General features: G+C 45.9%; 1 protein-coding gene across 1 annotated transcript; it reads right to left on the reverse strand.

The window, feature by feature from the left end:
* Nucleotides 1-15,985: 15,985 nt before the first annotated feature.
* On the reverse strand, nucleotides 15,986-53,927 carry LOC143923884 (uncharacterized). The gene is made up of 4 exons (XM_077447827.1): nucleotides 53,170-53,927; nucleotides 32,492-32,560; nucleotides 24,825-24,893; nucleotides 15,986-19,624 (listed from the first exon to the last, which is right to left on the reverse strand). Exons 1-4 carry the CDS (start codon nucleotides 53,718-53,720, stop codon nucleotides 19,606-19,608), a joined length of 708 nt encoding a protein of 235 aa, XP_077303953.1. The 5' UTR covers nucleotides 53,721-53,927; the 3' UTR covers nucleotides 15,986-19,605.
* Between the last annotated feature and the right edge of the window lie 18,162 nt (nucleotides 53,928-72,089).

A 72,089-nucleotide genomic window follows, 5' to 3' on the forward strand; every position in this document is an offset into this window, starting at 1 on the left:
CTTATATAGGGACAAGGGGCGGGGTCATCGGTTGATGTCACATGGGTTTATGTCACATGGTGACCCCCCACCCCCTTACGATTTCACAGTCCTGGAGGATGCTGGGACTGTCACCATGTGACATCAACCCATGTGACATCAACCGATGACCCCGCCCCTTGTCCCTATATAAGTCGCCGCGCAGCGCGTCCCTGGCATTGCGGCCGGAGAGAACGTTGAGTCAACATCTCCAGGAGAAGAAGAAGGAGAAGTACGGAAGGCGGCGGCGATGACAGAAGACCGAGCCACCACCTGTAAAAGAGCTATAAGAAGAAGCGGTGGCCCGGCAGAAGAACCGAAGAGGGGGACAAGACCCCCGAAGTCGGAAAAAGAGGGCGGCGGCGAGGAAGAAAGCCGGGCTCCTCCGCTAGCAAAAGAGCTAGCAGAAGATAGCGGAGGAGTCCGGCGAGAAGACCCCCGAAGACGGAAGACCCCCGGAGCTGTGCAATAAACTATTTTAACCCTTGTGTGTTGTGTTTTTTTTGTACTTTATTTTGCAGGTGAATGGGTAGGGGTACATTGTACCCCATACTCATTCACATAGGGTGGGGGGCCGGTATCCGGGGACCCCTTATTAAAGGGGGCTCCCGGTTTCCGATAAGCCCCCACCCGCAGACCCCGACAACCAACGGCCAGGGTTGTCGGGAAGAGGCCCTTGTCCTCATCAACATGGGGACAAGGTGCTTTGGGGTGGAGGGGCCGCACGTCCCCCCCTCCCCCAAGGCACCCCCCATGTTGAGGGCACGCGGCCTGGTACGGCTCAGGAGGGGGGGGGCGCCCGCTCATCCCCACCCCCTTTCCTGGCCGGCCGGGTAGCGTGCTCGGATAAGGGTCTGGTGTGGATCTGGGGGGACCCCCACGCTGTTTTTTCGGCGTAGGGGGTTCCCCTTGGAATCCATACCAGACCTAAGGGCCTGGTATGCTCTCGGAGGGGGAACCCACGCCAAATTTTTTTCATAAATTTGGCGTGGAGTTCCCCCTTCAGAGCTCATTCTTTGATTGGCCACGGCAAAAGTCGCCTGGCCTGGGGCGACTTAAAGTTGTGTTGTAAGTCGCCCCAGGTCGTGTTCAAGTCGTCTCCAAGTTGCCTCACAAATTCGGCCTGAAGACGTGTCGCCCCTGTGTGAACCGAGCCTGACGTGTTTTAGTTCTGTTTTGTTAGATACTTGGGCTATCTAAATTCAATAGCATAAAGAAAGAAAAGTGTTTTATATAACGACTCAATGGATGTTCAACCAAGTGCTAAAAGTTTGATCCAAACGTTATGCCTAGGTGAATTGTAACCTACATGTTCTTATTTGAGGATCTGTATACTGTATCTTTGAAAGATTGTAATTGTTTTTGGTCTTGTCAATATTTGGTATACATTTGTATAATTATTTTCTACATCAACAAATAAAAAAGTTTTGATAAAAAAAAAAAATAATTCAGGTAAAGCCCAGCAAAACTATCAATGGCATAATTCTCTTATGATAGACATATCTAGACATAGTGACAAATTATATATTTTATTATTTTATAATATACCATTTAAATATATTTTTTTCTTTATTGGTGTTTATTGGTCTATTCAATACAGCATTAAACACATACATTTTTTAAGGTAGATACGGTGCATTGATTTGTTTTTCTTGATTTATACAAGTACAAATTTTTCCCTTTTTTTATTATTAGTGTACAAGTGTGATTGCTAGTTTATCTTGAAAATGAAGGTCAGTAGATATAGTCCAAATCTCACCTAAATTTTTATAAAAGAACAGTTTATTAGTTTGACAGGAATTATTATTTCAGGAGCTACTCAGGATCCACTATTATGAAAGTTGAGATTCTGCTGCAGCTTCTACCCAACCTGAAATGGCAATTGCATGAGGAGATGAGAAGGCCCTTGTACACACAGTCGGACATTCCGATGGAAAATGTCCGATCGGACCCTGTTGTCGGATAATCCGACCGTGTGTGGGCTCCATCGGACTGTTTCCGTCTAAATATCTGACCGACAAAGTTTTAGAACTGGGCTATAACATTTTCCGACAACATGATCCGATCGGACTTTGTCCAATCGTTTGTAGAGAATTCCGATCAGACAAAGTGCCACGCATGCTCAGATCAAATTACGAGAGCAAAGCTATTGGCTACTAGCCTGAACGTAGTCCCGTCGTAACGAAATTACGTCATCACGTTCTGAATGATCGAATTTTCCGACAACTATGTCCGACTGTGTGTATGCAACACCAGTTTCGGACAAAATCCGTCTGACAAAATCCGATGGATTTTGCTGTCGGAATGTTCTGCCGTGTGTACAAGGGCCAATAGACCAGTGGTTCTCATCTCCTGTCCTCAGAAGGACCCACTAACAGGCCAGGTTTTTTTTTTTTTCTGCCATCTCAGTGAAACCAGTAATAACCAAAGGATACACAATCCTCTCATCCGCTTGTCGCTCAGGTTACCTCTCATATCTTCACATCATTGTGGCAATTTTTTTTTTTTATAGTAAAGTTAGCTTCCCCGTTACAATTGCCTTTTGCCAACATATCACGTCTGTTCTGGTTACTTAACCTATTCACACCACACCACACCCAGACCCCCCTAGCCCGGTTTTACCCCCCACCCCCCCGCCGTTTTGAACCCTGCCCCTCCCCCCTCCTACCCAGTAGACCACCTGTTGAAGCTATCAGTTAGCCACATTTGTACCCGTTTAGGGTTTATGCCCTTAACCCTTCTGTGACACTCCATCTCCTTGTAAATTCTTGCCAGCTTTTCCATTTCTCGAGCGTGTGTTTATTGCTCCTCCCCTCCAGACTGTCCCCCTGACATTCCATGTTATATATCTCTTCTACAGCGTTTACCCACTCCCATATTGAAGGTGCCTCCGGCTCCTGCCATTTTTTTGGAATTAATTTTTTCCCCGCATTTAATAAATGTGGTGTTAAGGACTCCTTATACTGTTTTACCCCTCCCCCTATACCATGAAACAGAACTACCCAGGGGTCCGAAATTACCTCAGATTTTGTTATGACTTTGATGTTAGATAAGATCTGGTTCCAATAGTTCTTTATCTTTGGGCACCCCCACCATAGGTGTGCCATAGTACCTAACTCCCCACATCCACACCAGCATTCCCCGGACACATCTAGTTGGTATTTACTCTTCTTCTCTGGGGTATAGTACCATCTCGTCAGACATTTATAGCTCATCTCTGCAGTTTTAGAGTCTATGGACCAATTTAAATATTTTACCTAACGTTACATTATCTTTTTGTGTGCCTACCGTATATACTCGAGTATAGGCCGACCCGAATATAAGCCGAGGCCCCCAATTTACCCCCAAAAAAACTGGCAAACTTATTGACTCGTGTATAAGCCGAGGGTGAGACATGCCTGTCCATCCCTGTGTGTGTGTCCGTCCCTGTGTGTCCGTCCATCCCTGTGTGTCCGTCCATCCCTGTGTGTGTGTGTGTCCATCCATCCATCCATCCCTGTGTGTGTGTGTGTCCATCCATCCATCCATCCCTGTGTGTGTGTGTGTCCATCCATCCATCCATCCCTGTGTGTGTGTGTCTCCATCCATCCATCCATCCCTGTGTGTGTGTGTCTCCATCCATCCATCCATCCCTGTGTGTGTGTGTCTCCATCCATCCATCCATCCCTGTGTGTGTGTGTCTCCATCCATCCATCCATCCCTGTGTGTGTGTGTCTCCATCCATCCATCCCTGTGTGTGTGTGTGTCCATGTGTGTGTGTGTGTGTGTGTGTGTGTGTGTGTGTGTCCAGCCTACCTGTGTCCCGAGCCTGTGTCCCGAGCCTCCGTCCCGTGCCTTGCCTCCTTGCCTCCGTCCCGTGCCGTGCCTTGCCTCCTTGCCTCCGTCCCGTGCCGTGCCTTGCCTCCTTGCCTCCGTCCCGTGTCGTGCCTTGCCTCCGTCCCGTCCCGTGCCGTGCCTTGCCTTGCCTCCGTCCCGTGCCTTGCCAGGATCGCCGCTCTTCGTCGGCGCCTCGGCGGCCATTCTAAAATTCAAAAGCCGCGCCTCCGCCTTCGCCTGTGATAGGCGGAACACTGAATTTCCCAGCAGCCTGTGTTCCGCCTATCACGGACATCGTCTCATCCTCGTACTACGGACGAGGATGAGACGATGTCCGTGATAGGCGGAACACAGGCTGCTGGGAAATTCAGTGTTCCGCCTATCACAGGCGGAGGCGGAGGCGGAGGCGCGGCTTTCGAATTGTAGTATGTCCGCCGTCTGTCTGCTCGATACGCTGATCGAGCAGTCAGACGGCGATGACTCGAGTATAAGCCGAGGGGGGTAGTGATGGCCGAACGGTTCGCCCGGCGGTCGTTTCGCGGCGAATTTCCGACATTCGCGGTCCGCACGTTCGAACGCCTTTTTCCGTCGTTCGCCGCGGCGGACTTACGTGTTTAATGTATACAAGAACTTTAACCTTTGGTGACACGTTTATCATGTGATACAGGACAGCCAATTGAGACATGACAGCACATGGACACTTGTACATTCCCCCTAACCTATAAATACACCCGATCCGGTGGCCATTTTACATTCTTTCTTCTGTTAAGATAGGGACAGGTTCCTGTGTGGAGTAGGGAGAGATAAACCACTAGCTATTTGGTACACAAAAGTTCTTTTCAGGACTGGTATAGGTGTTAGGTGTTGATAGGTTTGCTGTGCTGCTGATTCTTGCAGCAGCCTGAGTGTCTTTTGTTAGTTTAGAGAAAGGGAAAGGACGGTGTATGCTACAGGGACAGCCAGATTAGTCTTTCATCATCATCATCATCATCATCATCATTAGCTGTTACTATCAAGGTCCACAAAAGAGCTGTTCCAGTAACCACTAATCGTTCTCTTTTTTTGCCAATTTGTATAGGGACAGGAAGGAAGCAGTGTTGTCAGGCAGTGAGGGTAATTTTAAAGACTTGCTGTTATTATTAGTTCCACAAAGGTTCTTTTCAGGACTGGTATCAGTGGTACAGTAATAGGCTTGTACATGTATAATATTCTTTCTTCCAAATATAGAAAGGATATTATACTTGACTGCTGCCCTTCTGCTGCAGTCTGCTAAACATTCACAACTCACTTGTTCCACAAAAGTTCTTATAAGGACTGGTAACTTGGTATAGGGTGCTACGGTACATAGGCTTGAGTGCGGTACAGTCTGCTGTTCTGTAAGGACCGCTATCGGTCCACAATAGATAGGGTTGACGTGCACCACTGCTGACCGCTGCCCTATACTGCAGCAGTCCTTCAGCGGTATAGGGACTGACGTACAGTCTGCTAATCACTAACACACAACCTGCTTGTTCCACAAAAGTTCTTATAAGGACTGGTAACTTGGTATAGGGTGCTACGGTACATAGGCTTGAGTGCGGTACAGTCTGCTGTTCTGTAAGGACCGCTATCGGTCCACAATAGATAGGGTTGACGTGCACCACTGCTGACCGCTGCCCTATACTGCAGCAGTCCTTCAGCGGTATAGGGACTGACGTACAGTCTGCTAATCACTAACACACAACCTGCTTGTTCCACAAAAGTTCTTATAAGGACTGGTAACTTGGTATAGGGTGCTACGGTACATAGGCTTGAGTGCGGTACAGTCTGCTGTTCTGTAAGGACCGCTATCGGTCCACAATAGATAGGGTTGACGTGCACCACTGCTGACCGCTGCCCTATACTGCAGCAGTCCTTCAGCGGTATAGGGACTGACGTACAGTCTGCTAAACACTAATACACAACCTGCTTGGTCCACAAAAGTTCTTATAAGGACTGGTAACTTGGTATAGGGTGCTACGGTACATAGGCTTGAGTGCGGTACAGTCTGCTGTTCTGTAAGGACCGCTATCGGTCCACAATAGATAGGGTTGACGTGCACCACTGCTGACCGCTCACCTATACTGCAGCAGTCCTTCAGCGGTATAGGGACTGACGTACAGTCTGCTAATCACTAACACACAACCTGCTTGTTCCACAAAAGTTCTTATAAGGACTGGTAACTTGGTATAGGGTGCTACGGTACATAGGCTTGAGTGCGGTACAGTCTGCTGTTCTGTAAGGACCGCTATCGGTCCACAATAGATAGGGTTGACGTGCACCACTGCTGACCGCTGCCCTATACTGCAGCAGTCCTTCAGCGGTATAGGGACTGACGTACAGTCTGCTAATCACTAACACACAACCTGCTTGTTCCACAAAAGTTCTTATAAGGACTGGTAACTTGGTATAGGGTGCTACGGTACATAGGCTTGAGTGCGGTACAGTCTGCTGTTCTGTAAGGACCGCTATCGGTCCACAATAGATAGGGTTGACGTGCACCACTGCTGACCGCTGCCCTATACTGCAGCAGTCCTTCAGCGGTATAGGGACTGACGTACAGTCTGCTAAACACTAATACACAACCTGCTTGGTCCACAAAAGTTCTTATAAGGACTGGTAACTTGGTATAGGGTGCTACGGTACATAGGCTTGAGTGCGGTACAGTCTGCTGTTCTGTAAGGACCGCTATCGGTCCACAATAGATAGGGTTGACGTGCACCACTGCTGACCGCTCACCTATACTGCAGCAGTCCTTCAGCGGTATAGGGACTGACGTACAGTCTGCTAATCACTAACACACAACCTGCTTGTTCCACAAAAGTTCTTATAAGGACTGGTAACTTGGTATAGGGTGCTACGGTACATAGGCTTGAGTGCGGTACAGTCTGCTGTTCTGTAAGGACCGCTATCGGTCCACAATAGATAGGGTTGACGTGCACCACTGCTGACCGCTGCCCTATACTGCAGCAGTCCTTCAGCGGTATAGGGACTGACGTACAGTCTGCTAATCACTAACACACAACCTGCTTGTTCCACAAAAGTTCTTATAAGGACTGGTAACTTGGTATAGGGTGCTACGGTACATAGGCTTGAGTGCGGTACAGTCTGCTGTTCTGTAAGGACCGCTATCGGTCCACAATAGATAGGGTTGACGTGCACCACTGCTGACCGCTCACCTATACTGCAGCAGTCCTTCAGCGGTATAGGGACTGACGTACAGTCTGCTAATCACTAACACACAACCTGCTTGTTCCACAAAAGTTCTTATAAGGACTGGTAACTTGGTATAGGGTGCTACGGTACATAGGCTTGAGTGCGGTACAGTCTGCTGTTCTGTAAGGACCGCTATCGGTCCACAATAGATAGGGTTGACGTGCACCACTGCTGACCGCTCACCTATACTGCAGCAGTCCTTCAGCGGTATAGGGACTGACGTACAGTCTGCTAATCACTAACACACAACCTGCTTGTTCCACAAAAGTTCTTATAAGGACTGGTAACTTGGTATAGGGTGCTACGGTACATAGGCTTGAGTGCGGTACAGTCTGCTGTTCTGTAAGGACCGCTATCGGTCCACAATAGATAGGGTTGACGTGCACCACTGCTGACCGCTCACCTATACTGCAGCAGTCCTTCAGCGGTATAGGGACTGACGTACAGTCTGCTAATCACTAACACACAACCTGCTTGTTCCACAAAAGTTCTTATAAGGACTGGTAACTTGGTATAGGGTGCTACGGTACATAGGCTTGAGTGCGGTACAGTCTGCTGTTCTGTAAGGACCGCTATCGGTCCACAATAGATAGGGTTGACGTGCACCACTGCTGACCGCTGCCCTATACTGCAGCAGTCCTTCAGCGGTATAGGGACTGACGTACAGTCTGCTAAACACTAATACACAACCTGCTTGGTCCACAAAAGTTCTTATAAGGACTGGTAACTTGGTATAGGGTGCTACGGTACATAGGCTTGAGTGCGGTACAGTCTGCTGTTCTGTAAGGACCGCTATCGGTCCACAATAGATAGGGTTGACGTGCACCACTGCTGACCGCTGCCCTATACTGCAGCAGTCCTTCAGCGGTATAGGGACTGACGTACAGTCTGCTAAACACTAATACACAACCTGCTTGGTCCACAAAAGTTCTTATAAGGACTGGTAACTTGGTATAGGGTGCTACGGTACATAGGCTTGAGTGCGGTACAGTCTGCTGTTCTGTAAGGACCGCTATAGGTCCACAATAGATAGGGTTGACGTGCACCACTGCTGACCGCTCACCTATACTGCAGCAGTCCTTCAGCGGTATAGGGACTAAGAGTTTTGTCACAGGGTCATTTAAAAAATGACATGCAGAGGAAGAGGCAGGCCCTTCCGCAGGGGTGGTAGGGGTAGGGCAGGAGCAACAGGCTTGAGCCAAAGTGGGAAGTTGCAGAAGGTGCGTTCAATTACTTTAAAGGATGCACCAGACTTGGTTGAGTGGCTCGCTCAGCCTTACTCTTCTGCACCCTCCTCATCCTCTCGATCTGCACCCTCTTCTTCACTCTCTGCTATGTGCACCCCCAAAGACACTACCACCAACAACACGACCACCACCACCACCACCACATACCTTCCGCTTGAGTCACTGGAATTATTTTCCGATCCATATCAAGAGGACATTTCTGATGCGCAGCCACTCTTGGTATTGGATCAGGAAGAGGAGGTAGCAACAAGCGCTACTCAGCAGTCTGACGCCAGTACCCAGATCAGCCCAAGGAGGAGGTTGGTCCCCGGTGTTGCTGCCTACTCTACTTATAGCGGTGGGGAAGGTGACGTTGATGATGACGTGTCTAGTGATGTCACGTGGGTGCCCACAAGAGAGGAAGAGGAGGGGAGTTCAGAGGGAGATATGGACCAGCAGATAGGGAGGAGAAGCAGCAATGACTTACATTGCACAGCAGGGACAAAGCAGACTGCAAATGTATCAGGAGCGAGTCATCGACCATGTACGGTCACATCTGGCGCTCCCAGGACACCGGCACATGGCTCCGCAGTGTGGGCTTTTTTTAACGTGTCCGCTGCTGACAATAGCGTTGCCATCTGCAATCTTTGCAGTCAACGCGTTAGTCGCGGTAAGCCCAATACTCACCTAGGGACGACCGCCTTAAGAAGGCACATGAGCAGCCATCACCGAGCCCAGTGGGAGCAACGGAACACACAAAGCCACACTGCAGGCTCTCACCGTCCAGCCTCGTCTTCTACTTCTCCTTCTCCTCTCTCCTCACAATTGTCCTCCACTCCACCTTCCATCACGCCAAGCTCACATTTTTCTGCAAAAAGGCAGGCTTCCGTGGGCCTAATGTTTGAGCGTAAAAAAATGATGACGCCGGATAACCCTCTTGCCCAACGGTTGGCGGCTGGCTTGTCAGAACTCATAGCCCGCCAACTACTGCCATATAAACTGGTGGACTCGGAGGCCTTTCGCAAATTTGTGGCCATTGGAACACCACAATGGAAGGTCCCAGGAAGGAAGTATTTCTCAGAGAAGGGCATCCCAGAGCTATATGGCCATGTTCAGCGGCAAGTGAATGTATCTCTGGCACACAGTGTCGGTGCCAAGATACATCTGACCACAGACACGTGGTCTAGCAAACACGGGCAGGGAAGGTATATCAGTTTTACTGCCCACTGGGTGAACCTTCTGACGGCCGTCAAGCATGTAACCCGTGGCACCCGTGTAGATTTGGTTTTACCGCCACGGATTGCATGCAGGCCTGACTCTTCTTCTCCTCCTCCTACTCCATCCTCCTCCCTCTCCTCCTCAGCTGCCTCCTCCTTTTCCGCTGCTAGCGTCTCTTCCACTGCACCGCCCAAGCTCCCCAGAACCTATTCCACATGCCAGGTGAGACGTTGCCATGCCGTGCTGCGTCTGTTGTGCCTGGAAGCAAAGAGCCACACTGGCCCGGCACTCCTTTCAGCTTTGCGTTCACAGGCAGATGAGTGGCTAACACCGCTCAATTTGACAGTTGGTAAAGTGGTGTGTGACAACGGTGCCAATCTGCTTAGCGCATTGAAACAGGGCAAAATCACGCACGTGCCGTGCATGGCACACGTCTTAAACTTGGTCGTGCAGCGATTCCTTGTCAAATACCCTGGGGTCCAGGACATCTTGCGGCAGGCAAGGAAAATCTCGGCCCATTTCAGAAGATCTTACACGGCCATGGCTCGCCTTGCTGACATTCAGCGGCGACACCATCTGCCGGTCAGACGTCTTATTTGCGATTGCCCGACGCGATGGAACTCAACCTTCTATATGCTTGATAGGCTGCTCCAGCAGAAACGTGCAGTTAACGTCTACCTGTATGAACTCTGCGAAAGAAACGGTTCTGGGGAGCTGGGTTTTTTTTCACCGCGCCAGTGGCTGCTCATGCGCGACACATGCAGACTTCTGCGGCCATTTGAGGAGATCACCAAACTGGTCAGTCGCAGCCATGGCGCCATCAGTGACATGGTACCTTATGCCTTCTTTCTGGAGCGTGCATTGCGTCGTGTCATTGATCAGGCTGTGGAGGAGCAGGAGCGGGAAGATGAGGAAGTCGCAATGCTGGATGAATTCCCAGGGGGGGCTACTCTATCTGAGACAAGTCAACAACAGGAGTCTGATGAGGAGTCAGAGGAGGATGGTGCCGGGGCGGATGAGCAGGAGCAAGAAGAGCATGCTTTAAACCTTTCTGGGATCCCTGTTGTGCGAGGATGGGGAGAGGAGAATGAAGAGGACGACATTATCCTGGATGATGAGCAGGAGCCAGGCCACCACACCGCTTCCACTTTAGTGCAAATGGGGGCCTTCATGCTCCAGTGTTTTAATAGGGACCCCCGTATAAAAAGCATGAGGGTCAAGGACCAGTACTGGGTGGCAACGTACTTAGACCCCCGGTACAAACACAAAATGGCGGAAATGTTACCGCCGTCGCAGAGGGCTGTCAGAATGCAGCACTTCCAGGCCTTGCTTCGAGAAATGCTGCATTCTGCTTTTGCGTGCGCTGGCAGAGGAGCAATTCCCACTCCCAGAGAAGGATTTGCGGGTACCAATCCAACAGCGCCTGCAAGAAGAGGCCGGTTTGAAGATGTGTTGGTGACTTCGGATATGAGGTCATTCTTTCAGCCGACCCATCGACAGGTGTCATCCGGATCCAGCATCAGGGAACGCCTAGACCGTCAGGTGTCCGACTACATTGGGTTAACGGCCGATGTGGACGCTCTGAGGAGTGATGAACCCCTAGACTACTGGGTGGGCAGGCTTGACCTCTGGCCAGAGCTTGCCCAATTTGCAATCGAACTGTTGGCTTGCCCCTCATCCAGTGTCCTGTCCGAAAGGACGTTCAGCGCAGCAGGGGGGATTGTGACCGATAAGCGTACTCGCCTAGCTCACCACAGTGTTAACTACCTCACATTTCTAAAAATGAATGAGGCATGGATCTCGGAGGAATTCAACACATGTGATCAGTAGACCATGTATATGTCTATAAACAATTTTTGGAATCAAGCACACAGACCTTCTTAATTCATTTGGCTCACTTCCCTGACCCAAAAAAGCACACCGTACTATATGCCCCTACCCTCCTCTTTGAAGAGGTTGAGCGGTGTCATATTTCTACTGGGGCTGCTTATTATGAGGGGTTCCCACCATCCCTGTGCTGTGCTGACTTCCTCCTGGGTGTTCTTATTATGAGGGGATCACACCATCCCTGTGCTGTGCTGACTTCCTCCTGGGGGTTCTTATTATGAGGGGATCACACCATCCCTGTGCTGTGCTGACTTCCTCCTGGGGCTGCTTACGGTGCTGCTGTCAGCGCTGTATGTCACGGAGCTGCTGTCAGCGCTGTATGTCACGGAGCTGCTGTCAGCGCTGTATGTCACGGAGCTGCTGTCAGCGCTGTATGTCACGGAGCTGCTGTCAGCGCTGTATGTCACGGAGCTGCTGTCAGCGCTGTATGTCACGGAGCTGCTGTCAGCGCTGTATGTCACGGAGCTGCTGTCAGCGCTGTATGTCACGGAGCTGCTGTCAGCGCTGTATGTCACGGAGCTGCTGTCAGCGCTGTATGTCACGGAGCTGCTGTCAGCGCTGTATGTCACGGAGCTGCTGTCAGCGCTGTATGTCACGGTGCTGCTGTCAGCGCTGTATGTCACGGAGCTGCTGTCAGCGCTGTATGTCACGGAGCTGCTGTCAGTGCTGTATGTCACGGAGCTGCTGTCAGCGCTGTATGTCACGGAGCTGCTGTCAGCGCTGTATGTCACGGAGCTGCTGTCAGCGCTGTATGTCACGGTGCTGCTGTCAGCGCTGTATGTCACGGAGCTGCTGTCAGCGCTGTATGTCACGGAGCTGCTGTCAGCGCTGTATGTCACGGAGCTGCTGTCAGCGCTGTATGTCACGGAGCTGCTGTCAGCGCTGTATGTCACGGAGCTGCTGTCAGCGCTGTATGTCACGGTGCTGATGTCAGTGCTCTGTATTACGGTGCTGCTGTCAGTGCTCTGTATCTCCTGCACCCTCTTGTTTGCCTACCCTGGTCCCTGACCTTCCCTCTCCTCCATTGCCTTCATTAGCTCCATAGTCCTGAATTGTCAGAACAATTTCCCAAATAAAAAAAAAATGCTTGTAGTTATCGATCCCAAATTCACCTCATACATGTATTATGCTATTGTCCAGGTGGTGGGACTACGTGCTACCCCCTAATAATTACCCCGTGGCCGCAAATTCGACCTAAAGGTTTGCGAAATTCGCCTCCCATTGAAGTCAATGGAGCCCGCGGCGAACGGTCGTTTTCGCGAACGTTTGTGTCCGTTCGCGTTTCGCGTTCGCGAAACGTCCCGTCGGAAGTTCGTCCATCACTAGAGGGGGGCACTTTCAGCCTCAAAAAAGAGGCTGAAAATCTCGGCTTATACTCGAGTATATACGGTAATTCCCTTTCCCATCTTTTTATGAATGGAGGCACTCCCATCTCCCCCACTGACAACAACAACTTATACCACCTTGAGACGATGCCCTTGGGGTTCTTTGTTATACATAGTTGTTCCAGTGGAGTCAGTTCTTCAGCTGATCTAATCGGCTGCGGTAGTTTTTTTACAAAGTGGGAGAGCTGGGAGTATCTCCACTCGTCAATCGCCATTATACCTCTTTTTTGTTTTATTTCGTGAAAAGGTGCTACCGAAGGCGCCAGCCTCCTGTGTGGAGGGTTCCATATTTGTTTTCCTAATTGTGCCCCACAACTTTCGTGTTCAAGATTTACCCACCTCTTTTCCTTATTCTCCTTTTTGGTCCATTCGCTCACTCTAGACAGAATCACTGCATTGTAGTAGGTCTGAATGTCTGGGATCGCCAACCCACCCCTATTTTTAGGTTGTCGCAAAGTGGCGAGGGCTAATCTTGGTTTTTTATACTTCCATATAAATTTCATTAGCACCGATTTTAATTTACCAAGATAAGCCTTGGGCAATGCTATCGGTAGCATCTGAAATCTATACAGGATTTTTGGAAATATTGTCATCTTCACTGTATTTATACGCCCTAACCATGATAAAGATCTTTTACCGCATCTTTTACACTCCGCCTGGATTTCATTCAGTAGCGGTATGTAATTGACGCGGTAAAGTCTTTTCTCAGATTTAGTCAATTTTATTCCCAAGTATTTAAGCTCCTTCCGCCACGGAAAGCTCAATTTCTGCTGGAGTGTCTGCACCTCGGCTTTGTTGATGTTAATATTCAGTATTTCAGATTTAAGTCGGTTTCTTTTAAAATTAGATACTGCTCCGTACTGTTCCAGAGCCCTTATTAAGTTTGGCATGGACATCTTAGGGTTACTAACATAAAATAAAATGTCATCCGCAAAGGCAGATAACTTATGTTCTTCTTTCCCATTTTTTACCCCTGATATGTCCGGGCTATCACGAATCGATGCGAGGAGGGGTTCTAAAGACAATACGAACAGAAGGGGCGACAATGGGCATCCCTGTCTTGTACCCCTTTTCAGTTCGAATTGGGCAGAGTCCTGTCCGTTAATTTTTACCCGTGCCATAGGCTGATTATATAAGACTCTCACCTTCTGCATCATTTTCGGGCCTATTCCCATCTCTTCCATTGTCAGGAACATAAACCCCCAGTCTACTCTGTCAAAGGCTTTCTGCGCGTCCGTTGACAAGAGCAGACTGAGGGCCTCCCTCCGTCACATCTGTTGAAGCAGAAGAAGTGTTCTTAGACCATTATCTCTACCTTCCCGTCCTGGTACAAACCCTACCTGATCTGGGTGAACTAATGTCTTCATCAGATCCCTCATCCGTTCTGCTAAGATCTTTGCGTATAGTTTTGTATCTGTATTAAGCAGCGAGATTGGCCTATAGCTAGTACATTGTGTTGGGTCTTTCCCCTCTTTGTGGATTAGCGTGATTGTAGCCAATAGGCCTTCGCTGCTCATATTATACTCCTCTCCCAACCCATTCAGGTATCGACATATTTTTGGCGCAAGGATATCTCTATATGTTTTATAATAGAGCGTTGTGTATCCATCTGGTCCGGGGGATTTTCCCGAAGCTGATTTTGTCAATGCCTTATCTATTTCTTCTACCGAAATTGGCCTCTCGAGTGTCTCCCTGTCTAAGGTGCTAATTCTGGGTAGTCTAGCTTTTTTTAGAAAGGCCGCAATGTTCTTGTCTCGTGCCTCACCCTTTGCCCTCTGGTGTCTATCAGAATAGATCTCCTCGTAGTATTTCCTAAAAGTTTCCGCAATTTCTTTCGTTGTAAACACCATGCTACCGTTTTTATTTAGCATTTTTCCAATGAAGTTTCTGGGTTTTTTTTTTTTGTAACATCCTCGCAAGGTGTTTACCCATTTTATCACCCCATAGGTAACGTTCACGTGCCAAGCAGTTAAAAACCCTCTTGGTTTCTTGTTCCAACAGGCCCTTCAGTTCTTCTCGAGTGTTTACTAAGTTTTTATATAAGTTGTCCTTTTGATTCTGACCTCTTTTATGCTCTTGTTCCAATTTATGTATCTCCTCCATTAGTACTTTAATCATCTCGGCCCTAATTTTTTATTTTTTTTGCCCCTACTGAAATCAGTATTCCTCTGATATAAGCTTTATGTGCCTCCCATAGTGTGTGGCCTGCTATTTCCGGCATATCATTTATTGCAAAATAATGTTCAATTTCTCTACCAATCCTGGCTCTATCCTCTTCATCACATAGCAGGTCTTCATTGATCAGCCATGTCTAAGATCTTGTCTCATTCCATGAAATATTCAATCTTAACTTAACTGGGGCATGATCTGATAGAGTGATTACTTCAATGCTGGCTTCAGCCACATAGTCTAGCAGACCATGATCTAAGAGTATATAATCGATACGGGAATATGTCACATGTACCGGGGAGTAAAACGAGTAGTCTCGGCACTTTGGATTCATAACTCTCCACACATCCACCAATTGGCTGTCATACAGTTTTTGCTGGATATTTTTTAACTGGTCATTTCTCGTCCTCTGTGCCCCAGACATACTGTCCACTCCTGGATTTAGACAGAAATTTATATCTCCTAGCATTATCACATATCCCTTCTTAAATACGATTAATTTAGTTAATATCGTCTTTAAAAAACCGATAGGGTTGCTATTGGGGGCGTAGACATTGACTAATGTACATTCCATCTCATCTAGCGTACCCTTCAGGAACAAATATCTCCCTTCCGCATCACTCATTCTATCCACTAATTGGAACTTTGTTTTTTTCGAGAACCCTATAGCGACCCCTCTACTTCTTGTAGATATTGTGTCGCTGTAATACCACGTGGGGAAGTTCTTGGACTATAGTCTAATATTTGATGCGAGGGAAATATGTGTCTCCTGAAGAGCCACCACATCTGCCTCATAAAGTTTTAACTCCGCCAGAATTTTGTACCTCTTAATCGGGGTATTCAGTCCCTTCACATTATATGACAAGAAATTTATGCCACTCATGTTACGATTTGCTTCGTATTATCCTGGCACCTCTCTTCCCCTGCCCAGATACTTTGCTATGATTCTCAGGTGGTCTACTTTTCCTCCCTTCCCCCCCTCTCCCACCCTCCAGCCCCTCCCACCCACCCTCCCACCCTTCCACCCTTCCACCACCCCGTCTCTCCCCATTCCTCCGTGTCCCACCTCCCCCACCCCCCACCTCCGTGTGGCCAAATCTCGGCCCTTGTTTGGTTGATGGTCGCATAAGCCCATACCATCTCCCAAACGGCTTCTTTTGAGGGTCTGGGGCTCCTTAACCCGCGCCTCCTCCCCCCTCCCTAATTTAGAGAGGATGAAGGGGTACATAGCCTGCATCCCCAGTGATCCTTCCCCCTCACCCCCCACCACCCTCCCCCCACCCCTCCACCGCCACTCCCCCACTACCATGTTCTAACTACCTAAGGGATCCCCCGGGTTGTGGTAATCCCAACACTTCTCCCGTCCAGCCAGGGAGTTCCGGGATACACAAGTCTAATCTATTACAGAAATCTACCATTTCTTCCGGAAATCTCAGCTTCACTGTTTGACCGTCTTTGAACCCCATTAGACATGCCGGGAAACCCCAGCTATATTTCACGTTTTGCGCACCCATCTCCGCCAACAGCGGTTTCAGGAGCCGTCTTCTCGCTAGAGTCGCAGCTGATAGGTCTGAGAAAATTTGTACGTCCCGTCCCTTATACTGTAGGGTGGTCCTCCCTCTTAACTTTCTCCAGAGTGTTGCTTTTTCTTCAAAAAAGGTAAATCTTACGATAATATCATGAGGTCTTTCTGTGTCTGGATGTCTTATTTTACCTATCCTGTGAATCCTGTCTATCTTAGGGGGACCTTCCCTCCCGTCACCCCAACAGGGGGAAAATATGCTCTCGAACATTCTCCTAAGATCTTCTCCTTTTTCCTCCAGGACCTATCGGATCCATATGTTTTTCCTTCTACTCCAGTTCTCCTGGTCTTCCAACTTGTACATGATCTCTCTCTGTACTCGTTGTATTGTTTCTACTTGCTCCTTAACTTTGCTTATTTCCTGGGATTGTTGATCTATACGGTTCTCCGTGGCCTCTACTCTCTCTAGCAGACTTCCAAGGTCCTCCCGGAGCCCCAAGATATCTGCTTTAATTGCATTTTCAAGTTTCAGCAACATCTCCGCCATTTCTCCTTTTGTAGGGGGAAGATCTATTACCCTTGATTCCTCAGCTTTGCTGTTGTCCATCTCACTATCTATCACAATATCGTCTCTCGACAGATGGGCAATGCCCTCTTTGCTTTTTCCTGGTCCTTTCCTCTGATCTTGGTCAGAATGCTGTTTCTTGCCTGTTCCTGAGTTTTTAGGGCTTACTCCTTGCATCAAATATTGTTGAATAGTAGTATCCAGACCTTTCTCCTTTGAGGTCCGCGAAGCCCCGCCTTTAGCGGCTTTGTTAGCCGACTTACTCATGGTATCCTGCTCGGGTCGTTTTCCCCTCACTCTCCTCCTCTTCCTCTTTCCTCCCCTCCTCTACCCTCCCTTCCTATTTTGGGCTCCCCTCTTTTATACAAACTTGTATATGCACGCAGTGATGTTCTCCCAATCTACTTTTCGACACAGTACACTCGCACATTCCCAACCTCTACAGCATGGATTGCACGACCGAGAGCCCAAACACTCAAGTCCAATGTATGTATATATGGATATGAGGCGCTAGGACTGGTGTATTAATATAGGTCCCACCACTGCTCTCTCTGTTTGTGCTTTCCTTGTTGCAATCACACTCACAAACGCATTGGGTTCCTATACATAGAGGCACCTTCCTGCCATGCTGTTCGCCATTTTCTCAACGAGTAACAATCTGGAGTAGCTTGTATATAACCGCAGTCGCCCTATATAGGAGGGCTCCATGTCCCTCTATGTATATTACGTCTGAATTGAATGTATATTACCGTCTATATTTAGCTTTTCGTATTACAGGTTATGCATGTCATACTTTTGAGAACAAGGGAAGAAGGGAGAGAAAAAAAAAAAGAAAAGAAAAAGGAGGTCCATATGCATTTTTGTTAGCGCCTGTCAAGATAATGTCCAGTGTAGCCTGTCCGTATCTTGCTGGTCTCCTCATTCTGTATAGAAAGATCACTATTTGTATATTTAAATATATAGAGGTATCATAGGTAAACCCATATAGCCCATACAGCTTATCCTCTCCGCATTGTTCACCACTGACACTTTATACAAGGTTCTTACAGGGTTATCACAGTATTATCGCAGTAGGTCATTTCATATATATGCACGTGAAAGGCAGACCTATAGATCAGGACCATTATTAGAGATAGAGTTTCACCGCATGATGCCCTGAGGATATTAAACCAGTATTACATTTCTGCGGTATGAGGCTTAACACAGATTGAAGGAGCCATTCATCAGAGCATTGCACCTGCAGACTCAGCTATCTCAATAAATGTAAGACCGTCAGACAGTTGCATTCTACCAACTCTACTAGATGACTATACCGTCCTTGCTATCCTCTCAGGCGTCCAATTTCCCTCGGGTCTCATGCGGGCTCGTCGGGGGTTCCCGTCCGGTCACTTTACCAATTGGAGGGGGAGAATATAGGTGGAGGGCTGGGGATCAGCCGGCCGATGACAGCTCAGTCCATTGTCGAGGGTACCGCGGGGATGCAGATCCGTTTAGCGGCGTGCGGTAGCAGGGGGGAGCCCACGTCTGCTCTGGTCGGGGCTTCTCACTTCCCCTAGCCAGCCCACGTCCTCCATCCCCTGCCCCTCACACGCCGCTGTTAGCGCGGGTTAGCCCCTCCCCTCTGGCGGACGCTGCGTCCTCACGTCCTGCACCCGCCCATCCTGAACAGGCCAGGTTTTATGTATTACCTTGGGGAGATGCAGATTAGAATACTGCAATCACAGTGCCCGAGTGGCCGAATGGTCAGTCCGCCCCTGCCTGTCATGTATTTCAGTTATCTTGCAAACCTGGCCTGTTAGTGGGTCTTGAGGACAGGAGTTGATGACCACTGCAATATACTGTACAGGTGAAAAAGGGATCCTGCATGCAAAACAAACCGCGGTTCCATAGCTTTAGATTTCCAGATTTTTTTTTCTAAAAGAATCATATAACAGGGGGCGGAGTTTGTACGTAAGGGTGTCATAATTCATGGGTACCTGTGGCTGCATATTTACACTATATTACCAAAAGTATTGGGATGTCTGCCTTTACACTACATGAACTTTTATGGCATCCCAGTCTTAGCCCATAGGGGTTCAATATGGAGTTGGCCCACCCTTTGCAGCTATAACAGCTTCAACTCTTCTGGGAAGGAGGCTGACCACAAGGTTTAGGAGTGTGACTAGAGAGCTGGGGGAGGAGAAATCGGATCACTGAAAGAGAGCAGGCTGAGTTCCCAGCACAGCTATAGAACTGACCACAGTGTGCTCTCATGTCTAGTGTGGTCAGTTTTTAATAGAAGAGCAGAGAGACTGGTAGGATCACCAGGCATTTCACAAAAAGGAAGCAATGCAAAGAGAACAGGAGACTTTCTCATACAAGTACATGGTGTAGCAGCCACATATCAGGAATATGAAATGTTGGGTTTGTATATGCTTTAATGAAGAATTAATATTCGTCTCTCCAACTTCGCCACTACTTGTACTTCACCTCCAACATAATAATCCTCTAGCAGACGGAGATGTGATCCCTGATGTGTCCAGTGCAAAACTCCCCCCTGGCTGGACTGTGATTGGTCACACCGTTTTATAGGAGAGGTGACTGTCTGTGGATAAACATTGGCAAAAAATGTTAACAATACAAATAAAATGTAAAATAAACATTCATCCTATAGAGGAATCTGTACTTTAAAAACCATATTAGCTATATTTATTACCTTTGCCTTTAATTTTCCTGTGCTTTAGGAGCCTAGACCACATGTGGCAAACACCGAATCCAGCCTGCCAGGCCTTGTAATGTGGCCACCACCTAGGGTTGCCACCTGTCCAGGATTCACCTGGACAGTTCGGGTTTGGAATCATGCGTCCGGGTTTCAGACTGCCTGAAACCCGGACACATTATTTAGACTATGGCTTCCCAGCAGCAGGGCTCAATCTGCTCCTCTTCCTCCTGCCCCTACCTCTCTGTGTCTGCCCACACTCCAATCCCTGGCGCTGTGCCTCAGAAAAGGAAAGTTGGGGCTAGAAAATTGAAGTCTAGCAGCCTCAGATACATCTGGGTGAGAGGTGCTGACTGCCAAGGGGTGAGTGAGCTCACCATCCATCCCTGTCTGTGACTGAAGTCTCCCCCCTCCCCCTCTTCTCTCTCCTGCCTCTGAGTGAGTACACTAAGGTAAATCAGGTTTCTCAGAGCACCCCTTACACCTTACATCAGAGTTCCCCTTTACACCAGAGGCCACAGTGTTCCCCCTTAAATCAGAGTCCTCACTATGCATCAGAGTACTCAGTGTTCCCCCTTAGATCAGGATCCCAAGAGCATCCCTTATGGTAGAGTCCCCAGAGATCTCCCTTACATCAGAGTCTGCAGAGTCCCCCCTTACAGTGAAAGGAAACTCTGCCAGTTCAGATGTAAAAGGGGAACTCTGTGGACTCTGATGTAAAGGAGGACTCTTGTTATTAACTTCATATGATTAGAAATATTATTTAATAGCAAAATATATGTATAGTATATAATGTAAAAAAAAAATTGCAGTGTGCCACTAAAGTGTTCGGGTTTGATTTGAAGAAAGGGTGGCAACCCTACCACCACCTGGCCTTTGTGACAGAGGCTCCTGGATCCCTGCAGGCACTCACAGCGGGGCACAGAGGGGCATGGCGGGGGCAGATCTGACAGAACAATCTCCCTTTAAGGCAGCAGCACTGGACTCACTGGTACTGGAGTTAAATACACAGATCCGTTCCAGCAGGGCCTTCTTCAATATTTATTGGACCCTGGGTAAACATTTTCTTGCACACCCCCCCACCACCACCACCACCACCACCACTCTGATGCATACATTAAATAGCAGCTAGACTCAAAATCAGGCCGGCCAAGGAAAGCATTCATCAGAGAAGCAGCCAAGAGGTCCATGGTAACTCTGGAGGAGCTGCAGAGATCCACAGCTCAGGTGGGAGAATCTGTCCACAGGACAACTATTAGCCCTTGTACACACGGTCGGACATTCCGACAACAAAATCTGTCGGATTTTGTCCGACGGATTTTGTCCGACGGATTTTGTCCGACGGATTTTGTCCGAAACTGATGTAGCATACAGACGGTTGGACAAAGTTGACGGAAAATCCGATCGTACAGAACGTAATGACATTATTTCGTTATGATGGGACTACGTTCAGGCTAGTAGCCAATAGCTTTGGTCTCGTAATTTGATCTGAGCATGCGTCGCACTTTGTCCGATCGGAATTCTCTACACACAATCGGACGAAGTCCGATCGGATCATGTTGTCGGAAAACTTTATAGCCCAGCTCTAAAACTTTGTCGGTAGGATATTCCGATATAGAAACAGTCTGATGGAGCCCACACACGGTCGGATTATCCGACAACACGGTCCGATCGGACATTTTCCGTCAGAATGTCCGACCGTGTGTACAAGGGCTTAGTGGTGCCCTCCACAAATCTGGAAGAGTGGTAAGAAGAAATCCATTGTTGAAAGAAAGCCATAAGAAGTCCGGTTTGCAGTTTGTGAGAAGCCATGTGGGGTACACAGCAAACATGTGGAAGAAGGTGCTCTGGTCAGATGAGACCAAAATGGAACTTTTTGACCTAAAAGAAAAACGCTATGTATCGGGGGAAACTAACACTGCACATCACCCTGAACACACCATCCCCACCGTGAAACATGGTGGTGGGGATGCTTTTCTTCAGCAGGGAGAGGGAAGCTGGTCAGAGTTGATGGGAACATGGATGAAGCCAAATACAGTACAAGTGGCTGAACAGCCGCTATGATTGTTCTTACAGTGTAGGGAATCGCCGGCAGAGAAAGAAGATATCTGAATGATGCCTGCAGCTGCACCCATCATTCAGATATCTCCACTCAGAGTCCAGGACGTTATATGAGGGTCTTGGGCGGGAAGTGGTTAATGTGGTTGTAAAGTCAGTGAATGCAATTACTGCCAGCCCCCCTGTTATAACAAAGTATAATACACAGTGTCAATGTTTCTTTAACTACTTTCCGACCAGCCGCCGCAGTTATACTGCGCAAATCGCCTTCGTGGTCAGTCGGCTCTTCAAAGTGCTATAACAGGCGTGTCCCCAGACCCGATGTGCATGGCTGCCAGGTGCCATTGCCACCAGTCACCTGCGATATCGGGCACGAGAGCCAGAACACAAATCCCGGTTCTGACAGGGGAGGAGAAACAGATCGTCTGTTCCGACTAAGTAGGAACAACAATCTGGCTCCTCCTCTAGTCAGTCCTATCCCTTCACAGTTAGAACACACCTAGGGGACACATTTAAGCCCCCGTGTTAACCCCTTCCCTGCCAGTGACATTTACACAGTAATCAGTGGCTATTTTGTAGCACCAATCGCTTTATAAATGACAGTGGTCCTAAAAAAGTGTCAAAAGTGTTTCAATCTGTCCACCACAATGTCGCAGTCCTGCTAAAAATAGCAGATCGCCGCCATTACTAGTAAAAAATAAATAATAATAATAAAGATGCTATAAATCTATCCCCTATTTTGTAGACACTATAACTTTTGCGCAAACCAATCAATATACACTTATTGCAATTTATTTTACCAACAATATGTAGAAGAATACATATCAGCCTAAACTGATGAAGAAATTAGTTTTTTACATTTTTTTTTTTTTTGGGGGGGGGGGGGATATTTATCATAGCAAAAAGTAAACAATATTTTTATTTTTTTAAATTGTCCATCTTTTTTTGTTTATAGCGCAAAAAAAAAAACTGCAGAGGTGATCACATACCACCAAAAGAAAGCTCTATTTGTGGGAAAAAAAGAACATAAATTTTGCACGACCGCACAATTGTCAGTTAAAGAGACGCATTGCCATATCGCAAAAATGGCCTGTCATTAAGGGTCCTTTCACACGGGGCGGATCAGTTCTGATCCGCCCCGTGGATGTCCGTTTGCTCAGCGGGGATCACTCCGCCGATCCCCGCTGAGCAGGGAGATGACAGGTCTGTCTCTGCACACTGCGCAGGGACGGACCTGTCACAGCGCCGCTCTCCCCTATGGGAGATCGGATGACGACGGACCGCAGTGCCCGTCGTCATCCGATCCGATCCGCAGACGGATGGAAAAATAGCTTTTTCCTCCGTCACACTTTTTCGGATCGGAGCGGGTCGGATGTCAGCGGACATGTCACCGCTGACATCCGACGCTCCATAGAGCTCTATGGAGCACCCGTTCAGGTCCGCCTGAAAAACTGACAGGCGGGCCTGAACGGCACGTTGGTGTGAAAGAGGCCTAAGGGGAAAATCCTTCCGAGGCTGAAGTGGTTTCATAGCTACCTTATTTCAGAGTGCCACTGTGCTGTCGCATGACCTCCTGCTGCTCTCCTTCCACGATCCAACAACTACTCCAGGAGGGGCTGAGTTTCCCCTCTGACGTCAGCCGGGAGGTCACATGACCGCTGTGCTGTCTGCTCAGCCCCTCCCACTATAGTCCTTAGATTGGAGGAGGAGAGCGGCGGGAGTTCCTGGGACCGCACAGCAGTGCTCTGAAATAAGGTAGCAACAACATTTTAAAAAAAAATTGAGATGTGTATTGTGTATTATACCTTGTTATAACAAAGGAGCTTGCGGTAATTTTGCTGACTTTACAACCACATTAACCACTTTCCGCCCAAGACCGTCATATCATATGATACCCATACTGCCACACAAAATAGCAACCGGAGGGGAGGGGTGGTTTTGGAGATCCTCACACACTTAGCCCTTGTACACACGGTTGGACATTCCGATGGACAATGTCCGATAGGACCGTGTTGTCGGATAATCCGACAGTGTGTGGGCTCCATCGGACTGTTTCCGTCGGAGTATACGACGGACCAAGTTTTCCAGCTGGGCTATAAAATTTTCCAACAACATGATCCGATTGGACTTTCTCCAATCATGTGTAGAGAATTCTGATCGGACAAAGTGCCACGCATGCTCAGATCAAATTCCTAGACCAAAGCTATTGGCTACTAGCCTGAACGTAGTCCCATCCTAACGAAATAACGTCATCACGTTAAGTACGATCGGATTTGCTGACAACTTTGTCTGACTGTGTGTATGCAACAGTTTCGGACAAAATCCGACGGATTTGGATGTCGGAATGTCCAACCGTGTGTACAAGGGCTAAGAACTGACAGGCAGGGAGGGAGGGGAGAGAGGAGAGACTCTAACAGAACGGGATGACCGAGGCACATAAACTGACTATGGTATTATGGTTCAGCAGCCATGATTACCGTGGTCAGGTCACATAGGGGACACAGAAACAGGTAGGATCAGCCAGGTATTTTACAGCATTTTTTTTTCTAGGGTTATGACCACTTTAAGAAAAGGAAAGATCAGGTTACACACACAGCTGAATAGCACAGAGGAGGGACATACTTTATCTCTCTCTTCTTGTAGAGGCAACACTAAGTTATGCATGTGGATGGTGCTGGATTTTATAACTAGAAAGCCTGTCATGCTCCCTACAATAAATTGTTGCATAATATAAAGATTTTATTCAAAAAAATTGAAACATGATATACTGTAAAAATAATTTTTACACTGGTAAACATTTTGTTAATAATAATAAAAAATGTGATCAAAAAGCCTTTCCTTTAAAGTGGGCTTCTGAGAATACAAATATGGATGTTGCTATTACTGACTTTGTTTTAAAAGCTGGCAGCAATAGGTTGTGAAGGTGGCAGATGTATGGCCAGCCATCACTATTAGCCTTAAATCTTCCCACCCATGAGAAGCCTAATATAACTACCAGAGTAATTAGAGAATCCGAAAATCAACTCACCTCATTTTTTTAACCCTTTCTAGCATCTTTCCTACAAGACGAGCTGTATTTTTCCTTTTCCTGATGGATCTGGTAAAAGAAAAGATAACATTTAAATAACATATTAAAAACCAAAGAAAGTGATACCATAAAATCCCGTATCTGCCTGTAAGGAAGCTGCCATTGACAATTGACAAATCAGCGTCTCGTTTTACAACTCCAGTTCCAATGACCTGACACCAGTATGTAAAGTCAATCAATCTGTTCTGGTTTAGCAATAGCGATCGAACTTGTGGATTATGAAACGAGTTATAAATGTCCTTTATGACAGGTATTTCCATTATTTCCCAACTGAAGCCCAATTCCAGATCCCACTTGCAAGACAATTGCACTTTCCCACACTCACCAGGAACACCCCCAACATGTATTTTCTACTTTTATTTTTTCTACTTTTTCCAAATGTCTTCAGGCAAATGACGTAACATGCAGGGTACTCTTCCTCCTCAAATCATCTCCTGGCAGTGGAAGTCTTTGATGCAAAGTGTGGCGCTGATATCATGACATCAGTGCCACTCTGCATTGCAGGGAGCCTTGGTCACAACTCCTCAGAGGGCACCTTGCACTCAGAGGATATCCTCAGTCTTTAGGGTCGAGCTGGCCATTATTCAAGTCAGAAGCCTGAGAATATCTTGTGTCAAAAATAAATTGCTGTAGGGGACAACACCAGAGAGGAGATGAGTATAATGTCCAAAGATGCTTTTTTTTTAAAATGTTATAACTTCCTGGTGCAAGAGTTGCCAAAAAAATTTGCCCAGAATTTAGCTTTATGGTAGTAGAGAGGCAGAGGCCAGCGGGTGCAATCTCAGGGAACAGAGGAGGACATCACACCCTAAAGTGTCAGATACCAACGATCTGCCAGAGAGTGAAGAATAAAGTTGATACCAACTGGACAGGTAAATATTGTTATTCTTTAACAGGCTGCAATTCTTTGATGTAATGTCAAGGTTGAGAAATGGCAAACCCAGTCTCTCTCCCCTAGTATATATGGGGCAATGTAGATCGATTATACAGAGGCTGCATGCTAGCCATTCACTGATATTTAAGTGTTTACCAATGGTCTCTGCATTAAAGTAGAACTACAGTGGTGTGAAAAAGTGTTTGCCCCCTTCCTCATTTCCTGTTCCTTTGCATGTTTGTCACACTTAAGTGTTTCGGAAAATCAAACCAATTTAAACAATAGTCAAGGACAACACAAGTAAACACAAAATGCAATTTGTAAATGAAGGTGTTTATTATTAAAGGTGAAAAAAAATCCAAACCATCATGGCCCTGTGTGAAAAAGTGATTGCCCCCTAAACCTAATAACTGGTTGGGCCACCCTTAGCAGCAACAACTGCAACCGAGCGTTTGCGATAACGTGCAATGAGGCTTTTACAGCGTCCTGGAGGAATTTTGGCCCACTCATCTTTGCAGAATTGTCCTAATTCAGTTACATTAGAGGGTTTTCGAGCATGAACGGCCTTTTTAAGGTCATACCACAACATCTCAATAGGATTCAGGTAAGGACTTTGGCTAGGCCACTCCAAAGTCTTCATTTTGTTTTTCTTCAGCCATTCGGTGGTGGACTTGCTGGTGTGTTTAGGATCATTGTCCTGCTGCAGAACCCAAGTTCGTTTCAGCTTGAGTACACGAACAGATGGTCAGACATTCTCCTTCAGGATCTCTTGGTAGACCGCAGAATTCATAGTTCCTTTTATCACGGCAAGTCTTCCAGGTCCTGAAGCAGCAAAACAGCCCCAGACCATCACACTACCACCACCATATTTTACTGTTGGTATAATGTTCTTTTTATGAAATGCAGTGTTCCTTCTACGCCAGATATACTTGGACACACACCTTCCAAAGAGTTCCACTTTTGTCTCATCGGTCCACAGAATGTTGTCCCAAAAGTCTTGGAGATCATCAAGATGTGTTGTGGAGAAATTGAGACGAGCTTTGATGTTCTTTTTGCTCAGCGGTGGTTTTCTCCTTGGAACTCTGCCATGCAGGCCATTTTTGCCCAGTCTTTTCCTGATGGTGGAGGCATGAACGCTGACCTTAACTGAGGCAAGTGAGGCCTGCAGTTCCTTGGACGTTGTTGTGGGGTCTTTTGTGACCTCTTGGATGAGTCGTCGCTGCGCTCTTGGGGTAATTTTGGCCGGCCGGCCACTCCTGGGAAGGTTCACCACTGTTCCATGTCTTCGCCATTTGTGGATAATGGCTCTCACTGTGGTTCGCTGGATTCCCAAAGCTTTGGAAATGGCTTTATAACCCTTTCCAGACTGATAGATCTCAATTACTTTCTTTCTCAATTGTTCCTGAATTTCTTTGGGTCTCGGCATGATGTGTAGCTTTTAAGGATCTTCTGGTGGACCTTACTGTGTCAAGCAGCTCCTATTTAAGTGATGCCTTGATTGTGAACAGGTGTGGCAATAATCAGGCCTGGGTGTGGCTAGAGAAATTGAACTCAGGTGTGGACAACCACAGTTATAGTATGTTTTAACAAGGGGGGCAATCACTTTTTCACACAGGGCCATGATGGTTTGGATTTTTTTTCACCTTTAATAATAAACACCTTCATTTACAAATTGCATTTTGTGTTTACTTGTGTTGTCCTTGACTATTGTTTAAATTGGTTTGATGTTCCGAAACACTTAAGTGTGACAAACATGCAAAGGAACAGGAAATGAGGAAGGGGGCAAACACTTTTTCACACCACTGTATATGGTCTCCCACCCTAGGGAGGTCGTCGACACGTTTGCGAGCTTCTATGAGGAGCTGTACAATAGCCGTGACATCCCCAGTGACCCCTTGCCGGCGGAGCTCTCCCAACGTATGCAACTGTACCTGACGGACAGCGGGATCCCCCGCATCCGAGCCCAGGATCTAGCCTCCTTGAATAAGCCTATTACAGAGGAGGAAATAGAACTAACCATCAAGTCCCTACCGGCTCATAAATCCCCAGGTCCGGATGGCCTGCCCTATGAATACTATAAAACGTTCCTACCCCTATTGCTCCCATATATGAGCAGACTTTTTAACGCGTTCCTGCAGAATACCCCGGTTCCCCCCGATATGCAACGCTCCTTCCTTACCCTGATACCCAAGCCGGATAAGGACCCCATCCTCTGTGCCAACTACAGGCCCATTGCGCTCTTGAACGCAGACCTGAAAATCTTTACAAAACTGCTATCCCTGTGGCTCAACATGGTCCTCCCTTCCCTTATTCACAAAGATCAGGTGGGATTCGTCCCTCTCCGCCAGGCTGGTGATAATCCCTGCTCCTGAGTCTGGACGCAGAAAAAGCATTTGATAGACTAGGGTGGCCCTTCCTGTTCGCCACGCTGAAACACATGGGGATGGGGGGACCGTTCCTGCAGGCCATACGGCACCTTTATTCTAACCCGCCCTCTCAAGTTAAGACCCCCTTCGCTACTTCATCGACCTTCTCTGACGCTAACGGCACACGCCAGGGATGTCCCCTGTCACCCTTATTATTCGCCCTCTGCGTAGAACCCCTGGCGGTGTCCATTAGGCGGAATCAGGCTATCAGGGGCATCCCAGTTAGGGATAGGGTCTCGCTGTTTGCGGACGATGTTATCCTTACCCTGACCCAACCTAAGATTTCCCTGCCCAACTTACACAAGGAGCTAGATCGCTACAGCGCCCTATCGGGTTACAAAATGAATGCCTCAAAATCGGAAGCCCTTCCAGTAAATATCCCACCCCTGGGGTTGATCATCTCCGATCCACTTTTCCATATAACTGGAAGACCACCTCCTTGAAATACCTGGGGATAAATATTACCCCAACTTTTGCTTCCCTGTACCAGGCAAACTTCCTGCCCCTGTATGGAACTATTAGGCAGTTGCTCTCCCAATGGCGGAAGCACCAGATTTCCCTCTTCGGTAGCATAGCATCGGTGAAAATGACGATCCTTCCAAAGCTTCTCTACCTCTTCCAGACCCTTCCTATCCCCATACCTTACCACCACCTGAAAAAATTACAAGCAGATCTGATCAATTTCTCGTGGAACTACAAATGCCACAGAATACCTTGCTCCTGGTTCACCCAGCGGTCATATAACAGATGGACAGAAATCGAAAAACTTTGGCTAACCCCAGCTCACCCTAATAGTATGCTCTGGAGTGCAGCAGCATTGGTCCCCCGGGCCCGCTTACTGGGATCTATGTCTCACCTGCAGTGACTGTGGCGCAAGCTATCTAAGTTATATGATTTGTCTTCGGATAAGTCGCTCCTGACGTCCTTTTTATACCACCCCAAGGTGCCAGATAGCCTAACACACCCGATGTCTCATCCATGGTCTTCCCGGAATCTTTTCCATCTGGGGACCCTGGTGGACCCCAGATCGCGGAGACTGATGTCATACGCCGACCTCCAATCTAAATTCGACCTCCCGCAACAGAGTTTTTACAGATATTTACAAATACGACACTATGCCCAGACCATATCCTCTGACCTGCGCTTCTCCCCGCCCTCTGCTTTTGAGACTGTAATTCTAGCGGGCACAGCCCAAAGGGGAACGATATCTGCCATATATAAAATAATTAACGCTGCCCCTATAGCTTTAAAAGGCAAACATGCCTATATGCTCAGGTGGGAGAAGGCGTTGGGTGAGGAGATTACGGAGGAGCAGTGGCAGACGATATGGTCATAGGCCTCAAAAAGCTCCCTATGCACGCTCTACAGGCAGAATGCGTATAAAATTTTATTTTTCTGGTACATGACCCCGGACGTTCTTCATGCCATCTACTCTACCACCTCAGACAGATGCTGGCGATGCTTGGAACACAGGGGTACGCTGCTCCACATTTTTTGGCAGTGCCCCCGTATAGTTCTTTTTTGGGAAGAGGTCCAGCACCTCTTGACTAATATCCTAGACCAGCGGGTGGCCCTGGACCCCCAAGACCTTCTTGTTGGGCATCCCCTTTCCTAAATTGACGAAGTCCCGAAAGAAACTGTCACGACATATCTTGACAGCGGCGAGGTGTCTAATTGCACTACATTGGAAAAAAGTGCAGCCTCCCACCCTCGGTGCTCTCCATACTAGAATCAGGGATGTGGAGTTGATGGAAAGGATGACCGCCAGGATACAGGACCGGCTGGAGGCTCATGACGTGGTCTGGAGCCCATGGAATCTCCGGGAGGACCGGATGTGACCAGGTGCTGGGACTACACACAGTGATCCCCCCCTCTTCCCTTTCCCTCCCTCGTCCCCTTCCTCATCCCTTCCCCCCCTTTTTTTTCTCTCTTCTTACCCCTTTTATCTTCTCTTCTCTCGCCTTTATTCTTTCTTTTCTTCTCCCTCTCACTCAGTATCTCCTTCCCTTTTTTCCTCTCCTTTTTTCTCTCTGGCTCTTGTTTTCTTACCTTCCGTTGCTCCTCTAGAATGATGCTTTGAAGATAACGATTGGAGTGAGCAGTTAGTAACATTTGTAGATACCTGTCTCTATGTATTGGGCTACCTCGCTGGACACTGTGATGGGTGGCACTATATATCTAACTCCAGTGATGGCCCGGATGACCGCGGAGGAGTCTCTTTGGCCTGGTCTGTACCTACTCCAGGAGGCCTCCTGTTGTGGGTCAATGGGCGGGAGGCCTCTAGCGACTGCTCATTTACTTTCTTGTTGAGCTTATGTGATGCTGTAAAGCATAAAGTGTATTGCATTGTTTAAAAGAATAAAAAGTTATTTGACAAAAAAAAGTAGAACTATAGGCAAGAGGAAGTCTAATGCAAATTAATGACATTTTTTTGGGACCCCAGGTCACCAGTAGGGATGAGCCGAACACCCCCTGGTTCGGTTAGCACCAGAACCTTCGAACGGACCGAAAATTCGTACAAACTTTAGAACCCTATTAAAGTCTATGGGACTCGAACGTTCAAAATCAAAAGTGCTAATTTTAAAGGCTAAAATGCAAGATATGCAACAGAGCAACACCAGCAATAAGGGGTATCTTCAGCTGTATACTGTGCAGGAGGCACACAACACCCACTCTAACTGCTGCAGATGCCTGTATTACAGAAACAAAACAACACCAGCAATAAGGGGTAGCTTCAGGTGTATACTGTGCAGGAGGCACACAACACCCACTCTAACTGCTGCAGATGCCTGTATTACAGAAACAGAACAACACCAGCAATAAGGGGTAGCTTCAGGTGTATACTCTACAGGAGGCACACAACACCCACTGTAACAGCTCTAGGTTCCCAAGCAAAAATACACTGTCCCTGCCTATCTTGCTCTTTCCCTGCACGCCAACACACTACACAAGGCCACCGCGCTGGCGGCCTTATATAGTGTGGGGCGTGTACTAAACCCCCTGAGCTATAATTGGCCACATGCATCCTCACTGCCGGCGCTGTGATTGGCCAAGCATGTGGGGTCACAGTGCATGCTTGGCCAATCAAGAGCCAGCAATGCACTGCGATGGTGTAGTGCATTGTGGGCCGTTCACGCCACACGAATATGGTGCGAACGGTCCACAAAGTTCTGAATTCGCCAAACAGGCGATCGGCCTGTGTTCGAGTGGAACATGCGTTCGAGTCGAACACTGAGCTCATCCCTAGTCACCAGAACCAATGTCCCATTTGGAAGATTTCCAGTCTATTACTTTTCTGGGGACAATCCAAAATTAGGGATTTTCTTTTCCTTTCAATATAAAAACTGACAAATGTTCTAATCCCTCCCCTAAAAAAAAAATAAAAAAATAAAAAAATAAAAACCTTTGCCTTTAGTTATACTTTAACGGATATATTTAGAAAACACTGATTGTTACTTTCTTTGAACATTCATCGTTGGAAATCAATCACTGCCATTAAAAACACATGCAATAAGAAGATTTGCCTGCAGTGAATGTTTGGTAAATGTCACATTCACTGCTGTATAAATATGCCTATAAATATTTTTATAGATAATTTAAAACATAAAATAAAACATCACTTTGTAAACTGCAAAAAAATAACTATAAAAGTAAAATAGCATTCATCAAAAGCCATGATATTTTTCTATTATGCCGCGTACACACGACCGGACTTTTCAACATCAAAGGTCCGACGGAACGATTCCGGCAGACCATTCGATCGTGTGTAGGCTGCAGCGGACTTTTGATTTGCAAAACTCCGACAGACTTTAGAAATGGAACATGTTTCAAATTTTTCCGCCGGAACTCCGCCGGACCCAGTTCCTAACGAGAAATCCGCTCGTGTGTATGCTAGTCCGACGGACAAAAACCGAAGCGAGGGCAGCTATTGGCTACTGGCTATGAACTTCCTTATTCTAGTCCGGTCGTACGTCATCACGTTCAAATCCATCGGACTTTGGTGTAATTGTGTGTGGCCAAGTCCGTTCATTCGGAAAGTCCATCAGAACTCTGTCAGAACTCCGTTAGAACTCCGTCAAAACTCTTTCGGACCTAGTCCCTCGAAAAGTCCGGTCGTGTGCACGTGGCATTAGAGTCAAACACAGGAGCTTTAGTTGCCTTGCATTCAAAGTGCCCCAGCCGTGCGGTGTTCTAGTAAAGTGGCAGATTTATGGCCATTATTTTCCACAAGAGATGTGTTCATCTGTGACCATCCTAATGATAAAAGAATAAACATGGTATAAAGTAGAGCCCATAAACCTACTCACTGCTTTGTTATGACATGTTCCAGGAAATCTTCTGCACGGCTCAAGACGGGTTTGGCATCTCTTAGGGCTCTGAGAAAGGAAAATATATAATTTTAAAAATGTAAAATGTGATAAACAGAAAACACACGTATATACCATATGGACTCCTGACTATCACACCTATACGAGCTTTTTCAAAATCCCGTCCCAAGCCCATGGGCATTAAAATGGAATTAACCCCCTCTGCCTCCGACACACTCCTTTGGCTTCTCCAGCTTCCAACCCCTGCACCCTCTGGGGACACTATATGGACACCTGGCCATCACACTTATATGACCTTCTTGGAAATCCCATTCCAAACCCATTAGAATGTGGTTGACCCCCTCTGCATCAACACGCTCCTTTGACTCCATCAGCTTGCAACATTATTATTATTATACCCAATTTATATAGCGCCAACAGTTTACGCATCGCTTTACAATGTATAGGGGGGGAGGGACAACACAATTACAGTACAGTTCAATACAAAAGGTACAGGAGGGCAACATGTTACTCTCCTTAGTGACTCTGTTAACATACACCTGCTAGATCTCATCTTAGTAAACATCTCCTGGAGGCATCTCTTGTCTGTGATGTTCAGGCTGAGTCCCTAGGATGCCCTGCACCACAGTCAGACCTAAGTTGAGGTTACAGATCACTAGGGAAGCAATCCAGCGCGCTGATCCCTTCACTACCGGGGACCTTCATCACTCCACCAATTCACTCTGTGATCTGCAGGCTGTTATATTATTCAAGTCTCCATTCCACAAAAGTTATTAGCTGTAGCAAGGCAAGGGTTACCTCAACTTCACACTCTTATGTAGACTTCTCCCTACCAAACCCAGATGTCAGTGAGTATCCTGTCCCTCTCCAAACAAAAAAGAATTCAGAAAGGTTGGTGTTCAGCTAAAACATGAATCTTTTGGTGTAAATGTACTAAGGGTATACTAAAAGCATTGGGGCAGCATAGTCCACATAGAGTCCATAAATCCATAGAAGGATTCTTAGTGGCAGCTCCTCTGTAAGCATGAAGATGCCTCTGTAATATATGAGAAGCACCTCTAGAAGATGCTTTTATTACACCATGCTTACACCTCCATATACTTTTAGAATGACTTTAGACCAGGCACAGCTCTTCATTAACTGAATTGTTTTACTGTAATGACTCTTCACATGTCCAGCATAACATTGCTTCACATCCACATTTGGTAACATTGCCCCTGGTGCCCTCTAGTGCCCCCTACCCCATGGTCCAGTCCATAACTTTGTTTTGTGAGAACTTGTCCATCTCAAACACAAAAGTCAACTTTAAGAGCTAAAGCCCAGTTCCTGGAACCCCGACCAGATTCCCACTAAAGAGGAGTGTAGAGAAACAGAGTCCACTACATAGCAGCACAAGTTCCTTACACTCTTCCCATACACAGAGCAACCAGAGACAGAGGGACCACAAGGCCTGCCTCCTCTGATATTTATAAGCCTCCACCAGGAGGCAGTATCATGAACATCAAGGAGTAGGCTGGCAGCATATTTAACCCTTTCCTGACCAAGGGCCGGCATAACCCAACACTGTGGCAATATACAGTATAAACTGTATAAACTGCTGAAAACATTAAAGGTATTTGGTAAGGTGGAGAATATTGCAAGTGAGGTAGACAATTAATAGGCCCATGCCTACACACTGCTAGACCTTAACTAGACTAGAATGTATAGCCAAAAAAGTCACAAAAATAGACTTATAATGTATATTCCAACACACCAGATATATCAATATACCACATAAACAATATCTAAAGAACACATATTTTATGTATATAAAACCAAAATGTTATTCTGTCATCTAAAATTATAAAGAAAAAAAAAATGAAATGAACCCAACCCCCAAACGACTTGGACAAATATATGCTCAGCATGCTTGCACAAAACAATGACATATACTGTTTATAAGCAATATAAAATGTAAGCTCAATATGATCATCTGTAACTAAAATATTTGACAACCTCTGCATATAAACATGGCAATGCAGTTGCATGTTTCTGAACAACCATTGATTTACATAATGTGCCTAAGGTCAAACCTTCAAATGACAATGAAGTGGAATGTAATCCATGCCACCAACATATCCACAGGAGTTTGGCTGCCTTTGGTTTTACTTGATTTTAATATAAACTTTGGTTTTATTTATACAAGGTATGGGTCCTTTATATGTGGTTAATGAGGTATGTTGATAAATCTGGTGGGTTGACACACATTATAGGTCTAAATTTGTATGATATTTTTAAGTCAGTGTCACAGTCAGGGGTCAAGCTTGAAGATCAGTAGCTATAGCAGTAGAGAGACTCACAATGACTAGCAGGATAGGTAAACAAGCAGGTCACCCTGGTGGATGATGCAAGCTCACCTGAGGTGTGAGGTCTAAGCCAGGGATATGCAATTAGCGGACCTCCAGCTGTTGCAGAACTACAAGTCCCATCATGCCTCTACCTCTGGGTGTCATGCTTGTAGCTGTCAGAGTTTTGCAATGCCTCATGGGACTTGTAGTTCCGCAACAGCTGGAGGTCCGCTAATTGCATATCCCTGGTCTAAGCCATAACTGGTATTCACCAGAGCTCCCGATGGTAGAGATGGGTTGTACTGCATGTTAGTACCAGGTTACAGTCTTCAGAATTGCCCTGCCAGGAGGTGAGAAAGCCAGGGTCCAGCAGATATAGCAGGTAGGGACCAAGCAGAATCATAGTCAAGGAATAAGGTCGGTAATCAGTGGTAGCAAAGATACGGTTGGCAGCAGGAGTGATAAGAGTGAAATATTGGCTGCAGAAAGCACAGGCATCTGACATACAGGAAGTGTTCAAAGGCATGGCTAAAATACAAGGTTCATGGGGGGGAGCAAAGAGTTCAAGGTTCAAGAGAAACAAGGAACAAAGCAAGGTTGTCTAACAAATTAGGCAGGGAGCTGTCTGGCATCTCAGGTGGCTCAGCAGGAAGAGATAATGCCAGACACAGCAGAGGTTGCAGGCTCAGATCTGGGTTCTGACAGTCAGTTTGACCTTCTGTGTTCCACTGTTACATGTTAAGCACCCCCACGTTTGATTTTAGTAGAGGTTAGAACCTCCGTTGGTTTTTATCTTACTGTCTTTGTCTCACTGGGGAGAATGGCCTTCACTTCCTATCCCAGAGACACAATAGGAAGGGACTGGGACAGGGGACAGCAACTGATGAAACAAGGTCAAATAGTTCCTCTTTGTTACAAAGCAGTTGTCTCCAAGATTCCTCCCTGAACTCAAGGGAAGGCATGGTACATTTCCTATCAATAAGCTGGAGTCCCATTTTTAATTGTTCTTTTCAGTCAGTATTTCTGGTTTCCAGAGCTCTGAGAAAAATGGAAATAGATAAGGCAGAAATATTTCCTTTGCTGCTACATATGACTGAATAACCCTGTTGTTAACAATTCTGTCTATGACACTTATTAAAAGATCCATTCAAACATGATACTGAACAACATCCATGTAAGGCTGGCCATAGATGGGTCAAATTTTGAAAGAATTTTCTTTCGAAAATTTAATCTAAGAATTTTCACTGAATTTTGTCACCAGGCTGCAGCAACAGCCCATTTTCGTGCAGCAATCAAATTTGAGTAATCGGGCATTTTGGAATTTTTTCTAATCAATGAAGGGAGAATCTTGTGAGAAATGTAATCAAAAAAGAAATGCGCATGAGTGCAAGAAAAGAAAATTGCGGGGAAAAAAAAGAAGATTCCCAGCCATGAAAATTATTTTCTGTAGCAACATGAAGTGAAATGAAAGGCTTGGTTAGTCAAATTTAAATCAATGGTGACACCATCAGATTACACAAAATCACACGAAATTCAACCATGTATGGCCAGCCTAAGGCCGCGTACACACGCGCGGACTGTTGGCCCAACTTTGTCCGTCCAACAGTTTGAGCGAACAGTCCGCTCAAACTTAGCATGGACGGACATGGCCACACACGACGGACGAACAGTTTGCTGAAACCGTGCGCGATGACGTGAACGGCACGTACGACGGGACGAAAAATACGACGTCCTATACACTGCAATGCAACCTTCCGACGTGGAAATCCTTTCTGAGCATGCGCGAGACTTAGTTGGCCGAACAAGCCTACACACGAGCGAACAGTCCGCTGAAACCTTGTTTCAGCGGACAGTTTTTCGGAATTTCCGTAAGACCTTGTTCGGCCAACTGTCCGCTGAAACTGTCCGCTGAAGCCCCACACACGAGCGGACTGTCCGCCCAAACACTGTTCAGCGGACAAGGTTGGGCGAACAGTCCGCGCGTGTGTACGCGGCCTAAGTCTTATTTTTATGGATAATGCTACATCCAGTCTCGTTTGTTCTACACTTTAGTAATTGTTTATTTAAAATTATTGGCACTGCATGTCTCATGTTTTTAGTAACAAATGTTTAAGATACAGGGCCTCTTTTACTTTCATACTTATCGCTTATAGAAAATGAGACTTTAAACTTGAAACATTAATTGGAACTCTTCCAGGAGCAATACAGATCAGCTGTAGACATGTAGACGTAATTCTGTTTAAAACAGCTGATCTATATTGCTCCTGCAAGAGTTGCCGAGTCAATGTTCAAAGTTTAAAGACCTGAAAGTGATCAATACGAAAGTAAAATAGGTCCAATATCCTAGACAATCATTAACCACAGGGTTCTTCCATCATATGTAGCAGCAGAGTAAACAAAGTTCTTCTTGGTCAACAGGATATTATAAGGATAATCTTTGCCTTGTCTATTTTAATTTTTAGCAGCACTCTGGGGGGCCAGAAATATGGGGAGAAAAGCCTACCTGAAATATATGATTCTAATTTATTGATAGGAAATGTAAGCAGAAAAAAGGAAAAATAGTGGCGCTTAACTATAAATTATAACTAACTCCAAGAAACGTGACAACAATTAAATGATATGAACAACATGTGTGAGAACAACAATTGTATCACCCTGTGATAAGTGAACCAAATAAATGTGTCACAGAACAAACAAAATTAAGATAAAGTTCATGAGAGTGTCCAAAAGTGTCCTTTGAATTAATGTCTTTTCTTATTCCATCCATCACACCAAAGTGATCAGTGATTCCACTCCCTTAAAGAGGAGGGCTGTTTAAAAAAAAAAAAAATTAAAAGTCAGCAGCTGCAAACACTGCAGCTGCTGACTTAATAAGCACATTTACCTGTCCAGGGCGCCCGCGATATCGGCTGCCTGAGGCCGACCCGTCCCTCGGCTCTCGGGTCCTTACGGCTTCACTGCCCGTTTCCTACTGCGCATGCGCAAGTCGCACAGCGCTTTGTGAATGGGACGCGCTGTGTTCTGGAACACACAATTCCCAGAACACAGCGCGACCCATTACCCAGAAGAAAACGCGACGAGGAGAGAAGAAAGAAGATCTCCGTGAAGGAGGAAGAGGAAGATTAGGATTATGTGCCTAGCAACAGGCATTTCTGGTAAGTAAAAAAAAAAATGTTTTCATTTTTATTTTTTTGATTTTTTTTTAATTTTCAATTTTTTTTTTTTTTCAGGGTGGCCCTCCACTTTAAGAAATGCACTCCCAATGCCTGCACTTTCATATGAGGCTTAAGCGCTTATCAGCCAAACAGCACTGAGTGTTGACGGCTGCAAAGTGGTTTTAAAATCCTGACCAGACGTCATAGGACGTCCTCAGGATTTTGAGCCGATGCGCGCCCCCGGGGGCGCGCATCGCAGCGATCGTTGTTGCAGGGTGTCAGTCTCTGACGGAGACTCTTTACCACGTGATCAGCCGTGTGCAATCAGGGCTGATCACAGTGTAAACAGGAAAAGCCGTGATCGGCTTTTCCTCACTCGCGTCTGTCAGACATGAGTAGAGGAGAGCCGATCAGCTGCTCCTCTGACAGGGGGGGTCTGTGCTGATCGATTATCAGCACAGCCCCCCCGAGCATGCTGACACTGGACCACCAGGGATGCCACCAGACCACCAGGGATGCCCAGCACCAGGTATGCCACCCTAGACCACCAGGGATGCCAGTCAGTGCCCACAATGGATGCCAATCAGTGCCCACAATGGATGCCAATCAGTGCCCACAATGGGCATCACTGATTGGCATGCATTATTGTTTGGCACTGATTGGCATCCATCAATACAAAACAATACAATACAATGTCGCCTATCAGTGCCCATTCGTGCCACCTATCAGTGCTCATCCATGCCAACTATCAGTGCCCATCCATGCCCATCTGTGCCGCCTATCCATGCCCATCTGTGCCACCTATCCATGCCCATTCATGCTGCCTATTCATGCCAATCCATGCCAGCTATCAGTGCCAATTTGTGCCACCTATCAGTGTCCATCCATGTCGCCCATCAGTGCCACCTATCAGTGCCCATCAGTGCCGCCTATCAGTGCCACATATCAGTGCCCATCAATGCCACCTCATTAGTGCCACTTCATTGGTGCCACCTCATCAGTGCCCATCAGTGCTGCCTTATCAGTGCCCATCAGTGCAGCCCCATCAGTGCCCACCAGTGAAGGAGAAAACTTACTTATTTACAAAGTTTTGAAACTGAAACAAAAAAAAAAAATTTTCAAAATGTTCAGTCTTTTTTTATTTGTTTAGCAAAAAATAAAAACCGTAGAGGTGATCAAATACCACCAAAAGAAAGCTCTATTTATGGGGAAAAAATGATAAAAATTTCATTTGGGTGCAGTGTAGCATGACCGCGCAATTGTCATTCAAAGTGCGACAGCGCTGAAAGCTTGAAATTGGTCTGGGCAGGAAGGTGTTTAAATGCCCTGTATTGAGGTGGTTAAGGGAGTGGAATCACTGATCACTTTGGTGTGGTGGATAAGAGACATTACTTCAAAGGACACTTTTGGACACTCTCATGAACTTTATCTTAATTTTGTTTGTTCTGTGACACATTTATTTGGTTAACACAGGGTGATACAAATGTTGTTCTCACACATGATGTTCATATCATTTAATTGTTGTCACGTTTCTTGGAGTTAGTTATAATTTATAGTTAAGCACCACTATTTTTCCTTTTTTCTGATTTTAGTTTTAAAAGGTAAAATACGATTTGCACTTTCGATTTTTTTCAAGTGGCAGCTCTAGTTGAGGGAGCAGGCTTTGTCTAGGCGCAGCGGTGGGTATTTAGGTAAAGGGTGGACATTTTTGGAATACCTGCAGTTTTTAGGAAAACTTGTAAAGAAGACCATTGCTTTAAGGCGAAGAAATCTAAAATTTGAGTTCTGCATTTTTTATATTTTTTTTGTCCTAAAAAGATGTCCTTGATTAGAAACTATTCTGTTCTGTTTCACCTGTTCCCAACTCAAAAAGTGTGTTAGTGTATTCAAAAAAACTTTTAGGATACCACCTGTAGGAAAACAATAAAGGGTAGGGAAATAATGACTTTTTGTTCGCTACGCTAGCTGTCACTTGCAAGCAACATAGCAAAGCCTTGTTCATACAGCCAGCTGGGGAACATCTGGAAACAGATGAGTGTTTATTTATCATATCCGGTTGCTAGTACAGCACCTAAAGATTGGCTGTGACCTTGGCCATGAGAAGAAGGTCGCTTCAAGGTCTTTCCGCAAAGCCTTGTAACAAGCTAGCTCAGAGGGACAGAATGGTTAGCTTAGGTGGATGAATGTCATACTTTCTCCCTAAACTTGTTTCAAGTGGACAAGTTTTTTGTGTATTGTCCAGAATAAAGTTTTTACTAGAAGTGTGCATTTTGTTTTGATTCATTTTTTGGACGAAAATTTAATTTTCTGAGATTCAGATGTTTACGAATGGACATAATAACAAATTTCAACAAATCCGAAAAAATGATATCAAAAGTAACGAATGCATTTTTTTCATTTGGATGACGTCACGTGATGCCATAGTAGTTCAGGCCCATGAGGAAATGAAATACATTTTCAAATTTGCTCAATAACTCTGATTCAGATAATGAATGGATCCCAATTTTATTTATTCGGTTGCACACGACACCAGTCAATATTGTCCAATCAAGCTCATGTCATTTCTCTTGGTGGGCTAGAATAGCATCCGAAAATATTGAAGCCTTCTGATTCGATAATGTATCAAATATAAAGCAATCTTCTGGAAAAACTGGAACATTTTTCAAATCTACTTAGACCAACGCATATATGAAACAAATATATGAAACGTATTATGAAAACAAATTGGATCAACATAATTAATATGTCGAAAAAAAATCTTCAATGAATGGATGCATCTGCAATGACATGCATGCACATGTTTTGTTTTTACAAAACAATCACATCATTGGAGAGAGAAAGAAATTGTTAAAATCCCTGAATTTCCTTGCTCATGGAGCTGGTATCTGCAGGAAGTCTACAGACACCAGCATACTTTATGGACTTGTGAGCAACAGTTTTCTTTGGATCAACGCAATGAGAACTGTAGGACAAAAAAAGAGAGGGTAATGCCACGTGTACACGTAGCCAACTATCCGGTGGACTTAGTCTGACGGACTTCCCGCCGGACTTTCCGAACGAGCTACTTACCCACACACGGCACTTTTTCAGCGGACTAATATGGCGTATTAAGTCTGCCGTCACTATCCGCCATACTTGAAATGAACGGATTCGCCCACACACGCGGAGGAAAGTCCGCTCATTTTGAGCGCGTCTCCAGGTAGCCGAGGCCAGCGAAGATGGCGTCGCTGGCCCCGTCACCTGGTATGGAGGGGAATCCCTATGCCGAAAAATCGGCGTGGGGGTCCCCCCCAGGTCCACATCAGAACCACCCTGGCCGTTGGTTGTCGGGGTCTGCGGGTGGGGGGCTTATCGGAATCCGGGAGCCCCCTTTAATAAGGGGGCCCCCCGATACCGGCCCCCCACCCTATGTGAATGAGTATGGGGTACAATGTACCCCTACCCATTCACCTGTGGAAAAAAGTAAAAATAAAACACAACACACAAGGGTTAAAATAGTTTATTGCACAGCTGCGGGGGTCTTCTGTCCGTCTTCGGGGGTCTTCTCGCCGGACTCCTCCGCTATCTTCTGCTAGCTCTTTTACTAGCGGAGGAGCCCGGCTTTCTTCTTCGCCGCCGCCCTCTTCTTCCGACTACGGGGGTCTTGTCCCCCTCTTCGGTTCTTCTTGCCGGGCCACCGCGCCTTCTTCTAGCTCTTTTACAGGCGGTGGCCCGGTCTTCTGTCGACACTGTCGCCGTCTTCTGTTCTTCTTTTCTTCTCTTCAGGAGATGTTGCCTCGTCGCTGTCTCTGCTCACAATGACAGGGACATGGCGTGCGGCGACTTATATAGAGACATCACCGGATGATGTCCCCGCCCGTTATGATGTCACAGCCCCAGCATCCTCTGGGACTGTGACATCATAATGGGCGGGGACATCATCCGGCGATCTCCCGTTATAAGTCGCCGCGCACCGCATCCCTGTCATTGTGAGCGGAGAGAGCGACGAGGCAACATCTGAAGAGAAGAACAGAAGACGGCGACAGCGGCGACAGAAGACCGGGCCACCTCCTGTAAAAGAGCTAGAAGAAGGCACGGTGGCCTGGCAAGAAGAACCGAAGAGGGGGACAAGACCCCCGAAGAGGGGGACAAGACCCCCGGAGTCGGAAGAAGAGGGCGGCGAAGAAGAAGAAAGCCGGGCTCCTCCAGCTAGCAGAAGATAGCGGAGGAGTCCGGCGAGAAGACCCCGAAGGCAGACAGAAGACCCCCGGAGCTGTGCAATAAACTATTTTAACCCTTGTGTGTTGTATTTTATTTTTACTTTTTTCCACAGGTGAATGGGTAGGGGTAAATTGTACCCCATACTCATTCACATAGGGTGGGGGGCCGGTGCCCGTGGGGCTCCCGGATTCCGATAAGCCCCCCGCCCGCAGACCCCGACAACCAAATGCCAGGGTTGTCGGGAAGAGGCCCTAGTCCTCATCAACATCAACTTTCATCAACTTTCCTGGCCGGCCGGGTAGCGTGCTCGGACAAGGGTCTGATGTGGACCTGGGGGGGGGGCCCCCACGCCAATTTTTCGGCGTAAGGATTCCCCTTTAAGTCCATACCAGGTGACGGGCCAGCGACGTCTCCTTCGCTGGCCCCGGCTACCTGGAGATGCGCTCAAAATGAGCGGGCTTTTCTCCGGGCGGGAAAAGTCTGTTAATTTCAAAAGTACGGCGGACTGGCACACACACGGCCGGATTGTCCGCCGAAATGCAAGTCCGACGGAAAGATTAAAGTGCAGAACTACTTTCTAAGTCTGCCGGACTTTTGGGTAAAAAAAGTTCGCCGGAGGCTACACACGGGGGGATTGTTCGGCGGACTTGAGTTTGCCGGACTTTTCCACCGGATTGTTTGATCGTGTGTACGCGGCATAAGTCTCCCCAGAGTGGACACAGGCAGCAATAAAGTCCGAAAGAGGTTTTAAACCTCTCCTAGTCTACCATAAAATGTCAAAAAAAAAAAATCTTCTTCCTGTCCCTTCTAGATGGGTCTTCACTGGCTTGCCATAAAGTCACGGAGGAGTTGAGAAATACATGATATGGGTAGGAATAATATATTAGCCTCATATCTCAGTAAATGTTCAGCATACACCAGAGCTAATTAAGCTGGAAGCTAGCAATTGTGCCCATACAGTGCCTTGAAAAAGTATTCATATACCTTGACATTTTCCATATTTTGTCATATTACAACCAAAAACGTAAATGTATTTTATTGGGATTTTGTGTGATAGACCAACACAAAGTTGCACATAATTGTGAGGTGGAAGGAAAATCATAAATTATTTTCAAATCTTTTTAAAAATAAATATCTGAAAAGTGTGGTGTGCATTTGTATGCAGCCCCCTTCACTCTGATAGCCCTAACTAAAATCTAGTGGAACCAATTGCCTCCAGAAGTCACCTAATTAGTAAATAGAGTCCACCTGTGTGTAATTTAATTGCAGTATAAATACAGCTGCTCTGTGAAACCCTTAAGGGTTTGTTAAAGAACCTTAATGAACAAACAGCATCATGAAGGTCAAAGAACACACCAGAGAGGTCAGGGATAAAGTTGTGGAGAAGTTTAACCACTGCAATACACAGCCATAGTCAAATGAAGTCCACAGATGGGATCTGCCATCCAGGGTGGGTGTCATATGACGTCCTCGGCTTTCCGCCTCTACTGCGGCGATCGGGGATCCGGCGTGTCCCTTGGGACACAGCTATTCCCTGATGGGGGTAATGGAGCAGTGGCAGTGGGCGGCGGAGCTTCGGGAGCAGTGTGACCGGCTGTGATCGGTCACTATGCAGAGCAGCTTGTGTAGCGGCGGGCAAGGTGCCCGCATGCGCCCCCGGGGGCACGCAGCTCGGCAATCGGGACTGAGGCTTTTCCCTTGGATACAGCCCAGCCCCGATCAGGGTATAGAGCCAATGGACAATCACAGCCGGTCACTAAATGTGAACAAAACATCAGTGTGTAACCGCTGTTGCTGGGTTCTCCTCTTCACACACCGATCCATTGTGAGGAGGAGATCAGCTATCAGTGAGTTACATATTACAGAACCCTATATATGAAATACTGTGCCCAGATTGCCCCCCCTAAATAAAGAGGACCTGTCATCTAGTACCTGTCATCAGGAGTACCTGTCATCTAGTACCTGTCCATCAGGAGTACCTGTCATCTAGTAACTGTCTATCAGGAGTACTCACCACCAGAGTACCCGCCACCTCACCAGAGTACCTGCCACCAGGCCACAGTATCTTCCACCATACCAGAGTACCTGCCACCCCCCAGAGTACCTGCCACCAGACAAGAGTACTTGCCACTTCACCAGATTACCCGCCACCAGAGTACCCGCCACCTCACCAGAGTACCCGCCACCTCCCCACCTGCCACCAGAGTATCTGCCACCAGAGTACCTGCCACCAGTGTACCAGCCACCAGAGTACCCTCCACCTCACCAGAGTACCCGCCACCTCACCACCTGCCACCAGAGTACCTGCAACCAGAGTACCCACCACCAGAGTACCCGCGAACAGAGTACCTGCCACCAAAGTACATACAGCCACTATGTCCAGAAAGGTGTACACCCCAGAAGAGGCATACCAAATACTCAGTCTGACCAATGAGAGCAATTGGGAGCTCTCACCGCTCAGTTCTGATTCCGATTCTGGTTCGGAAAATGAGCTCCCTGAAGGCAGCACATCAGGATCCAAATCAGAGGAGGAAGCAGTCCGTCCAAAAATAAGACAGTCTGAACACCAGACAGCTACCAGCAGTGCCAACGGCGGTAGACCCCAGGAGGAAAGGCCCAGTACAAGTGCACACCAAAGAATTAGGGCCCAAACCCAGCTTCCAGATGCCTTGGCAACCCATTGTGGCTGCCTTCTACCACAGGGTCAGCCACAATCCCCCCCTTTACAACACAGCCAGGAGTGCAGGTCAACACTGCAGGTTTTTCCCAAATGGATTTTTTAAATGTATTTTTCCCTGACAAATTAGTTCAAGGCATCGTAGACCAAACCAATCTTTTTGCCCAACAATTCATTGCAACCAACCCCAGCTACAGCTATGCCCGCCCTTTTGAATGGAGACCCCTAACAGTGTTTGTAAATTGTTTTTAGGCCTGACGCTCAACATGAGGCTTACAAAAAAAATTAAATTCATAAGTATTGGTCAACCAAATCCATCCACCATATGCCAATTTTTTCATCAGCCATGTCCAGGTCCCAATACAAAATTATAATGCGCTTCCTGCTTTTCAGTGACAACTCACAGTGCCCCCCACCAAATCACCCAAACTTTGAAAACAATATAAAATTCGCCCTCTAAATAATTTTTTTTCTAAGAAGTTTGCCTGACAAAATCATCTCTGTGGATGAATCCCTGGTGCATTTCACAGGCCGTCTGGGAATCAAGCAATATATCCCCAATAGCAGGGAGAGGTACGGCTTGAAGCTCAACAAAGCTCTGTGAAAGTGCCACCGTTTATGTGTACTCATTCCGTGTGTACAAAGGCAAAGATTCCCAGCTCCAGCCCCCTGAGTGTCCATTGTACATGGGAATAAGTGGAAAAATTGTTTGGGAGTTGGCATTCCCACTCCTCCAAAAGTGGTATCATATTTACATGGAATTATTACACCAGTTTGCCCCTTCTCCCCCACCTGTACCTAAAAAAAACTTTAGCCTGTGGTACAACAAGGAAAAACCGAAAGGGCTTCCCACCGCGCCTTGTCACCACAACCATTCAAAGGGGGGAATCGACAAGCTTGAGGAACAAGGAACTGTTGGTTGTGAAGTGGAGGGATAGGAAAGATGTGTACATCATGTCCACCATCCACGATGACACCTCAGTGGTACTTCGCAGAAGACGCGGTCCCATTCGCAAGCCTTCCTGTATCAACGAGTACAATAAATTCATGGGGGGGTGGATTTAAATGATCAAATGTTGCAGCCCTATCTTTCAACAAAAAAATCCGTCTTCTGGTACAAAAAATTTGCAATTTACTTTTTTCATTTGGCCCTTTTAAATTCTTTCATCATCTACCAATAATCAACGGAAACACCCACCACCTTCATAAAGTTTATTGAAGACATTGTCACTGCCCTGATCTACCAACAATTATCCCCCCCCAGAAAGCATTCACTCCGATTGTGTCAGCAGACTACATGAGTGCCATTTTCCAGACCATATTCCACCATCAGGATCCAGAAGACAATGCCAAAAACAATGTTGGGTGTGCACCAAAAAAGGAATTAGGAAAGATGCCAGCTTCCATTGTCCTGACTGTCCCTCCCAACCTGGCCTTTGCATCGGAGAATGCTTCAAGCGATATCACACTCTCGAAAATGATTAACCCATATTTGTAATACTGCCATTTACCATTTTCAATTTCTGTCCTGAATATTTCCCTGCCTCAACCAATCATTGTCTTCCATTTGAACTGACCCTGGCCTGTTTCTCGGCTATGCCTCTGCCTACCGTCTGCATTGTTTATCTGCCATGTTTCTGCCTTTCATGTGAACTGACCCTGGACTGTATCCACTATGACTCTGCCTACTGTCTATTTCTGCCTTTTACCTGCACTGACCTCGGCCTGTTGACCGTGTTTTTGCCTGCCCCTTGGACTAATCTTTCACCCTGCTACACAGGGGTCTCACATAGGTGAGGGGCTCCAGAATAGTGTTCTGAGTTCAGAAAAACAGTTTTTGGTTTTCTGTGTTCCCAGAACAGGGTCTGGTTGTCCAGAGGCTTCAAAGCGATTTGGGTGGGAGAAGCCTCTACCCCTGTCCCCATTCTTTCCTGACCGATGCCCTAAGCTTGATGGTCCTGCCTGCTCCCTGGACAAATACTCTGGCTGTGCTGACCATACCTCTGCCTGCTGCATGGACGATCCTTTGATCCTTTTGCTGCTGCTGACCACATCCCTGCCTGCTATCTGGACCAATGCTTTGGCTGTGACATCTCTACCTGTACTGACTATTCCTGCCTGCTGCCTGTTTTGCTGTTGCTGTCCATGTTCCTGCCTGCTGCCTGGACCGATGCGCTCTGTGGACCACTGCACTACTAAAACCGCAAGTAATCTTTTCTTTACCCTTCTAAGCCCACGTACACACGGTCGGAGATTTTGCCAACCAAATCCGTCGGATTTTGCCCGTCGGATTTAGTCCGACGGATTGTGTCCGAAACTGTTGCATACACACGGTCGGGCCAAGTTGGCGAAAAATCCGATCTTTCAGAACGTGATGACGTAATTTCGTTACGATGGAACTACATTCAGGTTAGTAGCCAATAGCTTTGATGTAGGAATTTGATCTGAGCATGCGTGGCACTTGGTCCGATCAAAATCCTCTACACATGATCGGAATAAGTCCGTCCGGCCCAGTTGGTCGGGAAATATTTCCAACATGTTGGAAAATTGGGTCGGACGGAGATTGGGACGGAATCAGTCCGATGCATACCACACACAGTCGGATTATCTGACGACGCGGTCCGATAAGACTCATTCCGACAGATTCTCCGACCGTGTGTACAAGGGCTTAAATGTATTTTGGTTTGTAAATGGTAGGTACAGTACAGTTCATTCTATGTGTTAGAAGGGCCTTCAACAATGTGATAGGTTGGCAGAAATTTATGTGTGTAATTTATGCTCCTAGAACACCTGACAGTGCTACTTGGATTTTGGGCCTTTGTATTTGGCCAGGCTGTGTAAAAGTCTCACACATGTGGTATCACCATACTCAGGAGGAGTAGCAGAATGTATTTTGGGGTGTCCTTTTTGCTATGTATATGCTATGTGTTGGAAATATCTTATAAATGGACGACATTGGGTAAAAAATATGCATTTCATTTTTTTTACACGTATTCTAAAAACTTCTGGAAAAAAAACGAACCGTACAAAAGACTCATTATGCCTCTATCAGGAACCATGAATTAGACTGAGACAGAAGTATAGTGAAATCACACTTGTTTATTAATAATAATAATAATAATAATAATAAAAAGGTAAACAGAGTAAGCGTGGTTAAAACAAGCGAGAGTTCAGTAACCAGATCGGGTAGTCAGCCAAGCCAATGTCAGAGAGCCAAAGATGAACGTGGTAATACAGCAAGCAGGATCAGGAGCCAGAAGGGATGTCAGCCAAGCAAGTCTTCAACAGGAATGCAGGAGAAAGTTTCTGTGATGTTGACAAAGGCAAAGGCAGGATCAAGTGAGCTGGATGGCTTTAAGTAGGTAGGACTGACGATCAGAATCAACAACAGCTGGGTAACTGTGGAGAGAGGTGGGAGCTGGCAATTAGCCAACAGCTGAGCAGCCAGCTCAGAGAAGGAAGGGCTGAGCCCAGCCCTGACAGCACCCCCTCCTTAACGACCTCTCCCCCTTGGAGGACCACCAGGCTTGAGGGGAAAACATCTATGGAAATAACGGAGGAGGACAGGGGCATGTACATCTGAGGATGAGACCCAAGAGCGTTCCTCCGGACCGTACCCTTTCCAATGCACTAGGTACTTTATGCACCCACAGAACCTCCAGGAGTCAACAATGGATTGTTCTTCATACTCCTCATGGTTTTCAACCTGTACAGGGTGAGGACCTGGCACCGAGGTGGTAAAATAGTTGCAGACCAAAGTTTTTAATAAGGAGACATAAAATACATTTAAAATACACATATTAGACGGAAGGTCTAATGCGTAAGCCACTGGGTTAATCCTGCGAAGAATACGGAAGGGCCCAATAAACCAAGGTGCGAACTTCAGTGAGGGAACACGAAGTCGGAGTTTGCGAGATGACAGCCAGACCCTGCCCCCAACCTGGTAGGAAGGTGCAGGCAGGAGTCTGCAGTCAGCATGGAGTCTGTACATACCATTAGCATGACGCAAAGCCTCCTGGACTTGTGTCCAAGTGGAACGAAGACCACGGAGATGCTCCTCTAATGCAGGAATACTCTGTGGAACAAACGAGTCAGCAACATGGAAGGTTAGAAACCATAATTCGCCATAAACGGGGACAATCAGGAAGCAGAATTCAAGGCACTGTTGTGAGCAGACTCTGCCCACGGTAATAGGTCTGACCAGTTGTTATGATGGTCAGAAATATAGCAACGTAGGAATTACTCCAAGGACTGATTGGCTCGTTCTGAGGCCCCATTAGACTGCGGGTTATACGCAGAGGAGAAAGCAGCTGAATTCCCAACTGTGCACAAAAGGCTCGCCAGAACCGGCAGACAAACTGACTACCCCTGTCCGAGACAATCAACTTGGGTAGCCCGTGTAAGCGAAAGATCTCACAAGCAAAAATGGAAGCCAGTTCCTTAGAAGTCGGCAACTTCTTAAGTGGAATACAATGACACATCTTTGAGAACCGGTCAACCACCATAAGGATAACAGTGTTGCCTTGGGTGTTGGTTAACTCCACATGGAAATCCATAGACAGGCAGGGCCGTTTTTTCCACTGGGCACGCTGGACAGTTGCCCGGGGGCCCTACTTGCCTGGAGGGCCCCATCCAGGGCCGATCCTCAGCGCTGCAATCTGTTGCTTAAGTTGACAGCCTGCACTGGTTGCTCACTTGCTAGAATCGCCTGCCACCCAGTGTCTAGCTAGCAACCAGTGATGTCAGAGGCTGTGGCCACCCCAGCATTCATAGCGCACTGCGGCTACCCCAGCAGCTAGTGAACAAGTTCCGCCCAACTCCACCATGTTCTTCAGACAGTGTGGAGAGGGAGCGGAGTGGAAAGACGACCCTGATTGTTAGCTGGCGCTGGCTTGCTGCTGTGAGTGACACATTGTACTGCACCAGGCCGGCAGCCTCAAGTAAGTCTAAACGCGATCGGACTATCCGTCGGACAAACCGCCGGACTTTGCAGCGGAGGTCCGCCGGACTTTCCGAACGAGCGGACCTGCCCACACACCAGACTTTTCCGGTGGACTAAGTACGGCGGACAATCCGCCGGACTATGGCGGGAGTCCGCCGGACTTTTGAAATGAACGGACTTGCCCACACACGGAGAAAAGTCCATTCATTTTGAACGTGGCTCCAGGTGGACGGGACTAGCAAAGGAAGTCAATGTCGCCGCCTCCATCGGCAAGATTGACACATCGCTAGCCCCGTCACTTGGTATGGACTTAAAGGGGAAGCCCTACGCCCCCCCCCCCCGAGCCGTACCAGGCCACGGGCCCTCAACATGGGGGGGTGCTTTGGGGAAAGGGGGGCCCCCCGCCCCAAAGCACCTTGTCCCTGTTGATGAGGACAAGAGCCTTTTCCCGACAACCCTAGCCGTTAGTTGTTGAGGTCTGCGGGCGGGAGGTTTATCGGAATCTGGGAGCCCCCTTTAATAAGGGGGCCCCCAGATACCGGCCCCCCACCCTATGTGAATGAGTATGGGGTACAATGTACCCCTACCCATTCACCTGGTGAAATAAGTGTAAATAAAAAAACACAACACAAGGTTTTAAAATAATTTATTAGACAGCTCCGATGGTCTTCCGTCTTGGGGGACTCCTCCGCTATCTTCTGCTAGCTCTTTTACTAGCAGAGGAGCTCGGCTTTCTTATTCGTCACCGCTGCCGTCCGGGAGTCTTCTTCCGACTTCGGGGTTTTGTCTCGCTCTTCGGGAGTCTTGTCCCACTCTTCGGTTCTTCTTGCCGGGCCTCCGCTTTCTTCTTCCAGCTCTTTTACTAGCAGTGGCCCGGTCTTCTGTCACTGTCGCCACCTTCTCGCCTTCTTCTCGCCTTCTTCTTCTTTTCTTCTTCCTTCCTTCTTTCTTCTTCTTTTCTTCTTCCTTGCGATGTTGACACAACGCTGTCCCTGGCCGCAATGGCAGGGACGCGTTGTGCAGCGACTTATATAGGGACAAGGGGCGGGGTCACCGGGCGATGTCACATGGTGACCCCGCCCCCTTATGATGTCACAGTCCCCGAGGATGCTTTTGAGTCAAAACTTCTTTCTACGTCTGCCGGACTTTTGGGGAAAAAAAGTCAGCTGGAGCCCACACATGGGCGGATTGTCCGGCGGACTCTGGTCCACCGGACCAAGTCCGCCGGATAGTCAGATCGTGTGTACGGGGCATAACACTGTCTACAAGTAAGTTCACTGTTCAAGTTGTGCATCAAACACAGCCACTGTCTGTGCTCCTAAAAAGCTGCCACTGTGCCCATCAAACACAGCCACAGTGCCCATCAAAGCTGCCACTGTGCCCATCAAAGTATGGCTGTCTTACCAAGCAGGCACGCCTGGGCACAGTGCCTGTGATAGACAGAATGTGAGTCCAATGCTAGGATGTGTTCTGTCTATCGCAAGCGCGGGTTCAGAAGGATGGCGGGCTGAGTGTGACGATGAGCAGAGCAGAGGCAATTTCAATGTAAGCTGTAACAGCGGCTATCCATTCTGTTATCCCCCCCCGGAACTCCTCTTCCCCCAGTCCTGATCCGGCGGTCCTCTCTCTTCCTCCTCCCTGGCTAGACTGCAATGGGGGCACAGTGAGTCTGCAATGGGGCACAGAGAGGCTGCAAAGGGCCTAGTGAGGCTACAAGGGGCACAGTGAGGCTGCAATGGGGGCACAGTGAGTCTGCAATGGGGGCACAGTGAGGCTGCAATGAGGGCACAGTGAGGCTGCAATGGGGGCACAGTGAGGCTGCAATGGGGGCACAGTGAGGCTGCAATGGGGGCACAGTGAGTCTGCAATGGGGGCACAGTGAGGCTGCCAATGGGGGCACAGTGAGGCTGCAAGGGGCACAGTGAGGCTGCAATGGGGGCACAGTGAGGCTGCAATGTGGGCACGGTGAGGCTGCAATGACAGGCTGCAATGACAGTGAAGCTGCAATGTCAGACGGATTTTGTTGTAGGAATGTCCGACCGTGTGTACGGGGGCTTAGAGTCTGCAAAAGACTTGAGACTGGGGCGGAGGTTCACCTTCCAGCAGGACAATGACCCTAAACATACAGCCAGAGCTACAATGGAATGGTTTAGATCAAAGCATATTCATGTGTTAGAATGGTCTAGTTAAAATCCAGCCCTAAATGAACTGTTTTTGCTTTGGAATGACACCCCCAGACATACTACAGAACAAATGCATACCTGCTCCCCCCCTTACGGATGGACATAATTTGATGATGTCATAAGATGCTGACTTTTGAAAGTATCCTAGGTTCTATAATCCTCTATACCCGTGCTACGGTGATTAACCCTAACCCTGATGTACCTCTCCTTGTTCCTGCAAGCTTTGGCTTTGGATGTGTATGTTCTTTTTGTCCCTGTACTGTTTGTTATATTTGAAAATAAAATAAAGATTATATAAAAAAAAAAAAAAATCCAGCCCTAAATACAATTGAAAATCTGTGGCAAGACTTGAAAATTGCTGTTCACATACACTCCCCATCCAATCTGACAGAGCTTGAGCTATTTTGCAAAGATAAATGGTCAAAAATGTCACTCTCTAGATATGCAAATCTGGTTGAGACACCCAGTAAAGCCTTGTATACACAGTCGGAGAATCCGTCGGAATGTGTCCTATCGGACCGTGTCGTCGGATAATCCGACTGTGTGTGGTATGCATCGGACTGATTCCGTCCGAATCTCCGTCGGACCCAATTTTCCAACATGTTGGAAATATTTCCCGACCAACTTGGCCGGTCGGACCTAATCCGATCATGTGTAGAGCATTTTGATCGGACCAAGTGCCACGCATGCTCAGATCAAATTCCTACATCAAAGCTATTGGCTACTAGCCTGAATGTAGTCCCATCGTAACGAAATTACGTCATCACGTTCTGAAAGATCGAATTTTTCGCCAACTTTGTCCGACCGTGTGTATGCAACAGTTTCGGACAAGATCCGACGGACAAAATCCAACGGGCAGAATCCGACGGATTTGGTTGTGGAAATCTCCGACCGTGTGTACATGGGCTAAGACTTTCAGCTGTAAATGCACACCACACTTTTCACATAATTACTTGTAAAAAATGTTGAAACCCATTTATCATTTTAATTCTACTTTACAATTGTGTGCCACTTTGTGTTGGTCTATCACGTAAAATCCCAATAAATTACATTTACGTTTTTGGTTGTAACATGACAAAATGTGGAAAATTTCAAGGGGTATAAATACTTTTTCAAGGAACTGTACATGTTAAAAATGATTAAGGTAAAATTATTTTTCGTTTGGATAAATACCTTAGTGAAACGCTCACGAGGGAATTCTCACAGACGGAGTCCATAGATCGCTCGCCACAGCAGGAAAACAAGCCATTTATATAAGTCGTTGAATGATTCATGACAATTGAACATGCTTGCTCAATGGGACAGGCTGAAATGTCAGTGTTCTCCTCGTTGTTTCTGTACCCAATTAAGCGTAGCGTCATCTTTATAAGGGTCTCTGGGCGAGAGTCAAGCTCAAGGAATTCATGCTGTGCCCAAAACTTTGGACACAAATATATAATGCCATCCCTGTTCTTTGAATACACAAAAGCGATTTTTTTGGGGTCTTCGCTTTTCCTAAATGTCACTTTCTGGAGATGACTAATCAGTTCTATTATCAGATCTGTGCTGATCAAGGGAAAGTGACTTGGCTTTTCATGTTCCTCAAACTCTCTTGGGTCGTCAAGCAAGAGAGCGTCCTTCTTCTTCAGAGCATCATTGAGGATAGCGAGGGTTCTCTTTTTTGCTTCATTGGCCAATTTATTCTCCTTTACATTCAGTGAGGAGGATCTAGGGGTGTTTGCCATTGTTCCAGGTTCTTCTGTTCTAGCTCACACAATAGTCTCACCTCCAGTGCAGCTTGTTTATAACGATTGACATAAGTAATCTGTCACGAATTTAATATCTTTTTCTGTTCTGAAATTGAGTTTTTTTACTTACTGTATCTATAAATATTGCTGTCTGAGAATACAGATTAACTTGCCATTGATACTGAGATATGCATGCAGAAACAACACAGATTAGCTATTTAAAACTTAATTGTTTAAACAGCTGATCAGTATATTACCTTTCCAGCAATAATTACAGTCAAGGTTGGAATGCTAGTACACAAACATGTTTAAACTTGTTTTAGTGCACGACACAGGTAAGTAAACAGATATCAAGAATCTTGCTTTATATTCCTGCAGGGAAAGCCTCCTTATTCAGTGTGCATTTTGGCAATGTATGGTTACATTTTGTGAGCTACTAAAATGCACCTGCTCTATGTAGAGTGTACTGTAGTGCCATTCACTGTGAATGGCATCCCGATACATTGTACAGTAGGGTGAAATGCAATAAAGTGCCTCACAATTATACCATGTGGTGCACTTCACTGCTAACAAAAAGGTTCTGTGCATTTTTTGTTCTGTTGCAATACATTCAGAATAAATGGGCTCCCAGCCTTTTTCTGACATTTGTTGTTTACCAGTTTAAATCAGTATTTTTTGCTAGACAATTACTTAGAACCCCCAAACTATATATATATATATATATATATATATATATATATATATATATATATATATATATATATATATATATATATATATAATGTATTTTTTTAGCAAAGACCCTAGAGAATAAAATGGTGGTCCTTGAAATTTTTTACGTCACACGGTTTTTGCGCAGCGTTTTTTTTAAGCGTAATTTTGTTGGATTAAAATACACTTTCATGAATTAAAAAACCAAAACATCATAAATATCCCAATTTTTTTGGTATAATATGAAAGATGATGTTTGCCTAGTTAATGTTAGCTCCGAAACGAGTCCTTTTTCCAAAGATTTATTTAACCACTTGCCGACCGCCGCACGACGATGTACGTCGACAGAATGGCACGGGCAGGCATAAGGGCTTACATGTACGTCCTTGCCCGCCCGCGGGTCGGGGGCCCGATCGGGCCCCCGCCCGGTGCCTGCGGCGGTCGGTATTCGTTCGGGAGCGATCCCGGACGAGGGGACGGCCATTCATTCATGGCCACCCCCTCGCGATCGCTCCCGACGAATGAAAATGTCCGGTGACATCACTTCCTCTCCTGTAATGTAAACACAGGAGAGGAAGTGATGTATTCTCTCCTCCGTGTCGGTATTTTTCGTTCCGGCACCGAGGAGAGAGCATCGGTGAGTTGCACAAGCACTACACTACACAGTAGAACATGCCAGGCACACTCACACCCCCCCTTTACCCCCCGATCACCCCCCAATTACCCCTGCCCCCCCAGTCACAGTGACACCAATTGCTTTTTTTTTTTTTTTGCATTGGTGTCATTTGTGACTGTAATAACTGTTAGGGCAGTTAGGGTTAGCCCCCTTTAGTTCTAATGTGCCCCCCTAACCCCCCCAATAAAGGTTTAACCCCGTGATCACCCCCCCTCGCCAGTGTCACTAAGGCTGGGTTCACATTGCAGCGGTTTATGAGAACGAATGTGATTCGCACCGCACTGCAGTGCAAATCACATCCGATCTCTGTGCGATTCGAGTTCAGCCATACAGATAGTATGGCTGAATTCGTGTCGCACCCGCCGCACCCGCCGCAAATTCGCACGGGACCCTTTTTTTGGCCCGCAGCAGAATCGGATCGCATGGGTGTTCACACCATGCGATCCGAGTTTGCAGATCGCACTGCGATATGCGAACTGATCTGGGGGTGTCAATAACATTTCACTGACACTCCCAGCAGTTCGCATAGGGCAGTGTGAACTGCCGCCGGGAGGCATGCGATGCGGGAACCCGCCGCGGATTCATGGCGTTCCCGCATCGCTCCAGTGTGAACCCAGCCTAATAAGCGATCATTTTTCTGATCGCTGTATTAGTGTCACAGGTGACGCTAGTTAGGCAGGTAGGTATTTAGGTTCGCCGCAGCTTTTTATAGCGCCAGGGACCCCCATATACTACCGCATAAAGCCCCCTGATTTCCCCCTAGTTAACCCTTTCACCAGTGATCACCATATAACTGTTACAGGTGACGCTGGTTGGTTAGTTATTTTTTTATAGTTTCAGGGCACCCGCCATTTATTACCTAATAAAGGTTTAACCCCCTGATCACCCGGCGGGTGTCATTTGTGACTGTAATAACTGTTAGGGCAGTTAGGGTTAGCCCCCTTTAGTTCTAAGGTACCCCCCTAACCCCCCCAATAAAGGTTTAACCCCGTGATCACCCCCGTCGCCAGTGTCACTAAGGCTGGGTTCACATTGCAGCGGTTTATGAGAACGGATGTGATTCGCACCGCACTGCAGTGCAAATCACATCCGATCTCTGTGCGATTCGAGTTCAGCCATACAGATAGTATGGCTGAATTCGTGTCGCACCCGCCGCAAACTCGCACGGGACCCTTTTTTTGGTCCGCAGCAGAATCGGATCGCATGGGTGTTCGCACCATGCGATCCGAGTTTGCAGATCGCACTGCGATATGCGAACTGATCTGGGGGTGTCATTAACATTTCACTGACACTCCCAGCAGTTCGCATAGGGCAGTGTGAACTGCCGCCGGGAGGCATGTGATGCGGGAACCCGCCGCGCATTCGTGGCGTTCCCACATCGCTCCAGTGTGAACCCAGCCTAATAAGCGATCGTTTTTCTGATCACTGTATTAGTGTCACAGGTGACGCTAGTTAGGCAGGTAGGTATTTAGGTTCGTCGCAGCTTTTTATAGTGCCAGGGACCCCCATATACTACCGCATAAAGCCCCCTGATTGCCCCCTAATTAACCCTTTCACCAGTGATCACCATATAACTGTTACAGGTGACGCTGGTTGGTTAGTTATTTTTTTTATAGTTTCAGGGCACCCGCCATTTATTACCTAGTCTCACTAGTGTACCCCTAAATTTAGGGGTGTCTACTTTCCAAAATGGGGTCATTTGGGGGGGGGTTTGTGCCATCTTGGCATTTTATGGCCTTAAAAACTGTAACGCCCTTAGAAAGCCTGAAGGCGGTGCTTGGTTTTCGGGGCCCCGTACGTGGCTAGGCTCCCAAAAAGTCCCACATATGTGGTATCCCCGTACTCAGGAGAAGCAGCAGAATTTATTTTGGGGTGTCATTTCACATATGCCCATAGCATGTGTGAGCAATATATCATTTAGTGACAACTTTGTGAAAAAAAAAAAAAAAAAATTAAAGTTTGTAATTTTCCCGCAACTTGTGGCAAAATATAAAATATTTTATGGACTCAAAATGCCTCTCAGCAAATAGCTTGGGGTGTCTACTTTCTAAAATGGGGTCATTTGTGGGGGTTTTGTGCCATCTTGGCATTTTATGGCCTTCAAAACTGTAATAGGTAGTGAGAAGTGAAATCAAAAATTTACGCCCTAAGAAAGCCTGAAGGCGGTGCTTGGTTTTCGGGGCCCCGTACGCGGCTAGGCTCCCAAAAAGTCCCACATATGTGGTATCCCCGTACTCAGGAGAAGCAGCAGAATTTATTTTGGGGTGTCATTTCACATATGCCCATAGCATGTGTGAGCAATATATCATTTAGTGACAACTTTGTGTTAAAAAAAAATAAAAAATAATTTTTTGTCATTATTCAATCGCTTGAGGCAAAAAAATAAAATATTCAATGGGCTCAACATGCCACTTATCAATTTCCTTAGGGTGTCTACTTTCCAAAATGGGGTCATTTGGGGGGGTTTTGTACTGCCCTGCCATTTTAGCACCTCAAGAAATGAGATAGGCAGTCGTAAACTAAAAGCTGCGTAAATTCCAGAAAACGTACCTTAGTTTGTAGATGTGACAACTTTTGCGCAAACCAATAAATATACAATTATTGACTTTTTTTTTACCAAAGACATGTGGCTGAATACATTTTGGCCTAAATGTATGACTAAAATTGAGTTTATTGGATTTTTCTAATAACAAAAAGTAGAAAATATCATTTTTTTTCAAAATTTGCGGTCTTTTTACGTTTATATCGCAAAAAATAAAAATCGCAGAGGCAATCAAATACCATCAAAAGAAAGCTCTATTTGTGGGAAGAAAAGGACGCAAATTTTGTTTGGGTACAACATTGCATGACCGCGCAATTACCAGTTAAAGCAGCGCAGTGCCAAATTGTAAAAAGACCTCTGGTCATTTACCAGCAAAATGGTCCGGTCTGAAGGTGGTTAAAAGAAACATGAAGTTTTGCAATAGAGGGTTAAAGAGGAAGTAAACCCTGATGGGTTTACTTCCTCTTTGATTCCCTGCAAAGGTAAAGCATAATGGACTACTATGCATCGCATAGATTCCATTTTGTGTCACTTACCTGACACAGGAGCCAGCGAAGTCACCGCTGTCCCCTGTAGTCCGGAGCCTCCATCTTCTTGGTGGGTCTCGCTGCTCCGGGGCTGTCATTGGTCCGAGCCGCGATGACGTCACTTCCGCGCATGCGCACGGGAGCCGCCACTCGCGGCATATCGCCATTAACATGCGCCGTAGACAGCGGTGCCTGTCTTTCGGCAAATATCTCCTAAACCGTGTAGGTTTAGGAGATATTTCTTGGACCTACAGGTAAGCCTTAATCTAGGCTCACCTGTAGGTCAAAGTGGTTTGTAAGGTTTTACAACCACTTTAAGGGGAGTTCAGGTACCTTGTAATTGCAGGTTAGAGGTATTTCCTTGATCCAGAGGACAAACAGCTTCCACAGGCTGGATCTAGCAACCACCGGATAGGCCTCTCTCACTGACCTAGCAGCCGATGAGACGCTCGTACAAAGTCTTTGCCACAGACTTGTCAATTCAACAAAATCGTTGTGCAATCCTCTGCCACAGTAAAACACAACCAGCAACTTGTTGAGAAATTAAAGAGTTGTCACACAGTACCAGTATCTTTCAGCCAATCCAGTGATACTGTGTGATAGGTGACCCAGGATGCATCCTCCAACTGAGTCTCCAGGCTCTTCCAGAGATACCTGCCTTGTTGCTTGGTCCTCTCCTGAAAAAGTCCTCCCCTGGATCCTCCAGTCGCTTGGCTGCTCCCTGCAGGCAAGACAACACAGGACCACCTCTAGACCGGTAGGCTTCAAGACTTATGGGCCCACCCTTCCAGTTACAAATCCTCGGGTCAGCTGGCCCCGAGACATAGAGACAGGCAGCACACACCTCAGGCCAGGAGGGCCAGGAGGTCGGGATAACGAACCCCAAAAATATGGCGCCTGTACCTTAAGTACCCTTACCCAGAATGCACAGCAGGAGAACCACTCCCACTGGGCTATTTCTGAGGAAAAGGGGTACCCAATGCATTCAGCCTGTTGCATTTCCAACACTTACCGGTGGTGACAGCAACACCCACGACCAAGTGGAAACTAACACAACCCAGCTGATCTGGTACAGAAACCAGAACTTTGACATAATTATTCTGAGCCAAACTGCAGCTTCAGACAAACTTAAATTTACAAAAACAATAGCGTCTGCTCCTATTGGGCTCTGTTCCTAGCTGCACTCAGTTAACCTTCATAGCTGTGTGTGCTCTGCTCTGCTCATTGCTAATAGCAAGTTCTAGTAATTTTCTGTCTATTGATGGGTCCCCTCATCTCTCCAGTCCATGGTGTGCAGGCAGTGTGAAGAAAAACTGAGCATATAGCTCAGAAAAACTAAGAGGAAAAAACTCTAGAGTTGAATTTCCTATTAGTTCAGTGGGAACGGGGACTATTGCGGTATCAAATTAAATTGAAACAATCATTAAAATTCAATTACATTTTATTATAATTCGATCCATATAAAAGGTAATACATAGACATTAGTGTTACAGAGCCACATTATATTCAATCCCATCAAAGGAAAAAACATGGTCTTAACATTTCTAAACACAAGGGTTTTTTTACGGAAGTACAGAGATGACGCATAAATCCGACCGGTTTCGCGGTACTAAGAACACCGCTTCCTCAGGGAACGTCACTTTATAAATCTAATACAGAAAGATAGATGTTTAATAATACCATGCACAATATTAATAAAATTTAAAGAAAAAGAAAAATGAATAACAATACAATCTATAACCAAAATTCATTAGAAAAACAGTAGAGGATCATGACTCACCCCTGGAACTCCCGACCCACAGCAGACAAGCGACCTACTACGAGACACCCTCAAAACAGGGTGCCCCCCCTATAGGCGGACACGGGGGGCAAGGTGGAGAGACTCTAATCAACACATAAAAGGACTGAAAAAGAAAAGTAGGTGCAATGGTCCATTTAAACGATGTTCAATAGGTGAAAAATATATGTATCAGAGACCATGGGCTAATAGGATAGAGCAAGGTTGGTTAGTTAATGGATAGATGGACAGGTAAAGTCTCTCATACCATAGAAAGCACCCAGTGAACCATGGTCAATAAAAATGTGTGCACCTCAAAAAATTAAAGTTTAAAACTTTAATTTTTTGAGGTGCACACATTTTTATTGACCATGGTTCACTGGGTGCTTTCTATGGTATGAGAGACTTTACCTGTCCATCTATCCATTAACTAACCAACCTTGCTCTATCCTATTAGCCCATGGTCTCTGATACATATATTTTTCACCTATTGAACATCGTTTAAATGGACCATTGCACCTACTTTTCTTTTTCAGTCCTTTTATGTGTTGATTAGAGTCTCTCCACCTTGCCCCCCGTGTCCGCCTATAGGGGGGGCACCCTGTTTTGAGGGTGTCTCGTAGTAGGTCGCTTGTCTGCTGTGGGTCGGGAGTTCCAGGGGTGTCATGATCCTCTACTGTTTTTCTAATGAATTTTGGTTATAGATTGTATTGTTATTCATTTTTCTTTTTCTTTAAATTTTATTAATATTGTGTATGGTATTATTAAACATCTATCTTTCTGTATTAGATTTATAAAGTGACGTTCCCTGAGGAACCGGTGTTCTTAGTACCGCGAAACCGGTCGGATTTATGCGTCATCTCTGTACTTCCGTAAAAAAACCCTTGTGTTTAGAAATGTTAAGACCATGTTTTTTCCTTTGATGGGATTGAATATAATGTGGCTCTGTAACACTAATGTCTATGTATTACCTTTTATATGGATCGAATTATAATAAAATGTAATTGAATTTTAATGATTGTTTCAATTTAATTTGATACCGCAATAGTCCCCGTTCCCACTGAACTAATAGGAAATTCAACTCTAGAGTTTTTTCCTCTTAGTTTTTCTGAGCTATATGCTCAGTTTTTCTTCACACATACTAATTGGGACGATGGTATCTCGGTGTCTTTAGAGGCTATCTATTATCGTGTGCAGGCAGTGAGGAGATGATGTGCTTTAACCTTCAGAAACCAATAAGTGAGCTGTATTGATGTGCTGTGACCTCTAGCAACCAATAAGTAAGTGGTAATGATGCACATTAACCTCTAGCAACCAATGAGTGAGCGGTAAGCATGTAACCTCTAGCAACCAATGAGTGAGCGGTAAGCATGTAACCTCTAGCAACCAGTGAGCGGTAAACATGTAACCCCCTAGCAACCAATCAGTAAGCGGTGAGGCTGTGCAGTAGCCGCTAGCAACTAATCAGTTAGTAGAAATTATGTGCTGTAACCTCTAACAACTAATTGATGAGTCATAATTGTTGCTGTAACCTCTAGCATCCAGTCAATGAGTAGTAATAATATGCTGTAACCTCTAGCAACCAATCTCAATTGCTGCCTGACCTGATTTTAAGTCAGGAGGGGCCCAAAGGCAATGTTTGCCCAGGGCCCAATCAATATTAAAGACGGCCCTGGTCATAGACATTGTCCAAATATGACCATGTGGCTATATTAGGTCAATTATGTCACCAGCAGCCCTGCCCTTTGTTACCTGTGGCTGTGGGTCTAGGAATTCCCCAGCCGCAGATGATTGGGTTAGTGAATTGCTATCATGTTACATTTTACTTTGGGTCCAAAATTTAGCTCATCACTAGTCATGACTCATTTGCAAATAGGTCAAATAGTTCCTCTTTGTCACAAAGCAATTGTCTCCAAGATTACTACCTGAACTCAAGGGAAGCCATGGTAGTTTACATTTCCTATCAATAAGCTGGAGTCCGATGTTCAATTGTTCTTTTCTGTCAATATTTCTGGTTTCCAGAGTTTTGAAAATAATGCAAATAGATAAGGCAAAAATACCTCCTTTGCTTCTATATGATTGAATAACCCTGTTGTTAACAATTCTATGACACTTATTACAAGATCCGTTCAAACAAACTACTGAACAACATCCAAGTGTATAGCCGTCTACATACGATCGGATTTTCCTCAGGGAATTGTGTGATCACAGACTGTTGGCCTAAAATCCGACCGTTTGTACACTCCATCGGACAATTGTTGAAAATCCAATAACAACTGTCCGATGAAGCGTACAAATGGTTGGATTTTAGGCCAACAGTCTGTCATCACACAATTCCCAGTTGAAAATCCGATCGTGTGTATGAGGCTTATAGTCTCGTACACACGATCGGATTTTATGCAGACAAAACCTCTGACTTTTTCCGAAGGTGTGTGCCTGTTTTTTTTTCTTGCGTACAAACGGCAGGGAATTGTCACCAATAAACACGAACGTGATGTACTACGTGGTTTTTCAGCTCTTTAGGCTAGGTTCACATTGCTGCGATGCGGGAACGCCGCGAATCCGCGGCGTTTTCCCGCATCGCATACCTCCCGCCGGCAGTTCACACTGCCCTATGCGGACGGCTGGGGGTGTCAATGTTATGTTAATGACACCCCCAGATCCGTCGGCATATCGCAGTGCGATCTGCCGACTCGCACAGGAATCGGATCGCATGGTGTGAACCCCCATGCGATCCGATTCCGTTGCGGACCCAAAAAAGGGTCCCGTGCGAGTTTGCTGCGGGACCGCTGCGAGTTCAGCCATACTATCTGTATGGCTGAACTCGCAGCGCTACGGAGATCGGATGTGATTTGCTGTGCGAATCACATCCGGTTCTCCCCCCGCAGCGGTGTGAACCCAGCCTTAGCACCACTCTTTGGGCTCCTTCTGCTAATTTCGTGCTAGTAGATGGTGGCTTTATTAATTGTGACCAATTATTTCATATGCCCTTGCTGCGGGAGCTCCAGAAGAATAATCTAGATGTTTTTTGAAATTATCTCCGGATGGCGGACCCCTGCTTTCACCAACTCTTGGCATTGTTGACCCCCTACATTAAGAAGCAGGACACATGCATGAGGCTTTTATTTATTTTTTTTGTTTGAATAATAATGATTTGATTTGTTATATTTTCTATATTTTTGGATGCATAGAATGCACTTTTTGGTTAAGTTCTATTGGCAGATAGCATGTCTAATTTGTTTTCTTTTTTTAATTCACAATAGAAAAATTGTGAAGAATGATACTTGGCTGTGTGTTTTACTTCAAATGACAGTGTGGGAGTCGGCAGTTACATTTAAAAAAATACAATGTAAAATTGACAAGGGACACCAACATAGTTGTATCTTTGATCTTAAAAACTACGGAATAATGGTGTTGTGGTAGCTTGCCCAAGAAAAAAAAAGCATAATAATATTATTCTTGATATCACTAGAAAATAAAAGCCTTTGAAAATTTGTTTGCAATAACCCCATCAGTATTACCAGCAAAGCAGCTTCATTATTATCCCATTAAAGAAGAAGAGAATGTGCGCTGCATTTGAGATTTCATAATTTGCCACGTCACGTATTTTAATTCTCTATTACGAAGGCTAGTTTACAAGACCGACCTCTTCTGGCTCGTCCTTGCTTCTGAGCATGCGTGTTTGTACTTTGGACTTTTGTCCGATGGACTTGTGTACACACAATTGGAAAATCCGACAACAGACATTTGCCCGTGGAAAATTTTAAAACCTGCCATCCAACATTTGTCAGCGGAAAATCCGACAACAATTGTCTGATGGATCGTACAAACGGTCGGATTTTCCACCAACAGCCTGTCATCACACATTTCCCATCGGAAAATCCGTCTTTTTTTTTATGGATAGCGCTACATCCAGTCTCGTTTGTTCTAGATTGATGGTCATAGAGTAACCTTTACTGCTTAAACTTGCTCCATATGATGAGCGTTCCTCCTAGATATAATCAAAGAGTCTGTGCTTTGGCTCCCTGCTGGAGGGGAATGTTGTAGCAAGAAATTATCACCCATATCCTGGAGCTTTGTTTGTGTCTCATCCATTACATGCTGTAATATGCTCCTTGCTGCCATTTTGTGCAGCTTAGGCGCTGGTGAGTGCACCGTGGTGGAGGTTTTGATACACATGGTGATGCACATTATCTTGCTAGTGGAAGATCAGGATGGAGCCCATTGACAAGCAAACGCATATCTACCTTTATTATTGACAACACAAGTTCAAAATGGACTTTTGCACAAGAATATTTGCACTTTAATGATTGTTTATTTAAAATTATTGGTACTGTATGTCTCATGGTTTTAGTAATTGTTTAAGATACAGGACCTCTTTTACTTTCATACTTATCGCTTATAGAAAATGAGACTTTAAACTTGAAGCATTAATTGGAACTCTTCCAGGAGCAATACAGATCAGCTGTAGACATGTAGACGTAATTCTGTTTAAAACAGCTGATCTATATTGCTCCTGCAAGAGTTGCCAAGTCAATGTTCAAAGTTTAAAGACCTGAAAGTGATAGATACGAAAGTAAAATAGGTCCAATATCTTAGACAATCATTAAACACAGGGTTCTTCCATCATATGTAACAGCAGAGTAAACAAAGTTCTTCTTGACCAACAGGGTATTAGTATAAGGATCATTTTTGCCTTGTCTAGTTTCATTTTTAGCAGCACTCTGGGGGGCCAGAAATGTGGGGAGAAAAGCCTATCCAAATATATGATTCCAATTTATTAATAGGAAATGTAAGTAACCTTGCTTCCTCTTAAATTCTGGGATAAAAACTTGTAAAGAAGACCATTGCTTTTAAGACAAAGAAATCAAAAATTTGAGTTCTGCATTTTTTTTTATTGTCCTAAAAGATGTCCTTGATCAGAAACCATTCTGCCCTGTTGCACCTGTTTCCAGCTCAAAAAGTGTGTTAGTGTATTTAAAGAACATTTTAGGAACCAGCTGTAGGAAAACAATTAGACCCCTTTCACACCAAGGGCGTTTTGCAGGCGCTATAGCATTAGAAATAGCGCCTGCAATCTGCCCTAAAACAGCTTCACCATTGTCTGTAGTGTGAAAGCCCCGAGGGCTTTCACACTGCAGCGGTGTGCTGGCAGGACGTCAGGAAAAGTCCTGCCAGCAGCTTCTTTGGAGTGGTGAAGGAGCGGTGTGTTTACCGCTCCTCCACCGCTGCTCACCATTGAAATCAATGGGGAAGCGCTGTAATACCGCCGGCAAAACGCCGCTATTGTGGCATATTGCCGGCCGTTTTAACCCTTTCTCGTCTGCTAGCGGGGGGGAAAAGCGCACCGCTAGCGGGCGAAATGCGCCGCAAATCCGACGGTAAAACGCCGCTAAAAATAGCAGCGTTTTACCGCCGACGCTATGGGCGGCATGGTGTGAAAGGGGTCTAAAGAGTAGGGAAATAATCACTTGTTTTCAATTGTTGTTTGCTACCCTAGCTGTCATTTGCAGGCAATATAGCAAAGTCTTGTTCATACAGCCAGGTGGGGAACATCTGGAAACAGGTGAGTGTTTATTTATTTATCATATCCGGTTGCTAGTACAGCACCTAAAGGTTGGCTATGATGACCTTGGCCATTAGAAGAAGGCAGCTTCAAGGTCTTTCAGCAAAGCCTTGTAACAAGCTAGCTCAGGGGCACAGAATGTTTAGTTTAGGTGGATGAATGTCATTCTTTCTCCCTAAGCTTGTTTCAAAATGTCACCCTAGCCAAAGCATTGTTCTACCTTGGTTATGGTAACAATTCAAACAACAACACAGAAACAAAATTTTACTCTCTGGATATCAAAAAACATTGGCAGCGCTATGTAATTGAGGAAGGACTCTGAAAAGAACTCAAAGCTTCTGAAAAAATACTATTGGCAGACATGTAATGCAAGCAAGGTTAGTTTGCCATAATTCAGTATGGGTGATATCTCCAGATGGTCCAAACGCCCACTCCAATAAGTCAATTTTTACTGGTGGTTTCCAGGTTGACTATTCTGGAATTAATATGTAATGCAGGTACATTACAATTAACATTTACAGAGTGGAACTTCATTCAGCTCTGGATCGATTTCTTTTGGTTAGCATGTCATGTTCATGGTGGTCCCATCTTGATTATGCTATCTTGAATTGGCCTTTCATGGAGGAGGATGGTACTTTTAGGCTTTCCTTGATTCCTCCACAACAAAGTCTATATTTCTGTCCAATTGTTACAAGTGAGGGGGCTCTGGACAAGTTTTCTGTGTATTGTCCAGAATAAAGTTTTTACTAGAGGTGTGCATTTTGTTTTGATTAATTTTTTGGACGAAAATGTAATTTTCGGAGATTCAGATATTTACGAATGGACATAATAACAAATGTCAACAAATCCCCAAAAAATTATATCAAACGTAACAAATGTATTTGTTTCATTTGGATGAGGTCCCATGGTGCCATAGTAGTTCAGGCCCATGGGAAAATTAAATACATTTTCAAATTTGTTCAATAATTCTGATTCAGATAACGAATGCATCCCAATTTTGTTTATTCGGCTGCACACGACACCAGTCAATATTGTCCAATCAAGCTCATGCCATTTTTCTTGGTGGACTAGAATAGAATCCGAAAATATCGAAGCCTTCTGATTCGATAATATAACGAATATACAGCAATCATCTGGAAAAACTGGAACATTTTTCAAATCTACTTAGACCAATGCATATATGAAACCAATATATGAAGTGTATTATGAAAACAAATTGGATCAACATAACTATGTTGAAAAAAAATCTTCAATGAATGGATGCATCTGCAATGACATGAAATTAAAATTTCCAGCATGCACATATTTAGACAATAACATCATTGGATAAAGAAGGGAATTGTCAAAATCCCTGAATTTCCTTGCTCATGGAGCTGGTATCTGCATGAAGTCTACAGACACCAGCATACTTTATGGACTTGTGAGCAACAGTTTTCTTTGGATCAATGCAATGAGAACTGTAGGACAAAAAAAGAGAGGGTAAATCTCCCCAGAGTGGACACAGGCAGCAATAAATTCTGACAGAGATTTTAAACCTTTCATAGTCTATCATAAAATGTAAAAAAAAAAAAAAAAATCTTCTTCCTGTCCCTTCTAGATGGTTGAAGCAGTCTTCACTGGCTTGTCATGAAGTCATGGAGGAGTTGAGAAATACATATTATGGGTAGGAATAATATTTTACCGTTAGTCCCATATCTCAGTAAATGTTCAGCATACACCAGAGCTAAGTTTCGAAGCTAGCAATTGTGCCCATACAGTGCCTTGAAAAAGTATTCATACCCCTTGAAATTTTCCAAATGTTGTCCTCTACACATCTGATCTTTATGAAAGAGTAGCAAGAAGAAAGCCATTGTTGAAAGAAAGCCATAAGAAGTCCCTTTTGCAGTTTGTGAGAAGCCATGTGGGGGACACAGCAAACATGTGGAAGAAGGTGCTCTGGTCAGATGAGCCCAAAATGTAACTTTTTGGTCTAAAAGTAAAACGCTATGTGTGGCAGAAAGTTAAAACTGCACATCACCCTGAACACACCATCCCCTCTGTAAAACATGGTGACAGCATCATGTTGTGGGGATGCTTTTCTTCAGCAGGGACAGAGAAGCTGGCCAGAGTTGGTGGGAAGATGGATGGAGCCAAATACAGGGCAATCTTAGAAGAAAACCTGTAATGCCATGTACACACAACCGGACTTTCTGGCAGACTAGGTCCAACGGTCTTCCCGGCAGGCTTCCAGCGGAGTTCCGACGGACTTTCCAAATTAACGGACTTGGCCACACACGAACGGACTAAGTAATTTCGAAAGTCCGTTCGCTTTGAACGTGATGACGTAAGATGGGACTAAAAAAGGAAGTTCAATAGCCAGTAGCCAATAGCTTCCCTTGCGTTGTATTTGGTCCGTCGGACCAGCATACAGATGAATGGTTTTTCCGATGGGAATTGAGTCCGTCGAACAGATTTGAAACATGTTCTATTTCTAGGTCCGTCTGATTTTTTTAATGAAAAATGATCGGATTAGCTCACACACATCGGACCTAGTCTGCTGGAAAGTCCGGTCGTGTGTATGCGGCATTAGAATCTGCAAAAGAATTGAGACTGGGGTGAAGCTGCAATGTCAGACGGATTTTGTTGTAGGAATGTCCGACCGTGTGTACGGGGGCTTAGAGTCTGCAAAAGACTTGAGACTGGGGCGGAGGTTCACCTTCCAGCAGGACAACGACCCAAAACATACAGCCAGAGCTACAATAGAATGGTTTAGATCAAAGCATATTCATGTGTTAGAATGGTCTAGTTAAAAATACAACAGAAAATCTGTGGCAAGACTTGAAAATTGCTTTTCACAGATGCTCTCCATCCAATCTGACAGAGCGTGAGCTATTTTGCAAAGAAGAATGGGCAAAAATGTCACTCTCTAGATGTGCAAATGTGGTTGAGACATCCCCAATAAGACTTGCAGCTGTAAATGCACGCCACACTTTTCACATATTTATTTGTAAAAAATGTGGAAAACCATTTATCATTGTCCTTCCACTTTACAATTATGTGCTACTTTGTGTTGGTCTATCACATAAAATCCCAATAAAATACATTTACGTTTTTTTGTTGTAGCATGGCAAAATGGGGAAAATTTCAAGGGGTATAAATACTTTTTCAAGGAGCTGTACATGTTAAAAATGATCAAGGTAAAATTATTTTTCATTTGGATAAATACCTTAATGAAACACTCATGAGGGATTTCTCACAGACAGTGTCCATAGATCGCTTGCCACAGCAGGAAAACGAGCCATTTATATAAGCCGTTGAATGATTCATGACAGTTGAACATGCTTGCTCAATGGGACAGGCTGAAATGGAGGGAACATTGTTAGTGTTCTCCTCATTGTATCTGTACCCAAGTAAGCATAGAGTGATCTTTACAAGGGTCTCAGGGCAAGAGTCAAGCTCAAGGAATTCATGCTCTGCCCAAAACTTGGACACAAATATATAATTCCATCCCTGTTCATTGAACGGACAAGAACGATTTTTTTGGGGGGTTTTCCTAAATGTCACTTTCTAGAGCTGACTAATCAGTTATTTCATCAGATCTGTGCTGATCAATGCAAAGTGACTTGGCTTTTCATGTCCATCAAACTCTCTTGGGTTGTCAAGCAAGAGAGCGTCCTTCTTCATAAGAGCATCACTGAGGATAGCGAGGGTTCTCTTTTTGCTTCATTGGCCAATTTACTCTCCTTTACATTTAGTGAGGAGGATCTAGGGATGTTTGCCATTTTTCCAGCTTCTTCTGTTCTAGCTCACACAATAGTCTCACCTCCAGTGCAGCTTGTTTATATGTCATACGTTAGATAACGATTGACATAAGTAATCTGTCACGACTTTAATTGTTATTATCTATTCCTAAATGGAGTTCTTTCACTTACTGTATTATTATTATTATACAGGATTTATATAGCGCTAACAGTTTACGCAGTGATTTACAATATAAAAGGGAGACAATACAGTTATAATACAATAACATATAAGAGGATTATAAGGGCCCTTGTCACGTACCTTTAAGCAGAGCCCGGAGTGCAGGGAGTGGCCTCTCGTAGACCTCTGACTCGAGAGACCCTGGTAGTGGTGACAGGGGCTCAGGAGCACAGAGGGGCACAAGTGCCTGACCGGATAGCAGGTGGTAGAGGCAGAAGACTGTTGAAGGAGGAGGTGTATTGTAGTCCGGTGTCTGAATGCAGGCAAAGGTGAGATAAGTTCCAGCAGACAGCAGAAGGGTTCCTGTAGTCCAGCAACGGTATACAAGTGATTGCAGGAAGTGACAAACAACGGAGGGGTATTGTAGTCCAACAATGGATGCAGGTGCAATGGATATGCGGAAGCGGAAGAGTCCAGTAGTCTGCGGCCAGAGATAGAAGGCTACAAACGCAGAAGGAGTACAGCCAGATATTGCGGAGGACTGGAAGGTGTCCTGTAGTACAACAGCAAGCAACTTACAGTTGACGGATGGTGTAACAGTCCAGGTCAGGCACAGGCGGGCAGATCAGGTACAGAAACGGAATCCAGAAGAGTAGTCGGGTACAAGCCAAAGTCGGGGGGCAGGCAGCAAACAGCAGAGCCGGGAACAAGCCGGGTTCGATACGGATCAGGGTACAGGTACAGATACAGGTACAGGTTCAGGTTCAGATTCAGATACGGATCACCAGGACGCACAGGAACGCTGTTGATCAGGCAGCAAGGCAGTGAGGCATGGATCCAGTTTAAATAGCGCTATTGGCGCCAATTTGCGTCAAACGGCCGCGCGCGCACGCGCACGCGCGCACCGCCGATCGCGGTAACGCTCCTGGAACTGGGCAAGAGATCTTCTGCGACTTTCGCCGCTCGGACGTCCGTGAGGAGGATCTTCCTGACATTGCCCCCCCCCAATGGGCAGCCTCCGGATGCCCAACTGGGACATCTTACCTGGGTGAGATCTTTTAAATGCCAGAACCAACCTCTTGGCGTGGATGCCAGTCTCTGGTTCCCAGGAGTTCTCTTCTGGACCATACCCCTTCCACTTCACCAGATACTGTACCTGGTTGCGTCTCTTTCTGCAATCCAAAATTGCTTCTACTTCAAACTCCTCTTCACCATTAATAAGCACAGGTTCAGGAGGGCCCACGTTCCGATCGGTGAAGGGATCCTGGATTGAAGGTCTTAAGAGGGACACATGAAAAACTGGGTGAATACGCAGCGATTCTGGTAATTTCAGCTCATAAGCCACATTGTTAATTTTCCTGGAAATTGGGAAAGGACCCACAAATTTTGGGCCCAGTTTTCTAGATGGGCATGTTAATTTTAGATTCAGAGTAGATAACCAAACCAAATCTCCGGGTTTTAGGTCGAGCTCCCCTCTCCTCTTTCTGTCAAAAACTGCTTTGTTGCGTTCTTGAGTTCTTGCCATCGTTTCTTGAAGCAACTTGTTATTGGTGCAGAAAAAGTCCAAAGTTTCTTGAACTGCTGGAACCGTGCATTCTGGGATATTGGCTGATAGGAACTGAGGGTGAAAACCATAGTTCGCAAAGAAGGGAGTTTGATTAGTTGCAGAATGAACAGAGTTATTGTAGGAAAACTCGGCAAGTGGTAAAAGGGATACCCAATCGTCTTGCGAAAAAGAAGAATAACACCGCAAATATTGCTCAAGGGTCTGGTTTGTTCGTTCGGTCTGGCCGTTGGTCTGGGGATGATAGGCAGACGAAAATGAAAGATCAATTTTCAAGGACTTACATAAAGCTCTCCAAAATTTTGATGTAAATTGTACCCCTCGGTCGGAAACAATGTTCGCAGGTATACCGTGGAGTCTTACAATCTCCTTAATGAAGATCCTTGCGGTCTCAGGGGCAGAAGGTGTACCCTTCATGGGCAGAAAGTGAGCCATTTTGGACAATCTGTCGACCACCACAAAGATAGTGGTGAAGCCTTCTGACGGAGGTAATTCAACAATAAAGTCTATGGAAATCATTTTCCAAGGCCTTTCCGGGATGGGGAGTGGTTTCAGCAACCCCCAGGCTTTGGTCTTGCTACTCTTGTTCTGGGTACAGGTAATGCAAGATTCAACATAAAGTTTACAGTCTCTTAGCAGCTGAGGCCACCAGAAGGTGCGTTGGAGAAGTTCGGCGGTCTTGTGTACCCCAAAATGACCGGCCAATTTGTGGTCGTGGCAAGACTTGAGAACAGCAACCCGTAGTTGTTGGGGCACGTAGATCTTGTTTTCATGCCATAACAAGTTATTGCTAGAGAGTAAGGTGGTGTTTGAGGGATGTGGAGCTGACGATGAAGCCTGCTTAAGTTGGGATAGAAGATCTTCCTGGAGCATAAGGAAATTTCCGGGAGCAAGGATGGTGTCTGTGGGTTGAAGAACTTCGGGTTCACTGAACATCCGGGATAGCGCGTCGGGTTTGGTGTTCTTTGATCCGGGCCTATAGGTTATGTGGAAGGAAAATCTTGTAAAGAACAGTGCCCATCTGGCCTGACGCGGCTTCAGCCTCTTAGCAGTCTTTAAATACTCTAAGTTCTTGTGGTCAGTGTATACCAGAATGGGATGGG

This window comes from Lithobates pipiens, unplaced genomic scaffold, assembly GCF_037356315.1.
Source record: "Lithobates pipiens isolate NorthernLeopardFrog02 unplaced genomic scaffold, aLitPip1_a1.2 Scaffold_22, whole genome shotgun sequence".
Classification (NCBI taxonomy): Eukaryota; Metazoa; Chordata; class Amphibia; order Anura; family Ranidae; genus Lithobates; species Lithobates pipiens.

Bases quoted from the DNA above. Each gene is read 5' to 3' on its own strand.
- LOC143923884 (XM_077447827.1), bottom strand. From the start codon at position 53,720: ATGGCAAACACCCCTAGATCCTCCTCACTGAATGTAAAGGAGAATAAA. The intron at 32,561-53,169 runs GTATTTATCCAA...TTCCTTTCTCAG, and splicing joins CTCGTGAGCGTTTCACTAAG to AGCCCTAAGAGATGCCAAAC. The intron at 24,894-32,491 runs GTGAGTAGGTTT...TTCTTTTACCAG, and splicing joins GAACATGTCATAACAAAGCA to ATCCATCAGGAAAAGGAAAA.